At 36.5% G+C, this 72,089-nt stretch overlaps 1 protein-coding gene across 1 annotated transcript; it reads left to right on the top strand.

Moving 5' to 3' along the window:
* Nucleotides 1-21,344: 21,344 nt before the first annotated feature.
* Nucleotides 21,345-65,093, top strand: LOC144254863 (uncharacterized). Its single transcript, XM_077798557.1, has 7 exons — nt 21,345-21,353; nt 23,234-23,330; nt 25,281-25,354; nt 29,912-30,005; nt 35,399-35,478; nt 41,277-41,356; nt 64,907-65,093. Exons 1-7 carry the CDS (start codon nt 21,345-21,347, stop codon nt 65,091-65,093), a joined length of 621 nt encoding a protein of 206 aa, XP_077654683.1.
* The last annotated feature ends 6,996 nt before the right edge of the window (nt 65,094-72,089 follow it).

Below are 72,089 nucleotides of genomic sequence, written 5' to 3'. Positions count from 1 at the left end.
GTTACCTCTGTATGCTAAAAGCAGAACCCAGATCCTTTTGGAGACATGCCTTCCATTCAGGCCTGCATCAACCTCATAGTGCAATTTGCATTCTCATTATTCATCTCCAATCATGAACATGCCCCTCAAGTTCACATGCCCACAGAATTGAGATGGTTCCAGAAATATATGTGCCCATGACATAGATGACATTCTTTGGTATATGTATGTCCAAGCACCTTAATATTTCCAGGCATCTTTCACAATGCAAGTCTTCCTCAATCTATCTTTAGCCCGTTTTCTACCGACATGAACTTCTGGCAGTTTTCACCAGTCTGTGTATTATCAGATACATGGCATCCCCCTTAACCCTTGTCTCTATGTCATGCTATATAGCCTTCCACTTTTTCACCATTCTCTGCCTCTGGCCGATGGCCTCACTCCTCAAGTCTCCATTCATCCCTACCTCTAGAAAAGACACCATCCAAGCCAAGTGTTATTGCCTCAGACATCATTACCTCTGAAGTGAACATTAGTAAAAAGATCTTGGATGCAGTTATGGGGGACTCACAATATTTGGTGGTATCTTAATTCCCCCCCCCCTTTCTTTTCCCTGTTGTGTGCATTCCTAGGAAGAAATTTTGCAAGCATTTTAGTTCTAAAGTTATGTGTGTGTCCTTTCAGTGTGTAAGTTTTTCTTTAGTATGTGTTCGGGTCAGGCTATCAGTTTCAGCGTCAAGTTCCCAAATGAGCATGTTTAACATATTTAGTCACCAGCATCCCATCAAGGGGAAAGATGAATCTCTGAGAACAATCATAGCTTAAAGCAAACATGCAAATCGTACAAATAAAATGTATATTTCACATGATTTCCTATAATACTTAGTAACTAATCAAACTTCATCGGAAATAGCAATGGGCACCTTGATGGAAAAAAAAAAAAAGACCTCAGTGACAATAAAATCATCATAACAAAATTTAAAAAGAAAAGACAATGAAATTTGTTATAATAACTAGAGACTGAAGAGGAGATGATGATGAAATTCCATATAAAAGAGAATAGGAAAGAATTTAAAATAAGAATGAAAAGGAATCAGAGAACTAAAACAAAAATGAGTGAAAATATCTTAGAAAATTAACTATATTACAAAATATATATAAACCGGCAAAGCCCTAGAAATATCAGGCCAAACAAACGTAAGGGTCCGGCGGAGCGTCGGAGAAAGAGACCACACAAGAGACTGGCTCCATGCAATTGGCAAAAGGGGATTTATTAATTCAGCATGCTGAGGTTCCAGGCTCACTGAGGAAGATAGAGCAGCCCAGAGCCCAGAGCAGAGGTCAAGCAGAGCTTAAGTACACTTTTTGGAGAGGGTGGGGGGCTTTGCATACATCAGAACAAATCATCATGAGGCACAGGAAAATTGAACAACAACTCTGAGACAGGATTAGTACATTCATTGGCGGGAACAGTCTGGGCAGGAGTGATTGGTCATTCCTAAGCGGGGTACACATTTAAACTGATTGGTTTTGGGACCTGGATGCTTAAGTGCCGAGCTACTTGGAGCCCTTAGCCATTAAACAACCAGGGAACCAGGAGAAATATTTACTGGGGAGTTCAGGTATTGTCCTAACAGCTACAGGGATTACAGGTTCCAGGGGTAGCAGAGGAATTTTAACAATACCTGGTCTTTTACACTTTAGCCCAGGCCTTGCAATTTAGAGACTTTACAGTGCCCAGTCTTTTACACTTTAACTCAGGCTTTTGAAGCTTAGAATCAGCTTAGAAATTTTACCTTTACACAAAAGACATAAACAAAACCAAGGAAATCTTCACAAAAACCTGAAAGTAATGTAACTGAAATGGAGAAATATCTGTCTGGGAATTCTAATTTTGGAAAGCTAAGGCTTTATGTGGTTTGGGGGATGCAAATATTGTGGAAATACATTCTCAGTATTGGATTCTTTATTCAGAGACATGGGTCTATCCAATGTAGAAATTGCCTAATAAAACCTGTGGGAATGGAGGCTGGAGACTAATCTGTAGTGCAGACTCCAATTATGGAATTCTGTACTCAGTGGTCTTGTACTGTGCATGTTTCCAAGTCACTGAGGCTTTTCCTACAACCTCTTGGAGCATGAGAGACATGGCCTGGTTTCAGAATCTGTGGCTTCTTCTGAGAACTCAGTGAAAATACCATTCTCCCTGATCCTGCCCCAGCACTTCTGGAATCTTCTGTACCTTGAATTGTCAACTAGCAGTTCTTGCTCACTATCATTATTCCCAAAGCACCAGTTTGAAAGAGGCCATGCCTCTGTGATCCTCTACTCTACAGAAAGTCCACAGCAGCAACATACCTCTACCTGATGAGAGCCTTCAGCACATGCCTGTCACTCACTATCCTGAGCCCATATGATGAGTAACCTTGTAAAATTCTGGGGGGATACCTGGCTACTGCATCATGGAGGTGTAAGGGATGCAGTGGTTCCTGATGAGACACCACTGAGAGTCCATGTCTTCAGGGCAATATTGCAATTCTTAAGAGGGTGGCTTTAACTTCCTGTGTGATGTTAATGGGGGTAAGTGTTCTAAATTATTCTCAGCAGGGTGGGTTGCCCATGCCTAGTATTCATTTCATGTTTATGGTACTGCAGGCTGCCCTTTGTCTTCCAGAGTTACCCTTGGCCCTTGCTGTCACACTATGATGCCACGACAGTGCCATAAACTACTATTCTTAACATAGACTACAGGGCCATGCTCTAAGTGCCCAGCTCTCTCAGCAACTCTGTGTCTGCTTTATCTCCTACTCTCACCTGATTGTGGTTATGGGTACCTCCAAACCACTGTTTTATGGCAAGTTCAGCCTTTGAATAGCTAAAAAGAACCTGGGTGGTGTTTTTTCTATATCCCAAGAAGAAAGCCTAGGTAAACTAACATGAGTGGAGAGGCTCCTAAACACACACTCAGATTCTGCCTGGAAGGTTTGGATTTCATCAAATATTCTTTGACATTGCGGGGGAAAAAGAAGACTCACCTTTGCTGAAATGATTGTATTTGGCCTTAGAATAGTCTACATAAGTTTCCTACATTTTTGCTTTAAAATGCCGTCCTTGTATAATCTTAGGGATTTGGGTGTTACAAGTTTTATATTTTAGAATTTTTTAGGACAGTGTTTTTATATGCTATATGAGGACTCATTTTGACATGATGGTGTATCATAAAAAAATAGTTTGCTCAAATTTCTAGTCGTGTTTCTAGGTGTATATTATCCATTTTTGTGTTGATGTGCATCTGGGCTCATTCATATCTTTCTAACGGTGATAGAAACCACTGTAAATATTGAAGTTCCAGTGTCTCATGTGTATACAGAATCATTGTAAATTGGGAATAAGAAGAAGGCTTGGGAATCCTGGGCACATGGTGTTCATATTCCTCGTCTTCTGCTGACTCTCCATACTACTTTTCAGATGGGAAGTCCTGATTTTTGGCCTCACAGTGTATGGTTGTACATTTTTACCCACATCCGCTCCTCTCTATTATTTAAAGCCTTGATGAATGCCTATCTGGCTGGCATGAGCTGAAATATCAATGGCGTTTTGGATGGTATTTCCCTGAATGCTAGATATATTTTTCATGTATTTATAGTGAACTTGTATTTGTTGTTTTGAGAACTGTCTATCTCTTGCATTTCTCCATTTCCTAATTGGATGGGTGAGATTCTCCTCAGATCACCAGTCAGAATATTTCTCTCTCATAGCCAACTAGTTTTCCCTACCCTGGCTTTATCCTATTTCCTCCATGAATGCATTTCCTCTTTGAATATCTTAATATTTCTTGGTTTCATCTGGTCACAGGCTCTCCATTGTGTCACTCCTGTGTTTTCCCACAGCTTCTCTTTTTTAGCAAGCAGCTATGCACCAGTTCAAATGACTCCCACCTCTGCAAATAGTCAGCTTTTAAGACATGGGAGTCACTTTTATCTTTTGAAATACCTCTTAACTTTCTTCTTCAGTGGAAGTGTTGCATATTCTACCCAAGTTGTGTGTAGAACTGTTATGTTCATGTTAAACACAGACATTTTCCTCAGTATATTTTACTTTTTTAAAGTAATAAGTTTTGACTTGGTAAATATTTTGCTGAAATACATTACATTTTGGAAATCTCTGGTTAATCAAATGAAGCAAGAACAACAGTTTCCCATTCCTACACAAGGTGACAGAATTGAAACTCTAATCTTACCAAGTATCATACTTTCAGAATAAAATATTGACCATTCAGGGTATAAAATTTGAATGCTCTAGAACATCAAGGGCCATTCTCAAAAGGCTTTCAAAGAAGAATTCTACAGCATTCTTAGAAATGCTGGAAGTGCAAAGTTGACTGATTAAATGCTGATGCTACTTTTGGGGGTATATGAATGTCAGTGTGTATACTCTGAGGGAACAGGGTTCCTATGTCCCTCATCCTGGTTTTATCCAATCAGTAGCCAGAATGATATAAGAGCTCACTTAATCCGAGGTGCCTAAGGCAGTGAAACTAATGCATACATTCTTGCTTAAAATGCACTCATCTAATTTCCAATTGGGATGATTTCAAAAATAGACATATGGTGATGAGATAAAGGTACTGATGAGATCTTTGTGCAACTCATGATTGGCATTACTTTCTCCAGAGTGTCTGTGAGAAACATCCAGAGGTTTGTGCTTCTAGTGAATCTGGTGAGTCCGATTAAGGAGCCAAGAACAGAATAAATGGACATAGAGAAGGTAAGAGTCATGAATAATGCAAAATACATTGCGGAGCCTATTGCCTTAATACATGAGCACTAGTATATTATACTTGTTCAAGGAGAGTATGTATTACCTAATAAGGATAAAGAGATATAATGAGTCATATGGTATTAGGTTTCTGTCACAGGCTACACTGGGGATATTGCTAAAGGATCTGAATTAGGAATTGCATTTTGAGACATGCTTCCATCAAAGTAAAGTAGAAATCAGAGAGAAGAAGAGGATATGAACACTGAGACAGGCATTAATTAATTACAGGGTATCAATGAAGAGGCAGCAGCTGTAGTCAGTGGAGTCAAGGACACTCAGGTACTTATGAACAGGGAAAAGAGCAGCTTTTTGATAATCTGGGGAGCATATTTGAGTTGCCAGGTCCAAAACTGAATGAAGTGTAGAGTGAAAATGTTCCAACCTTCTTAACTTAGTCACAGTTGGAATCAAACTGAGGAGTGAAGAAGGAATCCCATATTGCTAGGTTTGTTTATCCATGTATACAATATAATGACAAATAAAATCTTGCTAGTCTGTACAAAGATTTTATAGAGCAGAAACGCCAATTAGGAGAATGGAAAGAAATAGGAATGATTACAGATTGTTCCCCAAATTCCCAGATAGCTAAAATTAAATTTGGAAAGATTAGACCTTCTTCTAAACATCCATTTGAGTGGATCATCTTAGGGAGAATCCCAGGGCTGTGTTCAAGTTAAGGTAGAGGTTTTGGATGCCAATAGCATTTACACTGGAGTTCTCAAACTGTAGTGTATGGTCAGTTGGGGCCAGGAGATTCTCCTTGTGACTCAGAAGTTCTTTCCTTCTACATTTGCTTTATGTTCTTAGGTGACTCCAATGATCCTAGTTTGCCAACAGCATTTTTCTCACTGAAAATTTTCTATCCTCTGTATTTCTGGAAACATTCCTTTCAATCAGGCTTCATCAACAATCTCATGCAATGCTACATTCTCATCATTCATCTCCATTCATACACATACCCCTCATGTTCACCTGCTCATAGCATTGAGGTTAGTCCTGATATTTTTGTACATACTGCACATATTACCATCAGCCCTCTTTAGAACATGGATGTCCAAGCATCTTATCTTTCCTAGGAATCTTTCATAGTACATATTTTGCCTCATTCTCTATGTTGATCCCACTCTATGTCTGCAGTGTCCTCTCTCAGGTCTCCTTCCAATCACTATAATGGCATTCAAACATGTTCCATTTAAACCCTTTCATGCTCTCAGCATTTTCTGCCTCTGAATGATAACCTCACTTTTGAAGTTTCCATTCATCACTATCTCAAGAAAACTTTTCATCCCTGGCACCTGTTATCTCCTCTAGATCTTACCACAAAATTAAATACATGTGGAAATAAATAAAATTGTTCAGAGCAACATGATGTAAAAGTAGTTCCTTCACATCCAGGAACTGATGGACTAAACAGAAGAGGAATAATTTGATGGTTAAATGTTTATTATGGAGTTGGGAAGCTGAAAAACTTCTCAGGTAGCCCCCTGGAAAGCAAAACCAGATTATGTCAAGAATAACAGGCATAATCATGGAATTTTCAAAAGACAGAGATTCCTAATATAAAAAGAAAGAAGAAGAAATGAAAAGGAGAGTGAAAAAGAAAAAAACATGGACTTCATTGTATCAAGATGTAAATGTGATCAGTTATATGGGACACCAACAATGAAGGACAATGGAATTTTAAAGCTTAATATTTGAACAGAGAGATAGTAAACCATGTGATGCTTCTTGTTCCAAGGAAATGCAAATTTTATTCTGTGAAATTTTCACCTGGAGTGGATCCACATGTGAGTTATTATAGGGATTATGCATGGTGACACCTAATGTCTCCCCAAATGGTGTTCTGGAGTATTGGGTTAGTAAAACTACTCCTAAGTTATGTCAGTATGTACTGCATTCAGAGGAGCACATCTGGATTTGCAGGTACTTGAGAGGCAGAGGGAGGCCCTTGTCAGGTTACCAGCAATCCAGGGACTTCACAGACACCCTGTCTCCAAATATAAAGACATGGAATTTGAAGTAAGAGCTATAGTATTTGCCAAGAATACACATGTCCCTGTGTAGAATACACAGGCCTACAAAAAAATCCAGCAATTTCAAACAGTAGGTATAGTCACCTAAAATTAAACTCAATTTAAAAGTATAATTGACAAAATAAAATTGTATGATTATTACTACTCTTCCTTTTAATGTTTTTCACATTAATTTATTAAGTAATTTAAGTAAATCTGTGCATTTTTCAGCAGAGTCACATTTGGACATTTCATCAGAGGCAAAACAGAAGAGGCCTGATGATACTGGACATTGGCAGTTAGAGGTATGCATGTGTATCAATTTAATGCCTGATTACTTCTTATTTTCTTGCTTCCAGAAGGGAAATCAGGCCAAATGAAATGACCCTGTAAAATACTGCTTGGGAATCCAAACACTGTAATTTAATATTTAAGTATAGAGAATTTAACTTGTCTTGAACATGAAAGTAACATTAGAAATCAAAGTGGATTACAGATAAACTTTATGATAGCAACTACACTAATATTTTTGACTAATGTTTGCATTTTATTCTGTGTAACATCCTTAAATGATTATTGATAAATTGGAGACTTAGGAATAGCCAGTAGAAACTAGGAACATACATAATTGCAATGACCACTGAATCTATTCATATAAAATAATTTCATTCCCAAAGCCTTGACATTTAATTTCCCATTACCTGTTATCCATGCTGAGGTTAAAAGTATTGCATGTTAACAGAATCAGAACAATTCAAGATGGTTACTTTTCTGTTAATGTACAAACAATAACTATTTTATATATTTTCCTGCAAGAAATTAATGCACTTATTAAATATATTTATCTTATCTACTTTGTTGTTTTTAGACCTAGGACATTGGATGCAATTACTAGAAAATCATAAAATTTTGGACATGTCTTTTTGCCTCTGTTTCTCATGTTGTCTGTGTTAGTAGGTGGTGGATTTGCATGCATTTGAATGGACTTCTCTTACACTTCTTGTGTAAGTGGGTATTTGTAGTGTGCAGGTTTCCTTTTAGAATGTGTCCTGAGCACAATTTATGTCTGAGTACCATGTGTGAAAATTATCATTTTATTCATGCAATTTTCATTCTCCAGAATTTCTGTTAGAGGAGATAATAAACTCCAACAATGATCAGAGCTTAAAGCAAAACATTCATCAACTGTATATAAAATAGGTATTTCAAATGATCTCTATAACAGCACAAAATTAAGAAAAGGATAAGGAAATAACAATATTTGTCTGGCCACAAAAGATGCCTTGTTTATAATACAATTATTAGGACACATTTAAAAAAAAGAAGAAGAGTTAAAGTCGTGGGACTAAAGATAGGCAGAAGAAGAGATAAGGAGAAAATGCAATAAAATGGTAAAAGAAAGGATTTTAAATGAGAGTAAAAAAGATCTCTCAATAGTGACCAGGGAGGGGGTGAAGGTGGCAGGGGGGAGGAAGAGAGAATGGAGTAAAACTGTCATTAAAAAATTAGATAGAATGTGAATTATAGAATTATCATGGTAAACCCATACAAATAATGGACAAAAATATATCAAGAACAACAATAGCGAAAGCTTAAGACTTCCTAATGTTAAGATAGTAGAAAGAAGATATTTCTGTTTAGGATTTCTAATTTTAGACACACACATAACTTTGGGGGGTTTCTGGGAAACAAATATTATCCAGCTATTTCTTTATTTGCTCCATAGCCCCCAAAGGCCTAACCTGTTATTTTGCATGAATAAGCAGAGGTCCTCTGCTCCTTTGTCCCCCACCACACACAGAGAATGCTGAGGGAACTTTGCAATTTGAAGAAAACCCTCACCCTCAGTAGGAGTTCATGTATTCAGACATATGGGTCTATCTAATGTGGGAACTTCCTGACACATACTCTGGTTCATGGAGCCTGAGGACTAGTATGTAATACAGACCACCTGATGGATTCCTGTAGTCAGTGGTCTAAAGGTGGGCAAGATTCCATGTCTCTGAGGGGTTTCCTGGCAACCTATTGGAGCATGGCAGTCATGGCATCCTTACAGAACCTGTGATTTCTTTTGGGAACTGAAGGAAAATACCATTGCATCTGACAATGCCCAACACTCCTTGAATATTTTGTCACTTGAATTCTCAAAAAAAACACTTTACCCTCACTAATATTTTTCTAAACTACCATTTAAAGAGGTAATGCTCTTTAGGCCTCCACACTGCTGCTAATTGTCCAACAGGCATAACACATGAATTCCTGATGAGAGTTTTCAGCACATTTCTATTACTATCCTGAGATCATATGATTAGGGATAACCTTCACCATTTTGTGAAGATAGTTGACTATGCAACTGAGAAGTTTAGACATGCAGTGGTTTAGATCTCTCCCACAGATATACATTGTAGGGACCTTTCTCAATGGTGTTTGACCTCAGGATTTTATTCAATCCCCAGGAAAGTTCTAAAGCTCCAGTGTGGTGGAAATGTGGATAAGGACTCCAAATGCTTCTCAACTGAGTGTCTTAACTATACCTGGCATGTCTGCTCAAGTTTGTTGTTCTGCAGGAGAGCATTTTTCTGCCAGACATAACTTTAGCACATGATGTCACACAACTTCAAAAAATATGTTTCAATGAAAGTGTCATGATCTTTTATTCTTTAGGCAGACCAGAGGAACAAGTTCTAGCTTCTCAAAGCTCTCAGCATATCTATATCTCAGTTTCTCTTTTACATGACCCTAATTTTTTTATGGGTGCCTCCATAACCACTGTTTTTGCCAGAAGCCCATCCCATAAAATTTAAAATATGAATGTATATTTTTCGAGTATTCCAAGAAGAAAATATATATATAATGTAGTCAGCAAAAAGAGAATCATATTTTTGTACTCTAACTCTGCCAGGGAGATTTGGCAATAATTCAAATTCAGCTTTATATCTATGCAAAAATCCAATCTCTCCTTTGCTGAAAAAGTTAGATTTGAATTGAGAGGAATCTACATTAGTTTCCTAATTTTGCTCTAAAATATTTGCCTTTATAAAAATTAAGGAGATTTTTCTGTTACAACTTTATATTTTATATTCTAAAATTTCATATACTATAAAATCACTACACACAGTGATTTCATATACCTTTGGGTATTCATTTTGACATAATGTTGTGTCATGAAGAACTAATTTGCTCAAACTCAGGGCAAGTATCTCCACATGTTTTGTTTTCCATTCTTGTACTGATGGGTATCAGAGTTAGTCCTATAACTTTATAATTTTGACTTGTAGTGCTAAAACATCAAAGTTCATATGTAACATGTGCATACTGATTTCCATACATTGGGATTCAGATCAAGGAATGAGAAATCTGGGTTATGTGGCAGTCATATTCCTAGTATCCAAAGGAATCTCCATAATGATTTCCAGCATGGAAGTCTTAATTTTAAGTCTGATAGTGTAAGATTGTAGTTTCCTGTCACATCCTGCACTGCACTTATTATTTAACTACTTGATAAATGTCATTCTGACTGGGGAAATCTGAAATGTTAATGCAATTTTGAATGGTATTTCCTTGAGTGCTAGATGTTGACCAAATGTGGTATGTCTGTGGGCAATTTGTAATTCCTGATTTGAGAACTCTCTCTTGCTTTTTGTCATTTCCTAATTGGGTGGGTGAGATTCTCTGCTGCTCACCAGAGGTGAGATTCCTCTCTTCTACCCAGTTAGTTTTCCCTGGCACAGCTGCAGCCTATTCCTTCTACAAATGAATTTCATTTTTTAAGAGCCATGATTCTGTGTTTTATCTGTAGACTGGCTCTGGGTCATGGCATTCCAGTGTTTCCCCCACAGACTGTCTTTTTTATTATGCAGCCCTATAACCATTTTCCTGGATCCAATCTTTGAAAATATTCAGACAGTAAACACAGCATGATACTTTGCTAGTGTCTTAATTTCTTGGAATTCCTTTTAGTTATTCTTCAATGAAAAGTGTTGCATACTCTAACCAAATTGAGTGTGCCCATTTGTCTACATAAAGTATAGACACATTTTCATTCTGAATTTCTCTATTTTTAAAATAAATTTTGACTATATATATTTTTCTAAATGAGATTCATGTTTTTCAAGCTCTGTGACTCAAACAAGTCCAAGTGTGTTTTATTTCTACACAAAGTGACAGATTTGAAAATCTCTTAACACATCAATTTTAACACTAAAAAATTGTCCTTTATTGTTTTAAATGTTGAACCTGTATAATATCAAGTCCATTTCTCAAGAGAGTTTTAAATAAATTTTCTGTTGTGTTTATAGTATTGCTGAGTATGTTTGCTAGTTAAGCACTGATTTAAATTGTTTCAGATATATGCATATCAGTGCTTGTTATCAGGGAACACAGTCTCTCTTAATTCTTCCTGGTTTTACCCCAGCAGAGGCCAGATGAAGAAAGCATCTCAGCTTCATCTGGAATGCAGAAGATAGTGTCTCATTTGGAAAGTACTGTTGCACAAAATGTAATGGTCTTATCTCCAATTGCAATGATTTCATATCTATGAACATGGTGGTGTCTAAAGAGTGATGATGAAATCTATATGTAACTCATTATTGCCATTATTTTTAACAGAGTGATTCCGAGCAAGATAATGAGTGTACTTCTTGTCTATTTGGTGCATTCCATTTAACCAGAAAAAAAAAAGAATAAAAGGATATGTAAAAGGTAAGATACACATAGGATACAAAATATAATAGAGAGACTAATGCCAAAAAATATGAGCACTAGCATCAAGTAATTGTTCAAAGAATATGTCTATTAAATAGCTAGCAAGGAAAAAGGAAGATAAGAAGTGGCATCTTATTAGGTCTCATTCACAGGTTAAATTGGGAGTATTGCTAAATGAATACAATTGTGAGTTGCATTTAAGACATGCTTCTATCACAGGTAAATCTAAAATAAGAAAAAAGCAAGAAGAAGATGTAATGAAGACTGAGAAAGACAGTGAGTACATGGAGTCAAAAAGAAAATGAGGAATAAGTTTTACCAAGGAGAGGGCGGGAAATTCAAGCCACATATGAGAACCGTAAAGAGCAGGGTTTTCAAAATGTGGGAAGAATTTGTGAGTTTCAAATTCCAAAGATGAATGAAGGGGATAGTACATCTTTCTGAACCTTCATTACTTATTCACACTTGGAAATGAATTGAGGAGTAAACACTTGATGCCACAAAGCTAAGTTTATTTACCATAAATGATTAGGCATGTACAAAATTTAGTGACAACATTTTGCTATACCCTAGGACAAAAACACAGGGAAGAAACATCAAATGGAAAAGGTGAAAGAAGTACAAATAGTTGCGGAGCATTCCTGAAACCCACAGGTATCTAAAATTAATGTTGAAAAAAGATTACAGATTCTTCTAAACTTTACTTTGAAGGGACATCCTAAGGTGAAATCCAGAGCTATATTCAAATTAACTTAGAGTAATTGGAAGCTGACATATTTCACACCGGAACTCTGAAAATGTAAGGAATCATCTCTTGGGTATCATGTCCAAAATCTCATTCTGACTGAGCAAGTCTTTCCTTCTCTATGTCCATTACATTCTATAGTGATTCCAAAGATCCTGGTCCTCAGGCAATATGTTTTTCAGCCAGGGAATGCATGTTCTTTAGAGAAATATGCAAGAACAGCTAAAGGTTCCTATAGTTTAGGACACAACCAGATCAATTGCAAGGATAAATATTGGGTTCATTCTATACATGTCTCTTGAGAATTGAGAGGGACTCAAAAGTCTAAGATGAAGAAATTATATTTCTATGATAAATTTGTTACATTGCCAGGAAAGAAAGTGGCAAAAATCCATTCAAACAATTTAAAATGTAAAGAAACAAGCCTCCACTCTAAGGTTCTTTTTGAAAAGCTAAAGGGAAGGGATAATGAAGGAGGAATCATGAAATTTAGCTAGGAAATATGAGTAAATGGAGAGAATACTCTTCAGGTCTTTAAAGTTTGTCTCATTTCATATCAATATCTGATGGAGAGATGATTAGAACTAGTGGGGCCTGGAAGAATAAGGGCAACCTAAAGCTGCCAATTTCTCTCCTCCATATGTAGCAGGCCCCACAACATGTGAGGCATCCATAAATGTCATTCAGAAGAGCAACATTGAATTTTTGAAGAATTAAGTGTTTTAAAGAAAGCTAATATTTTCATTCATACTATTCTTATCATTAATATATTTTGTTTAAGCCATTATTTTATTGGTGCTTTGTTGGGAAACCATGTTGCTTACATGCCAAGAATCCACAGTACTGCTGAGATACCTTCTGAACTCTAGAGGAAAAAATGTTCTGAACTGGGACTTTTTTGAAAATACTTTAAAAGCCTTGTAGATATGCCACATCAGACTCAAACTGGAACCAGAAATCTTTATGCAGTTTACTCCTCAAAACCCAACATCATTACTTTTATTTACTAATTTCTTCAAAACATAATAGTTTATTGATATCTGCAATTTCTGCAAGATTTCAGAACAATTTTTTGATGGACTAATCTGAATCCTTTGTGCTTTATCATATTTCTTTTTTTCATAGATGTTGGATCACTTTCTTCACACAACAGAGGAAAAATAAAATTGGTATTGGTAGAGCCACCTGATACAGAAAAGGAAGATATATCAGTTTCCCACATGGGTATGGATAAACACCCAGATGGTGTTAGCTGACTGTAAACACATACATCAGAAAACTCTCCATGATGAGCAAAAAATTATATCTTCCCCCGGACTTATATCACTACTTTAGACTTGTTAATTATAAGGCAAATAAGGGACGGGAAAAGTACTTATAATAAAATGGATGAATAGATTCTGGTAAGATTCACTAAAGATGTGTACTGCCGCATTTTAAAAGCTTTGATATTGAATTTCTCAGGAGTCTTCTTTCCTCCTTTAAATACAGTTCATTCTGCATCTTGACATAATTGTATAATTGATCATTTCAAAAATGATCTTTCCTTTAGAAACTTAACTGCAAATATTACTGAACCTACATTACTGGTTTTGTTTTAGTACTTTGAATCTTGTGACTTTACTCAATACACATGTAATTCATTTTACTGCTTTTATATAAAATGAATGTGTTATTTATTGGCAAACAGTTTTCCAGAAATTTTGACTGAGTTGTAAATCAAGAATATGCTTGCACATACCAATGAAGTGTTTGCTAATCATTCTATGACATATTTTATTTCTTTATTTTACTAAAAAAGGTCTTTTTGCCTGCTAAGCATTTGCTGTCTCACTGAACCTCTCCCACAGACCTCTCTAATTTTCTAGTGGGTTTTCTAAATCCAGGTTTCAGAAAATTGTGCACCAAGCACCCAAATGAGTTCCTTCAACACAGGAAGATATTTTTACAGAAGAAACTACATGGTACATGAAAACAACATTCACAGTTCCTACATTTTATTACACATCTCATTTGAAACCTTGTGTTACAGTCAGGATCTCAAAGCACACTGAGCCACTTTCTTTCTTGTTCATTTAATTAAAATGAGTTCCATAAATCTCACTGAAAATTACATGCCCTCTGTATTTTTGGAAAAATTCCATCCAATCAGGCCTGCATCAATTTTCTAGTGCGCTGCTGCCTTCTTATTTTTCATCTCCATTCATGCACATGCCACTCATGGTCACATGCTTATTACATTGAGGTTGGTTTTACTATTTGTGCATATAGTGCATATATGACCATAACACCTCTCTAAAACATGGATTTCCAAGCATCTTAAATTTACTAAGAATCTTTCTTAATACAAATGTTTCCTCACTGTGTATTTTGATCCCTCTCTCTGCCTGCAATGTCCTCTGGCAGTTCTCCTTGCCAATCCCTATAGTCAGTCAGGCATGTTCCATTTAAGCCCTGTGTGTATGTACAGTCTCACATACCCTCAGCATTTCCTCCCTCTGGCAGATAACCTCACTTTTTAAGTCTCCATTAACCTCTATCTCTAGAAAAGACATCATCCCTGACCCCTATTTTCTCCTCTAGTTCTTGCCACAAATTCAATTACAGGTGGAAATAAATAAAGCTTTTGACAGTAAATGATATAAAAGCAGTCCTCTCAAGTCCAGTAACTGCTGAACTGGGTAGGAAAATGAATACTTTACAGCTCACATGTTTATTACTCAGTACAACAGTTGTAATCTGTCTGAGGTACTCCCAAGGAAAGAAAACCAGTTTATGTCAGGAATAACAGGCATAATCATGAATGTTTTGCAAGACAGAGGCAATTTTGATTGAAAAAATATATGAGAAGAAATGGAAGCTAAAAAGAAAAATAATATGGAATTCATTCTATTAAGGTGTAAATGCAATCATTTATTTGGAACACAATGAAGTACAATTTAAAAGTTAATAATTGAGGAAGAGAGAGAGTAAACAGTGTGATGATTATAGTGTACATAGAAATTTAATTTTTTTACTGTGAAATTTTCATTCAACTTGAATGGAACAAGTTGTGAGTTATTATAGGCATCATACATGGTGAATACCTAGTGTCTCCCCACGTGGTTTTCTGAGGTATTGGAGCAGTAAAATTACTCTTCAATGATGTCAGTATGCATGGGGTTCAGAGACACACATCCATAATTGCAGGTACTTCAGAGGCTGAGGCAGCCTCTCAGGTTTCCAGCAAACCCAGGAATTGAAAAACACCCTGTCTCCCAGTATAAAGACTTGGGATCTGAAGTTTGCATTATAGTATTTTCCAAGAATACACATGTTTGGGGGTAAAATACAGAGGCCCACACACAAACAGCAATAAAAATTTCAAACATGATGTATATTCTTCTAAAGTAAAACTTCAATAAAAATATAACTGGACAAATAAAATTATATAATTATTAGTACTCTTCCTTTTTATTTGTATAATGTGTCTTTCACATGAATTTTTTAAGTAGTTTATCTGTATATTTGTCAGCAGAGTCACATGTGGGCGGATCATCTGACACAGAACAGAAGAGGCTTCATGATATGGATAATACTGCACATCACCAGCAAAAGGTAGGCATATGTGTCAATTTAAATTCCTGGTCATTTCTTTTTCTTGCTTCCAGATGCCAATTGAAATGACCTACTACAATACTCTTTGAAAATCCAAACATAGTAATTAAATATTTAAGTACAGAGAAGTTAACTGGTCATCAATATCAAAATACCTTTAGCAATCAAGGTGGATGCCAGATAAATTTTATGCAAGCAATTGCACTAATATTTTCTAATAAAGTTTGCATTTTCATGTATGTGACAGCCTTAAACGGTGAATGATAAATTGGAGAATATCATATAAGTTGAAACTAGGATCATGCATACATACAATGACTGCTGAACATATTCATGTAAAAATAGCTTCATTCCCAAAGGCTCAGTGTTTAATTTCACATTAGCTGTCACCCATGACAAGGTTAAAGATTTTATTCTCCATGGATTCCTGTGTCTTTACTGAGGAAGATACCAGACTCAAATGAGACACAGAACTGCCTGTTAATGGAAAATGATTCAGGATGGGTACTTTTCTGTTAATATATGTGCAATTTCTATTGATTTTATGTCATTTCCCTTCAAGAAATCCATTTACTTATTTAACATATTTTTTCTTAGTATCTAGTTGTTGTTAGACCTAAGTCATTGGATGCAATTATTGAGAAATCATGAGATTTGAGAGGTGTATTTTTCCTCTGTTCTCATGTTGTCTGTGTTAGTAGATGGTAGATTTCCATGCATTTGAATGGATTTCTGTTCCATAGTGTCTCCTGGGTACTTGTAGTGTGCAAGTTTCTCTTTGGGATGTTTCCTGGACAGGGTTTATAGATGAGGAATACATCTGAAAAATGAGCATGTTTAACATGTTACTTTCACTCACAAGTATCTCTGTAAGGGGAGAGTATCACAGAGCCACATCACCTTGCCAGGGTAGTTTCCTGCTCAGAAGATGTAAGCCACCTGGGAAAAAAGAAAGTCTCAAGTAATTAGTAAAGAAATAAGAGACAGAGCCAGAAATTAAGTTTGAAAAGGAAAGCAGAGCTCCTGAAAGGTTCCCTAATCCCAGTAGAAGCTGGAACTGAACAACTAGAAAAAGGATCAAGTTGTTTATTTAAGGGAGAGTAGATCAAAGGCAGAGATACGTTTTTAGCAGGAGGAATATTGCTTTTTGGTGTGTTAGGGTTCTTGCAGCAATGAAGTTGATTGGCATTTTGACAGGCCATATCCAACTCTGAAAGGCTGTGTAGCTGTGTGGCTCCAGCTGGTCCACCCATCTCCAGTGCAGTGCTGAACCTGACACAGCTTTGTAAGAAGTCAGTGGCTTCTAAGTCAATTTGCTTCACACCAAGTTCACATTGGCTCCTGTCAGGAGAGAATAAACTCCAATAATGATCACAGCATAAACCAAAATATGTATCCACTGTACATAAAATATATGTTTTAAATGTTCTCCAGAACAGCACAAAATGATGAGATGGAGTAGGAAATGACAAGGTTAACCTGCAAAAAAATTATGTCCTGGTTATAATATAATTATTGGAACATATTTCAAAAAAGTAAGTAGAGTGAAAGTGGTGAGAGTAAGCAGAGTCAGAATAGGAGAAAAAGAAAAAATGCAATAAAAATGAGAAATGAAAAGATTTAAAATGAGAATAAAAATTCTTTCTGGCTAACAAAAAAATGAATGAATGGAATAAATCTCTTAAATAAATAGAAAGAGAAAAATAATTAACATGGAAAACTCATAGAAATTATCAAACAAAAATATCAAAAACAATAATAGCAAAAGCTTTGAGATTCCCTAATAATAACACAGTAGAAAAGAAGATATTTCTTTCTGTCCAGGATTTCTAATTTTACTCACACATAACTTTGGGGGTTTCTGGGAAACAAATATTATTCAACACTTTATTTGTTCTAACTCCAAATGTCCTAAACTGTTATTTGCATGAATAAGCTGAGCTTCTCTGCTCCTTTGTCTCCTACCACATACAGAGAATGCTGAGGGAACTTAGCAATTTCAAGGAGAATCTCACCATCATTACTTGTTAATCTACTCAGAAATGTGGGGCTATCTAATGTGGAAACTTCCTGACACACACTCTGGTTCATGGAGCCTAGGAACCAGTATGTAATGCAGATCACCTGATGGATTCCTGTAGTCAATGGTCTAAAGGTGGGCAAGATTCCATGTCTCTGAGGGGTTTCCTGGCAACTTATTGGAACATGGCAGTCATAGCCTTCTTGCAGAATCTTTTGGGAACTGAAGGAACATACCATTGCACCTGACAATTCCCCAGCACTGCTGGATTCTTGTCACTTGAATTCTCAAAAAGCAGTCTCCTTCACTATCATTATTCTAAACCACCTATTTAAAGAGGCAGTGCTCTATGAAACACTATGCAGCTAACTGTCCCACAGACACAACACATGTATTCCTGATGAGAATTTTCAGCTCATTCCTATCACTATCCTGAGAACATATAAGAGGGTGAACCTCCAACATTCTGTGTGGAGAGTTGGCTATGCATCTGGGAAGTTCAAACATGCAATGGTTTCAGATCTTGCCCACAGAGTTACTACAATGGAATACTTCTCAAAGATGTCTTCTCTCAGGATTTTATTGTAATTCCCTGGATGGTGTCTACAATATCAGTATGGTGATCATATGGACAAAAACTTGAAGTGCCTCTCAACTGAGTGGCTTGACTATACATGGTGTGTATGAACATGTATGTAGTTTTACAGGAGAGCATTTTTTACCAGGCATAACCTTGGCACTTGCTGTCACAGAAAATCAAACAACATGTTTCAGTGAAAGTTTCAGAAACTTTTAATCTTCAGGCGGACCACAGAACTAAAATGTAGCCGACCAGAGCTATCAACAGATCTATGTCTCAGTTTCAGTTTATACCACTCTAATACTTGTTGTGAGTACCTCCATTAACTACTGTCTGTTTCAGAGGACCATCTTATTAAAAAATAGTGATGAAATTTTTTTTCTAAAATCTGGGAAAAAAGTATGGATAATGTGCATTAGGTGATGAGGCTCTTGAATATTGAATAGAATATTTAGCAGTATTTTGAGTACTGGTTGATTCACCTTAAAAAATTCAACTCCCTCCTTTGCTGAGAATGTTGTATTTGAACTGAGAGGAATCTACATTAGTTTTCTATTTGTACTAAACTATTTTTCTTTATATACTTAAGGAGATTTTGCTGTTGTGCCTTTTGTATATTAGAATATTTTAGGGCGCTGAATTCACATAAAGGATTGGGATTCATTTTGACATAGTGGGGTACCATGAATAAGTATATTGCTACTTATTCAGTGCTAAGTGTCTTTTTGGTTTTTTTTTAATACATTTTACTGTTGGGGGGTATCAGAGTTAGTTCCAGAACTTTACAATCTTGACTTGCAGTGCTAAAACAGCAACATTCATAAATCACATGTGCATGCTGGTTTTGGTAGACTGGGGTTCTGATCAAGGAGTAGAAAAGTTGGGTCAAATGGCAGTCATATTCTTAGAATCCTGAGGAATCTCCAAAATGCTTTCTAGTGTGGAAGTCTTAATTTTCAGTCTAGCAGTGTAGGATTGGACTTTCCTGCTATTTCCTGCACTGCATTATTTTTTGACTACTTGATGAATATCATTCTTACTGGGGACATCTGAAATATCAATTCAGATTTAAATAATATTTCTTTTTTATTTATTAAAATATAAATTACAGTGGGATGCATTACAACTGTTAATACACATGTACAGCACAATTTTTCATATTTCTGGTTGTATATAAAGTATGTTGTCACCAATTCATACATATCTTCATACATGTACTTTGGATAATGATGTCTATCACTTACTAACATCCTTACTAACCCCCTGCACCCTTCTTTTCCCTCCCATCCCTCTGCCTTATCTAGAGTCCATCTATTCCTGCCTTGCTCCCCCTCTTATAGCAGCACAATTCATAATAGCTAAACTGTGGAGCTAACCTAGATGACCTTAATAGATGAATGGAAAAAATGTGGCATATGTACACAATGGAATTTTACTCAGCAATAAAAGAGAATAAAGTCATGGCATGATATTGACCAAATGTGATATATCTGTGAACAATTTGTAATTCCTGATTTGAGAACTTCCTATTTTTTGCTTTTTGCCATTGTCTAATTGGGTTTGTGAGACTCTCCTCAATCCTCTAGAAGGGGAATTCATTGCTTGCACATCACTAGTTTTCCCCGGCACTGTTGCCGTCTATTTCTTCTATGCATGCATTACTTGTTTTAAAAGCCATGATTACTGTGTTACCCACAGAGGTACTACAATGGAACACTTCTCAAAGGTGTTTGCCCTCAGGATTTTATTGTAATTTCCAGGATGGTGTCTACAATATCAGTGTGGTGATAATTTGGACAAGAACTTGAAATGCCTGTCAGCTGAGTGACTTGACCCTACATGGTGTGCAGGCACATGTATGTTCATCTGGTCACTGATTCCTGTTGAGGGTCCCTAGTATTTCCACACAGGCTGTCCTATTCGTTATGCAAATTCATCAGTTTTTCTGATTCCAAACTTTGAAAGTAGTCAGTCAAGAAACTCAGTGTGATGCTGTGCTACTGCCTTACTATTTTGAAATTCCTATTAGTTCCTTTTTTGATGAAAAGTATTGCATACTCTAACCAAATTGAGTGTGCTTTTTTGTTCACACAAAATATGCACTATACTTTATACACAACCAGAGATATGAAAAATTGTGTTCTTTATGTGTAATATGAATTGTAATCATTCTGTGATATGTAACAAATTAGAATACAAAATAGACACATTCTCTTATTGACGCTCTCTTCTTTTAAAATGAAATTTTGACTATCTAAATATTTTGCTTAATGAGGCAAATATTTGGAAGTCTCTGGAGACTCAACTGAAACAAGTCCAAGAGTATTTTCTTCCTACTGGAGGTGACCCATTGGAAGGGTCTTATCATAACAAATATCATATAAATCAATAAAACAATTGGCCCTTCATTGTTAGAAATAGTGAATCTGTTAAACATGAAATCTAATTCATAAAAGCATTTTAAATAAATTTTCTACTCTTTTTAGATTTGAGTAAGAATGCAGAGCTTACTAATTAAGCACTGATGTTAGTTGTTTGGGATATATGCATATCAGTGAGTTTGGTGTAAGAGAACACATTTCCTCTTTCATTCTTCCTGATGTTCCCCATCAGTAGCCAGATGAAGAGAGGAGCTCAGCTTCATCAGGACAGCATGTGAAAATGTGTCTCATATGGAAATATTGTTGCAGAAAATGTAATGGTGTAATCTGCAATTGCAATGTCTTCCTACTATAAATATAATGACGGTCAGAGAGGGATGCAGAAAGCTATATGAAACTTATTATTGTCATTATTTTCACCAGAGTGATTCTGAGAAACATCGAGAGGTGTGTGCTGCTTGTGTATCCAGTAAATTTGAACCAAGCACAAAGACAATAAATGGACATGGACAAGGTAAGAACCATATAGAATACAAAATACATTGGAAAGGGCATGGCCAAAAAATATGAGCACTGGTATACAGTACTTATTCAAGGAATATGTCTATTAAAATAAATAGTAGGGTTAAATAAACATAAGAAATGGTGTATTTCATTGCTTTTCAGCCACAGGTTGAATTGAATGTATTGCTAAAGGAATTGCATTGTGAGTTGCATTTGATACATGCTTCTCTCACAGGTAAATCTGAAATAAGGAAAACCACAGAAGAAGGGGGAGTGAAGACTGAGAAAGGCAGTAAGCACACATAGTAAAAACAATAAAAAGAATAAATGGTAGTCAGGAGAGGGTAGGAAATTTCAACAACACTTGAAAAGGGAAAAGAACAGGGTTTTCAAAATGTGGGAAAATATGTTGCCATTCTCAAAGTTGAGTGAAGGGGAAAGTAAAACTTTCCCACCCTTTTTGACTTATTCACAGTTGGGAATAAATTGAGGAGTGAAGACCTGTTGCCACAGAGCTAAGTTCAGTTACCCCAAATGATTTAATGACATACAATATGTTAATACAGCCTAGGGCAAAATGATAGTGCAGAAACACCAAATGTAAAAGTAGAAAGAATTATGAATGGTAAGTAAGCATGTCCAAAATCCACAGATATCTAAAGTTAATCTAAAATTAGTAATTAAAAATTATCAATGAAGGTATTATACATCCTTATGAATTTTAATTTGTGGGGACATTTTAGGGAGGAATCCACAGATACATTGAAATTAACTTGGACAAATTTGAAGATGACAAATTTCACACTGGAACTCTGCAACTATAAGGAATCATCCTTTGGGCACCATCTTCAAACTCTTGCCTCTACTTGTCCGTTAGAATCTAAGGTGATTCTAATGATTCTAGTGTATAGACAACATGATTTGCATCTGTGCATTGTGTCTCCTTTTGGGAAATATGCAAGAACTGCTATTGATTCCTACAGTTTGAGGACACAACCAGATCAAGTGCAATCATAAATCTTGCTTTCATTCTGAGCGTGTCTCTTGAGATGTGCAAAGGACATAGGACTAAGATGAAGAAATGATATTTCTAAGATAAATCTGTTACTTTGGCAGGAAAAAAATAGTGGCAAAGATCCATATAAAGGGTGTAAAATGGAAAAATAGAAGCTCCCACTTTATGGATATTTTTGGAAAAACTACAGGGAAGGGAAAGTGAGGGAGGAAATAGCATTTAGGTAGAAAATGCAAGTAAATGGAGACAATTTTAGTCAGATATCTTCAGTTTGTCTGTTTTCAAGTCAGAATCTGTTTCTAAGATGATAAGAACCAGTAGCAGCTGGAAGAATCAGGGTAATCTACAGCTACCAATTTCTCCCCTTCTTATTTAGTAGGCACCACATTGTGTGAGGTATTCGTATGTGCCATTCAGATTAGCAACATTGCATTTTTGAAGGATTCATTACTTTAAAGAAGTCTAATATTTTCATCTATACATTTCTTATTAACAGCCTTAATATTTTGCTTTCATCATTCTTTTACTGATTTTTGTGAGAAACCATGTCCCTGGACATGCCAGGAATTCACCATATTACTGAGATAAATTCTGAGCTCTAGAAAGCAGATAGATTTTGGGATGATCTGAGACTTGTGTGCAATTCCTTAAAAAGCTGTCTATATATGCCACACCAGACTCAAATTTTAACCAGAAACTTTTATTCAGTTTACTCCTCAAACACTAACACTATTACTCTTAGTGTATTTGCCAATTTCTTTAAAACACAATGGTTCATTGGTATCTGATAACTCTTCAACTTTTCAGAAAAATTTTTCTTTGGGATGGCCTTGTCTGAAACCTTTGTGCCTTATCATACATATTTTTTTCCATAGATGTTATATCACTTTCTTCATACGAGAGAAAATATAAAACTGATGGTGGTTAAACGAGTGGATAAAGGAAAAGATGACACACCAGTTTTCCACATGGGTATGAACAAACATTAGCTGATGCTCTCAGCACATATATCTGAGCTAATTAGCTCAGAAAACTCTCCATGATGAGCAAACAATTATATTTTCCCTGGGAATTTCATAACAACTTTGGAATTATTAATTATAAGGCAAATAAGGATTAGGAAACATAATAAAATGTATTAAATGATTCTAATAAGATTCACTAAAGATTTGTACTGCCACATTTTGACATTGAATTTCTCAGGCTTCTTCTTTCCTCCTCTGACTACAGATCATTCTGCATCTTGACACTGGTATATATACCTATGTCTTTCTATAATTGGTCATTCCAAAAATGATTTTTCCTTTAGAAACTCAACTATATAAATATTACTGAACCCATATTCCTGATTTTGTTCTAGTACTTTGAGTTTTGTGGCTTTACTCAACACACATATTTAATTCATTTTGCTGCTTTTATTGGTCCTTCTTTGCACATAGATGTCCATTTGTTGGAGTACAGTTTTCCAGAAATTTTGACTGAGTTGTAAATCAAATATATACTTGCATATACCAAAGAAACATTTGCTCATATTGCTTTGACATGGTTTGTTTGTTCCTATTCTTCTCAATGCTGGGCACTGAACAGGATCCTTTTACATGCTAAACAGTGATCTCCCACTGAACCTCTCCCACAGACCTCTCTCATTTTCTGGTGTGTTTCATATATCCAAGATTCAGAAAATTGCCCACCTTCTTCCTAAAGGAGTTTCCTGAACATAGGAAGATATTACCATAAGAAAAACTACTTGGTAAAGAAAAGCAACATTCACATTAGCTGTAGTTTACTGCACTTCTTATTTCTTTACTGCACAGTCTCTATCTTGTTCCCTCTATCTGCCTGTACTGTCCTCTTGCTCTTCTCTCACCAATCCCTAAATCATCAAAAAATATGTTCCTATTTAAACCCTGTCTCTATGTACAGCCTTTCAGCTCTGAGTATTTCTAGCCTCTGGTGGGTAATCTCACTTCTGAAGTCTCCACTATCTCCATCTCTAAAATATAAATCATCATTAGCACCTGTTTTCTAAGGCTCTTATCACAAACTCAACTGTGGTGGAAATTAATACAAATGTTGACTGCAACATAATATAAAAGTAGTCCACTCAAGTCCAGGAATTGAGGAAGTAGACAGGAAAATGAATACTTTACATGTCACATGTTTATTACCCAGTTTGGAAGCTATAAAATGTCTGTTGTAGCCCCAGCAAAAGAAAAAAGACTTTACATCAGGAATAACATAGATGCTTCACAAGACAGACTGATTCCTAATAGTAAAAAAGAAAAGAAACAAAACAAATTTTTAAAAACTATGAAATTTTTTGATAAAGATGTAAGTGTGATCACTTTTGGAAGATATCACAAATGATGTACAATGGACATTTTTTAGTATAATATGTAAAAAAAGAGATAGTAAAAATTCTGATGCCTCCTATTTCCATAGAAATATAAATTTTTCTCTGTGAAATTCACTTTCATCTAAAGTAGATCAAGCTGTGAGTTATTTTAGCATTGTACATAGTGACACAGGGTATCACCCCTAATTGATGTCAATATGTACTGGCTTCAGAGGGACACGTCCATAATTGCAGGTACTTAAAAGGCTGAGGACAGATCCCTGTCAGGTTTCAAGCCAACTTTGGTATTTACAGATGCCCTGTCTCCAAATATTAATCAGGGAATTTGGTATAAACACAATAGTTCTTGCCAAGGACATACATGTCCCTGGATAAAATACCTAGGCCTACATGCAAACAAAATAAAAATTTCAAACATGAGATATATTCACCTAAAATTAAGCTTGATTGAAATTGTACTTGAGGAAAGTAAAATGATAGGATCATTACTACTGTTCCTTTTTACTTGGATTAATTGCCATTCACATTATTTTTTAAGTAGTTTAATAAATTTGTGCACTTTTCAGCAGAGTCCCATTTGGGAAAGTCATCACACGAAGAGCAAAGGGGACTTAAATGTGCTGGGCACAGCAAAAAACAGGTATGTACATGTGTCAAATTCCAAATTACTTCTATTTTTCTCATTCTCAGTAGATCAATTAGGCCAAGTGAATTGAACTCATAGAACACTCTTTGGGGATTGAAACATCACAATTTAATATTTAAGTGTAAAGATGTTAACAGATCATTAATATAAAAAAAAGCTTTAGAAATCAAGGTGATTACAGGTAAGCTTTATGTTAGCATTGTTCCTATATTTTTGAAGAATGTTGGTGTTTGCATCTGGGTGCCATCCATAAGTGGAGAGTGATAACTTGGAGACTTAGAAATAACCAGTTGAAAGTAGGAACATGCTAAAGGCAATGACTCACTGAATCCATTCATGGAAAAAACAGCTTCATTCCCAAAGGCTTAACATTTAATTTCACATTCCATTTCATCTGGGCCAAGGTTTGCAAGTGTCTCCATTGAGGAAGGGAACAGGCTCCAATAAGAAACAAAACTCTCTCCTTATGGAATGAGAACACCTCAGGATGGGTATTTTTCTGCTAATGTACAAACAATACCTGTTTCCTATCCATTGTCTGCAAGAAATCAATAAAATTATGAAAATGTTTACTTTACCTCTTTATGTGAGGTTAGACCAAAGATTTTGGATGCTATTTTTGGGAAATTCTGAAATTCTGAAGGGTTGTTTGCCTCCTGTTCTCATATGATCTGTGTTACTATGTAAAGGACTTACATGCATTTGCAAGGGTTCTCATCCACTATTACACGTGGGTCCTTGTAGTGTTCAAGATTCTCTTTGGGATGTGTCCTGAGCAGGGCTTATATCTGAGTATCAGTTTCTAAAACCAGCATTTTCCACATGCCAGTTTCATTCACAGGTATTTCTGTGAGAGTAGACAATAAACTCCCAACAATGATCACAGTTTATTGAAAAACACTTACACCTGTAAATAAAATGTATTTTAAAAATCATCTCTAGAACACCACAAAAAGAAGAGATGAAGTAGGAAATAACAATATTTACCTGGCAAATCAAAAGAGGCCTTGGTTATAATTTTTAGGTCTTCTGTTAAAAATGAAGGAAAGTTAAAGAAGTGAGTATAACAGAGACCTAACAGAGACCAAAGTCCTGGAGATGAGGGGGAAATGAACTAAAGTTGAAAAGAAAAATTTTAAATGAGAACTAAATTTGCCACTTCATAGTGAATGCACAGCCCCCCCCAAACACACACACACACACACACACACACACACACACAGTAATGGAGTGAAATTTTAAGAAAAGAAATAAGATTGAAGGTGAAAAACAAAATAATGCAAAAACTCTATACCAATAGCAGACAAAAACATATCAAGAACAACAACAGCAAAAGCTTCAGATTTCCCTTATACTAACATTATATAAGATAGTTTGTCCAGGATTTCTAATTTTAGAAACCTATTTTGGGAGGTTTCTGGGAAACAAAAATAATACAGCTCTTTATTTGCTCTAGCCCTAAAAGGCCTAACCTGCTATTGGCATGAATAAGCTGAGCTCATAGGCTCGTTGATTCCCCCACCCCACCCAGAGAAATGAGGGAACTCTACAATTTGAAGAAAATCCTCACCCTTAGTACTTGTTCATATACACAGGGCTGTGGGCCCATCTAACATGAAAACTGACAAACACTCTGGCCCTTGAACCCTGGGAACTACTGAGTAATGCAGACTCCAAGGATGGGCTCCTATAGTCAGTGATGTAGAGGTGGGCAAGAGTCCATATCTCTAAGGGGTTTTCTTACAACCTATTGGAGCAGAGCAGGCATGGTCTGCTTGCAGAATCTGTGATTTCTTCTGGGAACTGAAGGCAAACACCATTATACCTTATAATGCCCCAGCACTGCTGGATTCTTCTGTCACTTGGATTTTCAAAAAGCACTTCTCCTTCACTGCCATTATTCTAAACAACCATTTCAAGAGATAGTGTTCTGTGGACCTCTACTCAAAATAACTATCCAACAGGCACAACACATGTATTCCTGATGAGAGTTTCCATCCCATTCTAATTATCACTATCCTGACACCATTTGATCAGGGTAAACTTGCACCATTCTGTAAGGAGAGTTGATTCTGTGTTTTGAAGTTGCAAGACCTGCAGTGCTTTCTGATCCAGCACACAGAGTTACTACAATGGGACTCTTCTCCAAGGTGTGTGCCCTGAGGATTTTATTGTAATCCCCAGGAGACTTTCTATAAGCACCAGTGTGTTGGAAATATGAACAAATCTCCAAATGCCTCTCAGCTGAGATTGTTTACCATCCCTGGTATGGCTGCTGATTTGTGCTTTTACAATGCAGCCTGCTTAGAGCTTCAAACAACACATTTCAATGAAAGTACCATGACTTTTTAATCTTTCTCAGACCACAGGTCCAAGCTGCAGCTACCCAGAGCTCTTAGCAGATCTGGTCTCAGATTATTTTTAAAACCCATATTAATTCTTCTTTTGGGTGACTCCTAACTATTGTCTTGTGCCATGGTTTCATCTGATAGAAGTTGAAATAGGAACATATGTTTTTTCAGTTATCCCAGGAAAAAAGCCTCTGTGAGGTAACCAGAGTGAAAAAGATCCTGCACTCACAGTCTAATTCTGCCTAGGATTTTGGGCAGTATTTTTAACTTTGTTTGAAAACCATGCAAAAATCCAAGTCTCTCCTTTGCTGAAAATGTTGTATTTGAGTTGAAAGGAATCTATATTAGCTTCCTATTATCTCTCTAAAATAATTTTTATACAATTAAGAAGATCTTGCTGCTATAACTTTTATATGTTTGAAAGATTTAAGGCAGTATTTTAATACACTGTATGAGGAATCATTTTGCCATAATGGTTTATCAAGAATAACCAAATTGCTAAAAATCAGTGCTGAAGAGGCTGGGGTTATGGCTCAGCGGTAGAGCACTCACCATGCATGTGCAAGGCCCTGGGTTCAATCCTCAACACCACATAAAAATAAATAAAAGTTATTGTGTACAACTACAAAAATAAATATTAAAAAAATCAGTGTTGAATATTCCATGTGTTTTCTTTAATTCATTCTTTGTTGGTGGTTATCAATTAGTTCTATAACTCTATAAATGTGACTTGCAGTGCTAAAATTCAAGTTCATATATCATGTGTGCATTCTGATTCATACACTGGCATTAATTGGAAGGAGTTGGAAAGCTGGATCATATTCCTAGAATCTAAACGAATCTTCATAATGCTTTCCAGTGTAAAGGTCTTAATTTTCAGTCTGGCAGTCTAGGATTGGACTTTCCTGCCACATCCTGAACTGCACTTATTATTTGAATACTTGAAAAATGTCATTCTGACTGGGGGCATCTGAAATGCCAGTGCAGTTTTGAATGGCATTTCCTTGAATTCTAGTGGGCATTTTGTAATTCCTGATTTAAGAACTGTGTATCTCTTGCTTTTTTCCATTTTTTAATTGGGATAGTGACATACTCCTCAGCCTTCGAGAGGAGAGATTCACTACTTGTGCTCTGCTACTTTTTCCTGGCAATGCTGCAGTGTATTTCTTCAATGAATGGCATTTCTTTTTTTAAAAGCCATGGATTCTGTATTTCATCTCATCACTGGTTCTCTGTTGTGGCTTTCCAGCATTTCCACAGAGCCTGACTTATTCATGATGCAGCCATGCACCAGTTTTTCTGGCTCCATCCACCAGTTCTTCTGCCTCAAATCTCTGAAAATACTCAGTCATTAAATAGTGCCTTCCTTCTATGGAATTCCAAGACTTTCTTCAATGAAGATGTTTGCATAATCTACCCAAATGCAGTGTTTTCCTTTGTCCACATTAATTGTAGACACATTTTTGTTCCAAATTTCTCTTCCTTGAAAATGAAATTTTCATGAAGTAAATACTTTACTGACACATATTAATTTTTGGAAGATTCTATGACTCAAATTAAACAATTCCAACCATATTTTCTTTCTACTTGATGTGACACATTTGTAAGTACCACATCAGATATCATATTTTGACATTAAGTATTTAACCCTCCCAGGCTGCAGTTGTGGCTTAGTGATAAGAGTGTTTGCCTTGCATGTGTGAAACTCAAGATTTGATTAAGCATCACATAAAACTAAATCAATCAAATAAATGAATCATGTCCAACCACAAGAAAATTTTTAAAAAAATTAAATTTAACCCTCCTATTTCTAAAATTTCAAATCTATATAACATGAAGTTCCAGCCTCAAAAGAGTTTTGATTATTTTCTACTGTGTTCTTAGTTTTGTTGGGGGAATGCACACATTGCTGGTTAAGCACTGATGTGAGATGCTTTGAATATATGTGTATCAATGACTGTTGTCAGAGAACACATTTCCTCTTTCATTTTTCCTGGTTTTATCCCATGGGTAGCTAGATGGAGAGAAGAGCTCAGGTTCATTTGGGCAACATAAGATCATGACTCATAAGGAAATATAGTTTCACTAAATGTAATGGTCTAATCTCCAATTCAAAGACAGCACAATTGTAAATTCGGGGATGTGAAAAGAGTGATGATAATATCTATATGTAACTCATTTTTGTCATTATTATTACCAGAATGATTCTGAGCAACATCAGGAGATGTGTGCTGCTTCTGAATCTGTTGAGATCAATGCAAGCACAAAAGAGGGAATAAGTACACTTGGAAAAGGTAAGAACCACATAGAATACTAAATACATTAGGAAGAATATGTCCAAGAAATATGAGCACTGGTATATACTAATTGTGCAAGACATGTGCATATTAAATAAGTAGTAAAGTTTAAGAAAAAATTGTAAGAAGTGGAGTCTCTCTGTAGGTTTCAGCCACAGGTTAAATTGGATGCATAGATAAAGGTACTGAACTGTGAGTTGCATTTGAGACATGCTTTTATCACAGCTAAATTTAAATAAGGAAAAGGCCTAAAAAAGAGGGAATGAAGACTGATGAAGGTAGTGAGTACACATCGTCAAAAAGAATAAAAGTAAAAAAGAACCAGTGGTACTCAGGAGAGGGTAGGAAATCCCAACAATATGTGAGAAGAGAAAAGAATAGGGTTTTCAAAATGTGGGAAGAATTTGGGTGTTTCCAGTTCCAAAGTTGAATGATGGAGAGGATATAACTTTTCCACCCTCCCTGACTTACTCACAGTTGGGAATGAATTGAGCACTGAAAACCTGTTCCCACAGAGCTAAGTTCACTTTTCTTAAATGATTAGGCAGGTGTACAATTTAATGACATGCAACATGTTGCTACTCACTAGGGCAAAATTTTAGGGCAGAAACAGCAAATGGTTTAGTTGAAAGGATTTGGAATTATTACTGGGCATTTTCCAAACCCACAGGTATCTAAAATTAACTTTGGAAAGCTAAAAGATTCTTCTAAACTTTATTTTGAGGGAAGAATCCAGAGCGACATTCAAATTAACCTAGAGGAATTAAAAGCTGACAAATTTCACACTGACACTCTGCAACTTTTAGGAAACATCTCTTAGTGACCATGTTCAAAAACTTGTTCTGACTCAGTAGGTTGTAGCTTCTATATGTTCATTATAGTCTATGGTGATTCAAATGATCCTGATCTGTAGAAAAAATGATTTGGAGCTGTGCATTGGATATCCTTTGGGGAACTATGCAAGAAACACTATCAGTTCCTACATTTCAAGACACAACCAGATCAAGTGCAAGCACAAATCTTGCTTTTCATTCTGAGCATGTCTCTTGAGATATGGGAGGGACCCAAAGACTAAGGTGAAGAGAAGATATTTCTTAGATAAATCTGTCACATTGACAGGCAGCAAGCCATGGCAAAGAGCCACACATAAAATGTAAAATATAAGGAGACAAGCTCCCACTTCTGTGGGTTCCTTTGGGAAAGCTAAAGGGATGGGAATGTGAGGAAGGTAACATAGAATTTAGCAAGGAAATATGAGGAGCAGGAGAGAATTCTTGTCAGTTTGTCTGTTTCAACTCAAAATCCCAAGCAGTCATGATAGGAATCAGTTACAACTGGAAGAATCTACCCATTTCCCCCTCCATCTACATCCAGAGGCATCCCAGTGTGTGAGGCATCCATATGTCTCATTCAGATGAGCCGTGTTGTATTTTTGAAGCATCCATTGCTTTAAAGGATGCTAATATTTCCATATTTACTATTCTCATTATCATCCTTAATATTGTTGATTTCATTATTTTATTTGTGCTTTGTGAGAAACCATGTCCCTGGACATTCCAGGAATGCACCATATGGCTGAGATAAATTCTGAACTCTAGAAAGCAAATGTTGTGATCATCTGGAACTTGCATGCAATTACTTAAAAAGCTGTCAAGATAAACCACACGAGACTCATTTTACAACCAGAAAACTTTTATGAAGTTTTCCCCTCCAACACCAATACAATACTCTTCTTGTATCAACAAATTTCTTTGAAACACACTAGTCTATTGATATCTGATAATTCTGAAAACTTTCAGAACACTTTCCTTTTTGGAAAAGTGACTAGTATTGCCTAGTCCAAACACTTTAGCTTTACTCTATTTTTTTTTCAATGGATGAGGAATCACTGTCTTCCCAGGATAGGGCAAAAAGAAAGTAATTATTGATTAAACAAGGGATTCTGGGAAAAGAAGGTACACCAGTTTTTCACATAAGTGAGCAATATGTGTATTACCTTTTATTCTAAACACACATATCTGGGCTAATTAGCTCAGAAAACTCACTCTGATGTGCACATAAGTATACCTTCTCCTGAAAACTCATCGAAACATTGGATTTGTTAATTATGAGGCAAATGAGGGACAGGAAATATGCTTACAATAAAATGGATAAAATGATTCTGATAGGGTTCACTCAAGATATGTGCTGCCACATTTTAAACTCAGTTTCCTTATTACACATCTCAGAGTCCTTTTTTCCTCTTCTGAAAACAGATCACTGTGCTCTTCAACATTCTGCATCTCTAGCATTCTATTAAAGACCATTGCAAAAGTGATTTTACCACTGGAAACTTAACTGCAAGTTTTCTGAAACCTATATTCCTGATTCTGATTTAGTACATTTGAGTCTTCTGTCATTGCTCAATATAAGGCCCCCAAATGAAAGAGGATTCCTAAAACTAAAGTAGTCTTCACCAATGCTAACTACCAGGACTAGGGTCCATATTCATTTAGTGTGTAATGAGGGTAGTTTTGTTATATTCAGATTTTTGGAAAGTAATTAATTTTAATTAGGTATATATATGACAGCAGAATGCATTTTGATGCATTCTACACAATTGCAGCACAACTTCACATTTCTATGGTTGTACATAGTGTAGTGTCACCATATATATACAGTACCTAGGGTAATAATGTCCATCTATTCCACCATCTTTCCTGCCCCCACATACCCTCCCCCCTCCTCTTTGCATATTCAGATTTATTTGAGCATCATCTCAATCTCTTTTCAGTTTGTCGGGATTTATATGATTCCTGCAAGGTAAAATTCATCTTCTATGTTTATTTTACATTATTAAGTGCGTGCTGGATGGGATCAAATCTAAAATGTATATTATATCTTTTCTCCAAAAACATCAAGCCTATGAACAAAATCGAAGAAAAAAGGGTAAAATTGACGATGCAAACATGGAACTTCAATATAGCTAACTTTTGTGGTACAACTTTTCTAGAAAGCATATAATAAAACCTTTGAAAGGATAACAAACTATTCACACACTATATATATATATATATATATATATATATATATATATATATATACTCCACAATGGTTGTGATTATTGCCACAACATGTGGATGTTGATGCTTGATCCATTTTTCAAAATATTTTTGTAAATTCATGAGGAAAATATATTAAAAAGTGCTTATATCATACTTATCTCTAAAATTATATTTCCCAAACTGCAGTCATTACAGTGGTTAGTTGAAATATGAGGCTGATTTTCTTTCTTCCCTAAATTTAAAAGGAGATTAAAGGGGAAAATCTAGAACTGAGATGCCTGAGAGAATGAAGATATGGTTTATGCTTGAATCTAGGAGGGCTGATGACAACTTGTGTATGGACTAATTCCAAGACCTTATACTTTGTTTCATGCTTTACTTTTGTTTGTGCCCTTCACCATTAATGTGATCAGTCTATAACAAGAAAGGATGCAATGTATAATCATATGTAATTTATTTTACTCCTTCCCTATAAAATGAATCTATTATTACTGGAGAAACTTCTTTTCAGGAATTTGGACTAAATGATATAAATCAAAAATAAACTTACACATAACAATAAGAGATTTCTCATATTCCTATGACATGGTTTGTTTATGTTTTTCTCAATGCTTGGCATTGAAATGGATTATTTTGCATGCTGGGCAGTTGATCTCCCATTGATCCTCTCCCACAGACTTTTCTGATAGTCCTATGGGTTTTGTAAATCCAATTTCAGAAAATTTCACACCAAGCTTCTAAATGAGTTCTCTCAATAGAGGAAGATTTTGCTTCAGGAGAAACTGCTTGCTAAATGAAAGCAATATTCACAGTTCCTGCACTGTATTAAGCATCTCATTTGTAAATGTGAATAACAGAATCTCAAATTACTCAGACCCACCTTCTGTCTTTGTTCATTTAGTTAAAATTGATTCTATACATCTCACTGAAATTTTTCTACTCTTTATATTTTGAGAAAAATGTCATCCAATCAGAATGCATCAATTTTCTAGTGCACTGTTGCCTTCTCATTATTCATCTCCATTTCATGCACATGCCACTCAAGGTCACCTGCATATTGCATTGAAGTTGGTTCTGCTATTTATGCATATACTGCATATATGACCATCGGCCCACTTTAACACAAGGATGTCCAAGCATCTTAACTTCTCCAGGAATCTTTCATAATACAAATTTTGTCTCACTGTGTATTTGATCCCTCTCTCTGCCTGCAATATCCTCTGGCCATTCTCCTTGCCAATCCCTATATAGTCAGACAAGCATGTCCCATTTAAACCCTGTGTCTATGTATAGCCTTCCATTCTTTCAGCATTTCCTCTGTCTAGTGGATATCCTCACTTTGAAGTCTTCTTTCATCTTTATCTCTAGAAAAATCTTTAGCCCTGGTCCCTAGTTTCACCTCTAGCTCTTATCACAAATTCAACTATAGGTAAAAATAAATAAACCTGTTGACAGTAACATGATATAAAAGCAGTTCCCTCAAGTTCAGTAACTGATGAACTGGCTAGGAAACTGAATACTTTACAGCTCATGTGTTTATTACCCCATACCAAAGTTGTAATATGTCTAAAGTAGTCCCAAGGAAAAGCAAAAACAGTTTATGTCAGGAATAAGAGGTATAATCATGGACGTTTTGCATGACAGAGGCAATTTTAATAGAAAAAATATGAAAAGAAAGGGAAATTAAAAAGAAAAACAATATGGAATTCATTTTATTAAGGTGTAAATGTGATCATTTATCTGGGACAAAATTAAGTACAAAGGATTTTTAAAATTTTAATAATTGAGCAAAGAGTGAACAGTGTGATGATTTTGGTTTACATGGAAATTTAATTTTTTTCTATGAAATTTTTATTCAAGTTGAATGGATCAAGTTGTGAGTTATTATAGGCATCATACATGGTGAATACCTAGTGTCTCCCCCAGTGGTTTTCTGAGGTATTGGACCAGTAAAATTACTCTTCAATGATGTCAGTATAAATGGGGTTCAGAAGCACACATCCATAATTGCAGGTATTTGAGAGGCTGAGGCAGGCCCCTGCAGGGTTTCCAGTAAACCTTGGACTTTACAGACACTCTGTCTCCCAATATACAGACTTGGGATCTGAAGTCAGCATTATAGTATTTGCCAAGGATACACATGTTTTGGGGTAAAATACACAGGCCCACACACCAGCAATAAAAATTTCACATACGACATACATTCTCCTAAAGTAAAACTTCAATAAAAATATAACTGGGAAAATAAAATTATAAGATTATTCATACTCTTCCTTTTTATTTGGATAATTTGTCTTTCACATGAATTTTTAAGAAGTTTAAGTTTATCTGTAAATTTGTCAACAGAGCCACATTTGGACAGATCATCCGAGGCAGAACAGAAGAGTTTTCATGATATTGATGATACTGCACATCGCCAGCAAAAGGTAGGCACATGTGTCAATTTAAATTCCTGGTCATTTCTTTTCTTTCTTTTTTTTTTTTTTTTGCTTCCAGACATTAAACTAGGCCAATTGAAATAACCTACTACAATACTCTTTGGGAATCCAAACATAGTAATTAAATATTTAAGTACAGAGAAGTTAACTGGTCAGCTATAACTAAAAAAAAATTAAAGAAATCAATGCAACTATGAATTATATTTACCTTATCTATTTAGTTGTGGTTAGACCTAATTCTTTGGATGCAATTTTGGGGAAATCATGAAATTTTGAAGGTCTTTTCCTCTGTTCTCCTGTTGTATGTGTTAGTAGGTGGTTCATTTCCATGTACTTGAAAGGATTTCTATTCCATAGACTCATGTGGGTACTTGTAGTGTGCAAGTTTCTCTTTGGGATGTTTCCTGGGCAGTATTTACATCTGAGTATCAGAGCTGAAAATGAGCATATTTTATAGGCTACTTTCACTCACAAGTATCACTGTAAGGGGAGAGTATCACGGGGCCACCATCACCCTACTCATAAGATGTAAGCCATCTGAGAAAAAGAAGGTCTGAAATAACTAGTAAAGAAATAAGAGCCAGAGCTAGAAACTAAGTTTGAAAGGTGAAGCAGAGCTCTTAAATGGATCCCCAATTTCAGTGGAGCTGCAGCTGAGCAACTAGAAAATGTCTCCAGTTCTTCATTTAAGGGAGAGTGTATCAAAGGCAGGGATAAGTTTTCAGAAAGAGGAAAAGTGTGTGTGTGTGTGTGTGTGTGTGTGTGTGTGTGTGTGTGTGTGTGTACTAGGGATTGAACTCAGGGCTGCAAGACCACTAAGCCACATCCCCCCACCCTATTTTGTATTTGATTTAGAGACAGAGTCTGAGTTGCTGAGCACCTTACTCTTTGCTGAGACTGGCTTTGCATTCATAATCCTCCTGCTCAGCCTTCTGTGTCACTGGAATTACAGGCATACACCACCACACCTGGAAACAGGAGGAATGTTATTTTTTTGGTGTGGTAAGTGTCTTGCAGCAAAGAGGTTGATTAGCATAGTGGCCACACCCAACTCTGGCTGTGTGGCTGTGTAGCCTCACCTGGTCAACCCATCTCCAGTGCAGTCCTGAACCTGATGGAACTGTGTAAGAAGTCACAGGTTGGGGCCAGTCTCTCAAACCAGCAAGATTGCTGATGGAAATTCCCAGATACCAGACTTTTCCTACCCAATGGATTTTATGTCTATTTGATTCTCGTAAAGTGCATGGCTGGTTCCTGTCAGGAGAGAGTAAACTCCAACAACCATCACAGCACAAAGAAAAACATGTATTCACTGTACATACAATCTATGTTTTAAATTATCTCTAGAACAGCAATAAATGAAGAAATGGAGTAGGAAATAACAAGGTTGACCTCCAAAAACACCTGCCTTGGTTAAAATACAATTATTGGAATATATTTTTAATAGGAAGTAGAGTGAAAGTGGTGGGACTAAAGAGAGACAGAATAGGAGAAGAGGAGAAAGGGCAATAAAAATTAGAAATGAAAGGATTTAAAGTGAGAATAAAATTTGTCTCTGGATACCAACCCCCCCCCCCGCAACTAGAATGAAACTCTCATTTTAAAAAAAAGAGAGAAAAATGAAATAACATGGAAAACAAATACAAATAGCAGGCCAAAAAATAATGAACAATAACGGCAAGAGTTTGAGACTCCCTAATGTTAACACAGTAGGAAAAAAGATATTTCTGTCCAGGATTTCTAAATCTAGCCACACATAACTTTGGGAGTTTCTGGGAATCAAATATTATCCAACACTATCTTTATTTGCTCTAGCTGCAAAAGGCCTAACCTGATATTTGCATGAATAAGCTGAGCCCCTCTGCTCCTTTGTCTCCCACCACACTCAGAGAATACTGAGGAAATTTAGCAATTTCAAGAAAACCCTCATCCTCAGTACTTGTTCATGACTCAGACAAGTGGGTCTATCTAATTTGGGAACTTCCTGACAAACACTCTGGTTCATGGAGCCTAGGGACTAGTATGTAATGCAGACCACCTGATTGATTCCTGTAGCCAGTGGTCTAGAGATGAGCAAGATTCCATGTCTCTGATTAGTTTCCTGGCAACCTATTGGAGCATGGCAGTCATAGTCTGCTTGCAGAATCTTTTGGAAACTGAAGGAAAATATCATTGCACCTAACAATGCCCCAGCACTGCTGGATTCTTCTGTCACTTAAATTCTCAAAACACACTCTCCTTCACTATCATTATTCTAAATACTTATTTAAAGATGCAGTGCTCTGTGGACTTCTACTCAAGTAACTGTCCAACAAGCATTACACATGTATTGCTGATGAGAATTTTCAGCCCATTCCTGACTATCACTATCCTGAAAACATATAATGAGGGTGAACCTCCACCATTCTGGGCGGAGAGTTGGCTATGAATCTGGGAAGTTCAAGACAAGCAGTGGTTTCTGATCTCACCCACAGAATTACTACAAGGGGACCCTTGTCAAAGTTGTCTGCTCTCAGGATTTTATTGTAATACCCAGAAGGGTGTCTACAAGTATCAGCATGGTGATAACATAGACAAGAACTCAAGCCAGCTGAGTGGCTTGACCCTATCTGCTCATGTGTGTCTGCACATGTGTGTTGTTCTGTAGGAGGACAATTTTTCTACCAGAAATAACCTTGGCACTTTCTTTCACAAAGCTTCAAACAACATCATTCAATGAAAGTGCCAAGAACTCTTCATCCTTAGGCAGACCACAGGACCAAAGTCTAGCTTCCCAGAGCCATCAGATCTGTCTCAGTTCTCTTTTACACCTACCTTAATACTTGTGTGGGTGCCTCAATAACCACAGTTTATGAAAGAGTTCCATCTTATAAAAGTTAAAATAAGATTGAAGGTTTTTTTCTGAAATCTTGCAGTGCCATTCTGCCTACGCAATTTGGCAGTATTTTGAATTCTGGTTGATATCTCTGAGAAAATTCAACTACCTTGTTTGCTGAAAATGTGGCATTTGAATTGAGAGGATTATACATTAGCTTCCTATTTTTCACTAAAGTATTTTCCTTTGTATAATTAAGGAGATTTGCTGTTGCAACTTTTATGTTAGAACATTTAGGGCACTGAATTCACATAAAATATTGGGATTTATAAATAACTAATCTGCTCAAAATCAGTGACAGGTATCTTTTTTATATACATTTTCCCCTTGATGGATATTAGAGTTAGTTCCATAACTTTATAATTGTGATAACAATGCTAAAACATTGACATTAAAAAGTTACATGTACATGCTGGTTTTGGTACATTGGCGTTCAAATCAAGGAGTGGAAAAACTGGGTCATATGACAGTTATATTCCTAGAATCCGGATGATTCTACATATTGCTTTTCAGTGTGGAAATCTTAATTTTTCAGTCTGGATGTGTAAGATTATATTATAAATGAATCGTGTTCAACCACAAGCAAAAAAAATATTTTAAAAAAATTTAACCCTCCTATGTTTAAAATGTCAAACTGTATAACATCAAAAGAGTTTTGTTGGGGAATACACACATTGCTAGTTAAGCACTGATGTGAGATGCTTTGAATATATGTATATTAGTGCTTGTTGTCAGAGAACACATTTCCTCTTTCCTTTTTTCCCGGTTTTGCCCCATGGGTAGCTAGATGAAGAGAAGAGCTCACCTTCATCTGGGCTTCATAAGATCGAAACTTATAAGGAAATATTATTTCACTAAATGTAATAATCTAATCTCCAATTCCAAAGACAGCACAATTGGATGGCGATGTGCAAAGAGTGATGATAATATCTATATGTAACTCATTTTTGTCATTACCAGAGTGATTCTGAGCAACTTCAGGAGATGTGTGCTGCTTCTGAATCTGTTGAGATCAATGCAAGCACACAAAAGGGAATAAGTGAACTTAGAAAAGGTAAGAACCACATAGAATACTAAATACATTGGAAAGAATATATCCAAGAAATATGAGCACTGGTATATACTAATTGTGCAAGACATGTGCATATTAAATAAGTAGTAAAGTTTAAGAAAAAAATGTAAGAAGTGGAGTCTCTCAGTAGGTTTCAGCCACAGGTTAAATTGGATGTATAGATAAAGGTACTGAACAGTGAGTTGCATTTGAGACATGCTTTTATCACAGCTAAATTTAAATAAGGAAAAGGCCTAAAAAAGAGGGAATAAAGACTGATGAAGGTAGTGAGTACACATCGTCAAAAAGAATAAAAGTCAAAAAGAGTAAAAGTAAAAAAGAACCAGTGGTACTCAGGAGAGGGTAGGAAATCCAACAACATGTAAGAAGGAAAAAGAACAGGGTTTTTAAAGTGTGAGAAGAATTTGTGAGTTTCCAGTTTTAATGTTGAATGATGGAGAGGGTACAACTTTTCCATCCTTCCTGACTTACTCACAGGTGGGAATGAATTGAGCGATGAAGACCTGCTCCCACAGAGCTAAGTTCACTTACCCTAAATGATTAGGCAGGTGTACAAGTTAATGACATGCAACATGTTGCTACTCACTAGGGCAAAATTTTAGGGCAGAAACAGCAAATGGTTTAGTTGAAAGGATTTGGAATTATTACTGGGCATTTTCCAAACCCACAGGTATCTAAAATTAACTTTGGAAAGCTAAAAGATTCTTCTAAACTTTATTTTGAGGGAAGAATCCAGAGCTACATTTAAATTAACCTAGAGGAATTAAAAGCTGACAAATTTCACACTGACACTCTGCAACTGTTAGGAATCATCTTTTGGTGACCATGTTCAAAATCTTGTTCTGACTCAGCAGGTCGTAGCTTCTATATGTTCATTATAGTCTATGGTGATTCAAATGATCCTGATCTGTAGAAAAAATGATTTGGAGCTGTGCATTGGATATCCTTTTGAGAAATATGCAAGAAACACTATCAGTTCCTACATTTCAAGACACATCCAGATCAAGTGCAAGCACAAATCTTGCTTTTCATTCTGAGCATGTCTCTTGAGATATGGGAGGGACCCAAAGACTAAGGAGAAGAGAAGATATTTCTAAGATAAATCTGTCACATTGACAGGCTGCAAGGTGTGTCAAAGAGCCACACATAAAATGTAAAATGTAAGGAGACAAGCTCCCACTTCTGTGGGTTCCTTTGGAAAAGCTAAAGGGATGGGAATGTGAGGAAGGTAACATAGAATTTAGCAAGGAAATATGAGTAACATGACAATTGAGCAAAGTGTAAACAGTGTGATGACTTTTGTTTACATGGAAATTTAATTTTTTTTCCTGTAAAACTTTATTCAAGTTGAATGGATCAATTTGTGAGTTATTATAGGCATTGCACATGGTGAATACCTATTGTCTCCCTAAGTAGTTTTCTGAGGTATTGGACCAGAAAAATAATGCTTCAATGATGTCAGTATGCATGGTGTTCAGAGGCATACATCCATAATTGCAGGTACTTCAGAGGCTGAGGCAAACCCCTGCAGGTTTTCCAGCAAACCATGGACTTTACAGACACCCTCTCTCCCAATATAAAGACTTGGAATCTGAGCATTATAAATACAAGCATTATAGTATTTGCCAAGGATAAATGTTTTGGGTTAAAATACATAAGCCCACACACAAGCAGCAATAAAAATTTCACATATGACATATATTCTCCTATAATAGAACTTCACTTAAAAATATAACTGGACAAATAAAATTATATAATTATTAGTACTCTTCCTTTTTATTTGTATAATGTGTCTTTCACATGAATTTTTAAGTAGTTTATCTGTATATTTGTCAGCAGAGTCACATGTGGGCGGATCATCTGGCACAGAACAGAAGAGGCTTCATGATATGGATGATACTGCACATAGCCAGCAAAAGGTAGGCATATGTGTCAATTTAAATTCCTGGTCATTTCTTTTTCTTGCTTCTAGACATTAAACTAGGCCAATTGAAATGACCTACTACAATACTCTTTGAAAATCCAAACATAGTAATTAAATATTTAAGTACAGAGAAGTTAACTGGTCCTCAATATCAAAATACCTTTAGCAATCAAGGTGGATGCCAGATAAACTTTATGCAAGCAATTGCACTAATATTTTCCAATAATGTTCGCATTTTCATCTATGTGAAAGCCTTAAATGGTGAATGATAAATTGGAGAATATCATATCAGTTGAAACTAGGAACATGCATAAATGCAATGACCGCTGAACACATTCATGTAAAAATAGCTTCATTCCCAAAGGCTTAATTTCACATTAGCTGTCACCCATGACAATGTTAAAGATGTTTTTCTCCATGGATTCCTGTGTCTTTACTAAAGAAGATACCAGACTCAAATGAGACACAGAACTGCCTGTTAATGGAAAATGATTCAGGATGGGTACTTTTCTGTTAATATATGTGCAATTTCTATTGATTTTATGTCATTTCCCTTCAAGAAATCCATTTACTTATTTAACATATTTTTTTCTTAGTATCTAGTTGTTGTTAGACCTAAGTCATTGGATGCAATTATTGAGAAATCATGAGTTTTGAGAGGTGTATTTTTCCTCTGTTCTCATGTTGTCTGTGTTAGTAGATGGTAGATTTCCATGCATTTGAATGGATTTCTGTTCCATAGTGTCTCCTGGGTACTTGTAGTGTGCAAGTTTCTCTTTGGGATGTTTCCTGGACAGGGTTTATAGGTGAGAAATACATCTGAAAAATGAGCATGTTTAACATGTTACTTTCACTCACAAGTATCTCTGTAAGGGGAGAGTATCACAGAGCCACATCACCTTGCCAGGGTAGTTTCCTGCTCAGAAGATGTAAGCCACCTGGGAAAAAAGAAAGTCTCAAATAATTAGTAAAGAAATAAGAGACAGAGCCAGAAATTAAGTTTGTAAAGGAAAGCAGAGCTCCTGAAATGTTCCCCAATCCCAGTAGAAGCTGGAACTGAACAACTAGAAAAAGGATCAAGTTGTTTATTTAAGGGAGAGTAGATCAAAGACAGAGATACGTTTTTAGCAGGAGGAATATTGCTTTTTGGTGTGTTAGGGTTCTTGCAGCAATGAAGTTGATTGGCATTTTGACAGGCCATATCCAACTCTGAAAGGCTGTGTAGCTGTGTGGCTCCAGCTGGTCCACCCATCTCCAGTGCAGTGCTGAACCTGACACAGCTTTGTAAGAAGTCAGTGGCTTCTAAGTCAATTTGCTTCACACCAAGTTCACATTGGCTCCTGTCAGGAGAGAATAAACCAAAATATGTATCCACTGTACATAAAATATATGTTTTAAATGATTTCTAGAACATCACAAAATGAAAAGATAGAGTAGGAAATAATGAGTTTTACCTGCAAAAAAATTATGTCCTGGTTATAATATAATTATTGGAACATATTTCAAAAAAGTAAGTAGAGTGAAAGTGGTGAGAGTAAGCAGAGTCAGAATAGGAGAAGAGGCAAATGTAATAAAAATGAGAAATGAAAAGATTTAAAATGAGAATAAAAGTTGTCTCTGGATAACAACAAAAAATGAATGAATGGAATAAAACTCTCATAAATAAATAGAGAAAAATGAAATAATGTAGAGCACCCATACAAATATCAGACAAATATATCATGAATAATAACAGCAAAAGCTTGAGATTTCCTAATGTTAACAGAGTAGAAAATAATATATTTCTGTCCAGGATTTCTAATTTTACTCACACATAACTTTGGGGGTTTTTGGAAACAAATATTATTCAACACTTTATTTGTTCTAGCTCCAAAAGTCCTAACCAGTTATTTGCATGAATAAGCTGAGCTCCTCTGCTCCTTTGGCCCCCACCACACTCAGAGAATGCTGAGAGAACTTAGCAATTTCAAGGAGAATATCACCATCATTACTTGTTAATGTACTCAGACATGTGGGTCTATCTAATGTGAAAACTTCCTGACACACACTCTGGTTCATGGAGCCTAGGGACTAATATGTAATTCATACCACCTGATGGATTCCTGTAGTCAGTGGTCTAAAGGTGGGCAAGATTCCATGTCTCCGAGCAGTTTCCTGGCAACTTATTGGAGCATGATTGTTATATTCATGAAGAGGGATGGAAAATCTGAAACCCTGATACTCATTCACAGTGACAATTCTATACAAAACTAGGGGCAAACTGTTTCATAGTAACTTTGTATTGTGGTCGTACACATGTAAAAAAAATTCATTTTATGAACAATGAAAATTTTTTAACTTTTTGTTTACTGATTGATGTTTATGAAACCTTTGAGGTTAAAAAAATATAATCCTTTTTCTCTCCATTTGCTACAGAATTCGAATCTAGACTAATTGGAGTTTCTTCCATAAGATTTACTAAAAATCCAAGACAAGATCTATTTGTGGAAGCATCACAAGGATTCCAAAGAGATTTTTAAAGAACAATAGATATGAAAGATAGTATTGCATATTTCAGACTATCGCCATAATATTTTAAAAACTTTATTGAAGAAAATATGTTTGTATTATTCTTGTGTAAAATTCTCAAAACATGAGACTACTTCTTTGCATCTATAACAAAATTTGAAGTGCAAGTGCATAACAGTTTTTATTGATTTCTATGTATCCAAACTATGTAAATTGTTGCATTTAAACATTACAAAGTTTCTTTTTTCTGAACCATTTGTAAGTTGCAGGCACGTTGTTTTTAATTGCTGAATATTTGTATTCCTAAAAGCAAGGAGTTATCTTACATACAGTGTAAAGACTAAAATTTTAAAAATGGTTCATTATAAATATCTAATCTACAAATATGATTCAGAATTTGCCAATTATTTCAGCAATGTTATTTATAACCAAAATAAAATTCAGTCTTGGAAAATTTCAGAATCCATTATTGGTCCTGTTTCTTTCACCTCCTTTAATCTGGGATATTTCTTTAGTCTTTCTGGGCTCTTCATGGCACATATGTTTTTGAATGGTGTACTTCAGTACCTCTGTAGATTTTCCTTTAGTTTAGAATCACATGATATTTCCTCATGTGTGGACTCAGATTATGCCATTAGAGAAGGAACATCATGCATGCAATGCTGTGTTCTTTCAATGCAGCATGTTCTAGAGGCACTTGCGGACATATCCAAGAACTGTGAACAGCCTCTAGAAATATTTGACATCCAATAGGATGAATAAATATTATACATACATGAATGTGGTCTTGAATGTATGTGTTGTAAATTAAATATTCTTATTTTTTCACATTTTGAAATGTGTAGGGCTACCCAAATAAAGCAGAATACCAGAACTGAAAGAGTCTGAGAAGTTCCCTGTCTGTAGATTAGAGTTCACACCTGAAAAGAAGTCCAAGTGTCTTGGAAAAAAGTCATTCGTAGCTTTTGACATAAAATTTTATGAAAAATAAGTTTTAAAGGTACTTTTCCCCCTCTAGTTTAAGCTTATCTTGAATAACATTTTTGTTCCAAAAAATTCTGCGTTCTAATTTTCAAAATGTTGACATCATAGTCTAACATCATAGGTCTCAATCATTTCTGAAGATGTTTCTGCTTTCTTCCATTTAAAAGTATTTTCTTCATTAAGTTTCTGAACTTTCCTATTGCATTTGCTGGAGTGGGATTGAAGAAATTACCTCTTTTTTTTTTTTTGGGGGGCCAGTAATGGGATTCAGTGAGGCACACTTCTTAAAACCCAGAAGGACTCTAGGGCCAAAAAGTGCTGGATATTTGAAATATGTTCTGTTGTAGATCAGTGAAATTGGCCTTTGTAGACTTTCCTCTCAGGCTGATGGCAAGAAGAAATTCACTGGCCGCACATCATTTAAAATTTCCCAGGGCTGGGGTTGGAGATCACTGTTAGAGTGCTTGCCTAGCATGCGTGAAGCACTGTGTTTAATTCTTAGCACCATATAAAAATAAATAAAGGTAAAATAGTTCCCTTATTCCTTTTAGTTTATTTAAACTTTTCATATATATAAATTAGTTTGAAATGGTAAGAACTTAGGCTATCCATTAATTGCTGTGCTGTAGATATGATGTGTATTTAAAATTATGCAAGGACGATTAAACCAAAGCATGAGGGAGTCTTGGCTAACCCTGAAGTTAGCTAACCATGAACTTGCTTCTTAGTTCTTAAAAGCAGCAAAACGACATAAGGAACACAGGATATCCTCTAGAGTCTCCTTTCCAATTTGTCATTTGGCAGAATGATATGTGAAAAACAGGTTGCTCCTACTAAGCTCTTCTTTGCTTTTTAGATTTTATTTTGAATTCTTAATGGACTTGGTCATACTTAGGCAGGAGAACATGACTGTCAGCCAAATATTCTTCTCTAGTAGAGATTTATTATAAACAGTATAAATGCAACTTGGTTTCACAATTTTCTTCTCCCCCAAAGGAAAAAAATCTCCATTTTATTAACTTGGTTAAGTTTATGAGAGGAGAAAGTGCATAGACAAAAAAAGAGGAGAAGAGAAAAAAGAGTTATGACATCCCATAGCCTTGCCCACCAGTGACTTCATTTCAGTAAACACCATGGTGTCACCCAAAGCTCAGACTTTATTCCTGATGACAATTCATATCAAAGGACAAGTATTCTGGAGAAAAGTGGGGGAGGTGTATTGCTTTGCTAGCAAAGTAGAAACACAGGACTATTATCCCAGGATGTAATTCTGTCAAATTGAACAGAAGACTTTTAAAGAGGTGGTTTACTCTTAAGATATCATCTCACTCCAGTCAGAATGGTAGCTATTATGAAAAATATTTTTAAAAAAGTGTTGGCGAGGATGTGGGGGAAAAGATACACTCATACATTGTGGATGGAATTGCAAATTGGTGCAGCCAATATGGAAAGCAGTTTGGAGGTTCCTTGGAAATCTGGGAATACAAACACCATTTGACCCAGCTACCCCTCTCCTCAATTGATACCCAAAAGACATTACACTACAAGGACACAGCCACATCAATGTTTACAGCAGCACAATTCACATTAGCTAAACTGTGGAGCCAACCCATATGCCCTTCAGTGGATGAATGGATAAAAAAAATGTGGCATATATACACAATGGAATTTTACTCAGCAATAAAAGAGAATAAAATCATAGCATTTGCAGGTAAATGTCTGGCAGTTGGAGAAGATAATGCTAAGTGAATTTAGCCAAACCCAAATAAAAATATTTTCTCTGATATAAGGAGGCTGACTCATAATGGGATAAGGAGGGGGAACATGGGACAAATAGATGAATTCTATATAGGGAAGAGGGAAGGGAGAGTAAAGGAAGAGCAGGGGATTAGCAAGGATGGTGGAAAGTGATGGACATCATTATCCAAAGTACATGTATGAAGATACGAATTCGGTATCAACCTACTTTATAATACAAACAGAGATATGAAAAATTGTGGTATATATGTGGAATAAGAATTGTAATGCAAAAAACAAGTACATGTATAAAGACATGAATTGGCATAAACATACTTTATACAAAGATATGTAAAATTGTGCTCTATATGTGTAATAAGAATTGTAATACATTCTGCTGTCATGTATTTTTAAAAAATAAAATTAATTTAAAAAATAAAGAGGTGGTTTAAAGGCTACATTCCAGCTGTGCCTTTTGAGTGGTCATAATTCACTTGTAGACTTGAGAAGATAGCTGTTTCTTAGATCTTCTAGAACCAACCCTGCAGTCTGAATTATTTCATTCCTGTGGTGTGTGTTCACACACCTAACTTTGGCCTAAGGTGGGAAGAAAGGTAATCTTACTTCTCCCAAGTTTAGGAAGCGAGAGAAAAAGAAAGAGGAAAAAAGTTGAACCCAGGAAAGTTGAAGTTTATGGATGTTGACTTTGCTCCATATGCTCTTCCATTTTACTCTCTGGCTTCTTCTTTCTGCCTCACCATTATTAATCATTTGACTTCAGATCTGACCAAATCATTTTTGCCCTCTAGTGGTGAAATGATGCACTCACATAGTAGAAATGTGTTAAGCTCATTGAGGTTCATGTTCAGAACTTGGGAGAAACATTTTCTTCATAGGATAATGTTGTGACCTGTGCCCACATAGTTATGTAAAATGTCTCAGCACAGTATACTGTTGAAGAAGCAGAAAGTATCTCATTCTGGGTGGCATCATTCAGCAGATTCACATAGAGGCAGGAGAATCTTTTTAGGAAATATTTTTTCCTGTGCTCATATTGAAGTTTCAAAGCAGAAGTAGCTACCCTTAGCTTTTACATTTTTTCCCCTTAGCACAAGTGTGCATGGTAGCACTACTTATAAAAGTCATAATCTGGAAATAAGTTAGCTGTCCATCAACAGTAAAATGGATAAAGACCTTGTGATATATTCAGATACACTATAGCACTGAAAAGAATTTACAGCTACATTTGACAAGAAAATGAAACCAGACTAAAAGAATACAGACAGTATGACTCCATTCATAAAAGCTGCCAAGTCATAAAAATAAATCTATCAACTGATGTCAGAATAGTTGTTACTTCAGGATGAAGGAGATACTAATTAGAAGGGAACATGAGGGAAGGTACTTTGGTAATGATAACCTTTACTTGATGCAAGTGATAATTTTATAAATTTAACTCAAACTATGCACTGATTATTTTTGCTCAATTATGCTTTATTGGTCAATACATGAGAAAATTTATAAGAAGAAATAAATGGGTAGAAACATAATGTGACCTCATAAATCTATAAATTAAAACCAACAAGAGAGCATAAGAGAAACCATAAATCATTTTAGCTGGAACTGGCCATAATTTATGGGACTACCTGAGTTTTGCTAGCAGCTGACGCATGCCACAATGGGTGTGCTGAAAAGAAGGCTGAGCTGACTCATGGGGACCTGAATTCCAATCCCTCTGTACTGATGATGAGCCGTATATTTTTGGATTAAACATGTAGCTCTCATGTTTTAGGCATTTAGAATAAACACCCTTGCTGAGAGCCATTAGCCAAGTAGGTATGACAATTTCCTTGCCAGCGTACCCCATGTTGCTTAGAGGAAGGACTCATGGAAATGGACTTACCTTGGACATTTGCAGTGACATTGCATGTATGCTTGAGTAAGGTGACCTTGCTCAAGGACCAGGGTGGATCCCGGTTTAGGGTGGATCAGGTTTTAGGGAGTATCCTGCTCCTTGGGTTTAGGGCGGTTCCAGGTTTAAGGTGTACCCAGCTGGGAATACGGCGTATCCTGCTGATTATTGCCTGGTGGAGTATGTGGATTTTGCCCAGAACGTGAATTTTCCCCAGAACGTGTTTGTAGAGGGCCGGTGTGAGTTTGGGAATAAAGAATTGCTGTTTGAATCTACAAAGCTGTGAGTGGCTCGTGATTTTATGCCCAGCCAGACTGTGGCACACCCTCAACAATAAAATATGAAATTCTGGTAACATTATTTTTAATTTTTCTCAGCCCTAAAATTTTCTGAACCTCCAACACCAAACGTATGTTAGACATCCAATTATTTGAATTCCAAATATTCCTCAAGAGTTGATGGTGAATAAAAAGAACTAATAGAGTAAATCTAAAACAATTATTACTCTGACAACAATACAATTACCACAAAACAGTAGCATTTTGAGAATGAAAGGTGTTTCTAAAACAAACAAACATAAGAAAGTCTTTACATATTAAGACTAACCAATTGTTTGTCTCATTTTGGTGGACCTAAATTATAGTTATTTTCAAAAAAACAAATTTTTAAATATTTTTATACATTAATTCAATGAAAAACAATTTTTATATAGCTTATCTTTATTTCCAAAATAACATAAAGTATTTATTCTTGGTCCATACAAAAGAACTTTAATCATGTTTTAAAAATCATATTCTTTTGTAGCACTGTGCCACTAATATTTTTCAAAAGAATATATTTCTTATTGCAGCATGGCATATTATTTTTATTTTACATGAGATCGTGTTCAGTATTATATCCTAGGATTAAAACAATTGACTTTTTTAATAGAAACATTTTTTACTTTATTTTTTTTTACTTTTTTTATGTGGTATTGAGGATCAAACCCAGTGCCTCACATATGCTACATAAGCACTCTACCACTGAGCCACAACCCCAGCACTAACTGATTTTTTTTAACATCTGACTCTTTTTTTTCTGCAAGTACTACACACACACAGTTTGTTTATTCAGTCACTTACAGAAAAGCATCATATTTTCTCTCACATTTTGGCAATTACAATTAAATGGAGGTATTATTAATACTGAAAAATATCAGGGTTTTATAAATGTCTAGTTTATAAAAAGTTTTAGCAAACACAAACCAAGAGAATAAGCATACTGTGCACTAAACATATAAACAAAGTAACCACAATTAATATATAACAATTAGAATATATTTTTATTTTTATTAGAGCTTTCTAGCTATACATATTTGCTGGGTTCATTGCAACAAACTCATGCATAAATGGAATTTGATTTCAGTTTATGATTCACCTCTTTTCCCTCCTACCTTCCCTCTCTTCCCCATTCTCCTTCCTCTACTCCACTAGACTTCCTATCACTCAACTATTCATATTTCACTGGTCCTTTTGCATTAATATAAAATTCCCTGTGGTATATTTAGATAATACATGACATAATTTTCTTAAAATCATTTTTCATTGCCTCTGCTTACTCATCCTCTCATTCTATAGATCTCCTTCTACATTACTAATCTTTGCATTATCTTTATGTTATTCTATCATTCCTGCCATTTTTTCTTTATTTTCTTCTAGCTTATGCATATGAAAGAAAACATCTGACCTTTATGATTCTGAGTTTGGCTTACTTCACTTAGCATAATATTCTCCATTTCCCAAATTTACCAGCAAATGCCATAATTTCTTTCTGTGTTGTGGCTGAGAAGAACTCTATCTATCCATCTATCTATCGATCTATCTAATCTATCAAATATATCTAATCTATCTATCTCTCTAATATATCTATCTATATCTATATCTATTATCTCTATCTATCTATATCTATATGCATATATGTGTATATTAACCCATTTATCTATTTACAGGCACCTGGTTAATTCCATAGTTTATTATTTTGAATTTTGCTGCTATAAACACTGAAATACCTCTATCATTATTAGTATGCCAATTTAAGATCATTTGGAAAAATACTGAGGAATAGAGTAGCTGGGTCATTTGGTAGTTCCATCCTTAGTTTTTCTGAGGAATTTCCTTCCTGCTCTTCAGAGTGGTTGTACTAGTATGCAGTCTTACCAAAAAAAATGTACAAGTGTACCATTTTCCCAAACCTCACCATCATTTGTTAATATATGTATTCAATATCCTCCTGACTGGAGTGAGAAGAATTCTTAATGTAGTTTTTACTTGCATTTCCCTGCCTTCAAAAGATATTCAACGTTTTTTCATATATTTTTTGGTCAATTAAGTTTCTTCTTTTGACAAGTTTCTGTTTAGTTGTTTTGCTCATTTATTGATTGATTATTTGTTGTTATCCAATGAAGAGTTTTTTTTTTTTCATTCTGTTGACTCACTTCTCATTTTTAATTATTTCCTTTGTTGTGAAGAAGCTTTATGATTTACTGATAGCCCATTTATTGATTCTTGATTTTATTTCTTACACTTTGGGCATTTTTTTAAAGGAAGTTAGTCCAGGCACCTTCTTGAGTTGTTTTTTTTTTAATTATGGTTCAAAACATTACAAAGCTCTTGACATATCATATTTCATTAATTTGATTCAAGTGTGTTATTAACTCCCATTTTTACATATACATATTGCAGAATCACATTGGTTATTCATCCATGTTTATACATACTGCCATACTAGTGTCTGTTGTATTCTGCTTCCTTTCCTATCCCCTATTATCCCCCTTCCCTCCCCTCCCTTCTTCTCTCTCTACCCCATCTACTGTAATTCATTTCTTTCTCTTGTTTTTCCCCCTTTCCCCTCACATCCTCTTATATGTAATTTTGTATACCAATGCAGATCTCCTTCCATTACCATGCAATTCCCCTTCTCTCTCCCATTCCCTCTCACCTCTTGTCCCTGTTAATGGCAATCTTCTTCTCATGTTCTTCCTCCCTGCTCTCTTTTGAGTTGCTCTCCTTATATCAAAGAAGACATTCAGCATTTGTTTTTAAGGGATTGGCTAGCTTCACTTAGCATAATGTGCTCTAATGCCATCCATTTCCCTGCAAATGCCATGATTTTGTTATTTTTTAGTGCTGAGTAATATTCCATTGTGTACAAATGCCACATTTTTTTATTCATTCATCTATTGAAGGGCATCTAGGCTGTGTTTTCCACAGTCTAGCTATTACTAATCATGCTGCTATGAACGTTGATGTAGCTGTATCTCTATAGTACGCTCTTTTTAGGTCTTTTGGGAATAGTCCCAGAAGGGAAATAGCCGGGTTGAATGGTGGTTCTATTCCCAGTTTTCCAAGGAATCTCCATACTGCTTTCTAGATTGGCTGCACCAATTTGGAGTCCCACTAGCAATGTATAAGTGTACCCTTTTCCCCACATCCTCACCAGCACTTGTTATTGTTTGACTTCATAAGGGCTGCCATTCTTACTTGAGTGAGATAGTATCTTAGAGTGGTTTTAATTTGCGTTTCACTTACTGCTAGAGATGGTGAGAATTTTTTCATGTATTTGTTGGTTAATTGTATATTCTTCTCTCAGAAGTGTCCGTTCAGATCCTTGGCCCATTTGTTGATTGGGTTACTTGTTTTCTTATTGTTTAATTTTTTGAGTTCTTTGTATACTTTGGATATTAGGGCTCTATCTGAAGTGTGAGGAGTAAAAATTTGTCCCCAGGATGTAGACTCCCTATTTACCTCCCGTATGGTTTCTCTTGCTGAGAAAAAAAACCTTTTAGTTTGAGTATGTCCCATTTGTTGATTCTTGATTTTAACTCTTGTGCTATAGATGTCCTATTAAGGAATTTGGAGCCCGACCCCACGAGATGTAGATTAGAGCCAACTTTTTCTTCTATCTGACACAGTTTCCAGTTTGATCCCTAGCTCCTTGATCCATTTTGAATTAACTTTTGTGCATGGCTAGAGAAAGGGATTTAGTTTCATTTTGTTGCATATGAATTTCCAGTTTTCCCAGCACCATTTGTTAAAGATGCTATCCTTTCTCCATTGCATGCTTTTAGCACCTTTGTCAAATATAAGGTAGTTGTAATTTTGTGGATTGGTCTCTGTGTCCTCTATTCTGTACCATTGGTCCACCCGCCTGTTTTGGTACCAGTACCATGCTGTTTTTGTTACTATTGCTCTGTAGTATAGTTTGAAGTCTGTAATCACTATACCATCTGTTTCACTCTTCCTGCTTAGAATGGCTTTTGCTATTCTGAGTCTTTTATTTCTTCAGATAAATTTCATGATTGCTTTATCTATTTCTATAAGAAATGCTGTTGGAATTTTGATTGGCATTGCATTAAACCTATAGAGTACTTTTTGTAATATTGCCATTTTGTTGATGTTAGTTCTGCCTATCCATGAACAGGGTATACTTTTCCATCTTCTAAGATCTTCTTTAATTTCTCGCTTTAGGGTTCTGTAGTTTTCATTGTATAAATCTTTCACCTCTTTTGTTAGGTTGATTCCCAAGTATTTTTTTTTTTGAGGATATTGTGAATGGGGTGGTTATCTTCATTTCCATTTCAGAAGTTTTTTCGCTGATATACAGGAATGCCTTTGATTTTTGCATGTTGATTTTATATCCTGCCACTTTGCTGAAATTCATTTATTAGCTCTAGAAGTTTCTTTGTAGACCCTTTTGGGTCTTCTGGGTATAGGATCATGTCATCCACAAATAGTGCCAATTTAAGGTCCTCTTTTCCTATCTTTATGCCTTTAATTTCTTTTGTCTAATTGCTCTGGCCAGTGTTTTGAGAAATATGTTGAATAGATGTGGTGAGAGAGGGCATCCCTGTCTTGTTCCAGATTTTAGAGGGAATTCCTTCAATTATTCTCCATTTAGAATGATGCTAGCCTGAGGTTTAGCATAGATAGCTTTTACAATATTGAGGTAAGTTCCTGTTATCCCTAGTTTTTCTAGTGTTTTGAACATAAAAGGGATGCTGTACTTTGTCGAATGTTTTTTCTGCATCTATCGAGATGATCATGTGGTTCTTATGGTTAAGTCTATTGATGTGGTGAATAACATTTACTGATTTCCATAGATTGAACCAGGCTTGCATCCCAGGGATGAATACTAGTTGATCATGGTGCACAATTTCTTTGATATGCTTTTGTATTCTATTCACCAGGATTTTATTGAGGATTTTTGAATCTAAGTTCATCAGAGATACAGGTCTGTAGTTTTCTTTCATTGAAGTGTCTTTGTCTGGTTTCAGGATCAGGGCGATATTGGCCTCATAGAATGAATTTGGAAGAGATCCTTATTTTTCTATTTCTTGAAATAACTTGAAAAATATTGGTATTAATTCTTCTTTGAAGGTTTTGTAAAACTCTGCTGTATATCCATCCAGTGCAGGGCTTTTCTTGGTTGGTAGTCTTTTGATGGTTCTTCTATTTCCTCCTTTGTTATTGGTCTGTTTTAATTGTGTGTATCTTCCTGACTCAATCTGGGAAATCATATGACTTAAGAAATTTATCGATATCTTTGCTATCTTCTATTTTATTGGAATATAGGGTTTCAATATAATTTCTAATTATCTTTTGTATTTCTGTAGTGTCCATTGTGATATTGCCTTTTTCATCCCATATGTTAGTAATTTGAGCTGTCTCTCTTCTTCTCTTCATTGGCATGGCTAAGGGTCTGTCGATCTTATTTATTTTTTCAAAGAACCAACTTTTAGTTTTATCAATTTTTTCAATGGATTTTTTTTTTGTTTCAATTTCGTTGATTTCCACTCTTATTTTAATTATTTCTTGCCTTCTACTACATTTGCTGTTGTTTTCCTCTTCCTTTTCTAGGATTTTGAGATGAAGTGTGAGTTTATATATTTGTTGGTTTTTTCTTTTTTTTGAGGAATGAACTCCAGGAAAATGAATTTCCCTCTTAAAACTGCTTTCATTGTGTCCCATAGACTCCGATATGTTGTGTCTGTATTTTCATTTATCTCCAAGAATTTTTTAGTTTTTCACAGACACAACATTTTTGTTTGTATGTGGTGCTGAGGATTGAACCTGGGCTGCACGCATGCCAGGTGAGCGTGCTACTGCTTGAGCCATAGCCCCAGCTCATCCAAGAATTTTTTGATTTCCTCCTTTATGTCTTCTGTAACCCATTGACCATTCAGTAACATATTGTTAATTTTCCAGGTGATACAGGATTTTTCCTTCCTTATTTTATCATTGATTTCCAGTTTCATTCCATTATGATCAGATAAGATGCATGGTATTATCTCCACACCTTTATATTTACTAAGAGTTGCCCTATGGCATAATATATGGCCTATCTTTGAGAAGAATCCATGTGCTGCTGAGAAGAACGTGTATCCACTTGATGATGGTTGATATATTCTATATATGTCAGTTAAGTCTAGGTTATTGATTGTGTTATTGAGTTCTATAGTTTCTTTATTCAGCTTTTGTCTGGAGGATCTGTCCAATGGAGAGAGCGGTGTGTTGAAGTCACCCATAATTATTGTGTTGTGGTCTATTTGACTCTTGAACTTGAGGAGAGTTTGTTTTATGAATGTTGCAGCACCATTGTTTGGTGCATACATATTGATAATTGTTATGTCTTGTTGGTGGATGGTTCCTTTTAACAATGTATAGTGTCCTTCTTTATCCCTTTTAATTAACTTAAGTTTGAAGTTGATTTTATTCGATATAAGTATGGCCACTCCTGCTTGCTTCCGAGGACCATGTGAGTGGTATGATTTTTCCCAACCTTTCACCTTCAGCCTGTGTATGTCTTTTCCTATCATATGAGTCTCCTGAAGGCAGCATATTGTTGTATTTATTTTTTTAATCCAGGTTACTAGCCTGTCTCTTGATTGGTGAATTTAAGCCATTAACGTTTAAGGTTACTATTGATATATGGTTTGTACTTCCGTCACGCTTGTTTATTTATTTATTTTAATATGGCTAGTTTTTCCTTTTTGGTTATTTTTTTTCCTTCCCTTTACTGAGTTTCCTCCCACTGTTAGTTTTGGGTGCTGTTTTTCATTCCTCTTCTTGTAGTGTTTTCCTCAAAATGCCTTGCAGTGCTGGTTTTCTGGCTGCGAATTCTTTTAACCTTTGTTTATCATGAAATATTTTAATTTCTTTGTCAAATCTGAAGCTTAATTATGCTATATACAGTATTCTTGGTTGGAATCCATTATTTTTTAGTGATTGAAATACATTGTTGCAGGATCTTCTCGCTTTCAACATCTGTGATGAAAAATCAGCCATTAACCTAATTAGTTTACCCCTCAATGTAATCTGCCTCCTTTCTCTTGTAGCTTTTAATATTCTCTCCTTGTTCTGTATGTTGGATATCTTCATAATTATGTGTCTTGGAGTGGGTCCATTATGGTTTTGAATGTTTGGGGTCCTGTAGGCTTCCAGGATTTGGCAATCCATTCCATCTTTCATATCTGGGAAGTTTTCTAGGATTATTTTATTCAATAGATTGTTCATTCCTTTGGTTTGAACCTCTATGTCTTCTTTTATCCCAATGACTCTCAAGTTTGGTTTTTTTATGACATCCCATATCTCTTGGATAGATTGCTCATGAATTTTAAGCATCCTTTCTATGTTGACTATATTCTTTTCAAGTTGATAAACTTTGTCTTCATTATCTGATGTTCTGGCTTCTACTTGATCTAATCTATTTGTAATATTCTTGTTTGAGTTTTTAATTTGGTTTATGGTTTTCTGCATTTCTAGGATTACTGTTTGATTTTTTAAAAAATCTCTATCCCCTGGTAGAGCTCGTTCTTTGCCCTTTGAATTTGCTTATTTAATTCATTTTCAAAATATACTTTCATTGTTTGGACTTGCTGTCTAATGTCTTCTCTAAGATTCCGTTCCATCTGAGTTAGGTATGCCTTGAGTTCTTTCTCTGTCCATTTTTCTGATGCCTCTAGGTTCTCCTGTGTATTTAAGTTGTCCTGCATTGTGTGTAATCCTTTTTTCCCTTGTTTTTTTATGGTGCTCACGTTACTTTCCAACTCTGTTTGACTGCTGTGTTTCTGTTTTCTCCTTTAAATTTGTTTTGGTTTTTATAGTCCCACTATCTCTCCTTTGTGTTAGGAGACAATGTTTAGAGATGTTGGATTTAATTTTGATTTAAGGTAAATTCATTAGTTTCATTAAAGGCCTTCAGAATTTAATGGCATATAGAGAATTGAGGTTTGGACTTAGGATTTTATGTTAAGGTCTGGCAATTTGATGGTATGGAGGTTAGTATATGTTAGCTTCTTTGGAGGGGTTGCTCAAATGCAGGCGGATATTAACAAGAGAATAGACAGGAGTTCTTGGGGGTAGTTAAAGGCTTAGGTGGACTATAGACTTATTTGTAGTATTCATCTATTTGCATTTAGTAAGTTATATGTAATCTGGGTGTTCATGTTTAAGAGGAAAGATGGGGAAAAGGTAAGGACTTGAACCAAGAAAGAGAGAGGGAGAGAAGAAAGAAAGAGAAAAGAATATAAAAGAAAAGAAATGATAAAAAAATAATAAAATGCAGTAAAATAAAAATTACAATTGAAAAAATAATTAAAAAATTTAAAATTAAAAAATTAAAGAATTTAAAAAATGAGAAAAGAAAAAAGAAGTGCACTGTTAGGCTTCTATTTTCTTTGCTTCCAGTAGGTGGTGCTGTGCCTTCTGGGCCAAGATTTTGCCCTCTGTCTGTAGGATACAGTCAGTGTGAGGCCGCTCTCTCCTCCCCCCCAGTATCTCTCAAAAATCTGCTAGCTTAGGTTTATTCCTGGCCTCTAGTCCCCTGGCTTCTCCTGCTAGCCAGGCCTTCCCCAGTGTGATGCCTCTCAGCAGTTAAAACTATACTCTGGGCCTGCAGTTTGATGGGTGTGGAGTGTGGCTATTGGGAACCGGCACCTTATTGTGTTGATTCCTTCCGCTTGCCACTCCCCCAGAGCTGGCAAGACAAGTTTTTTTTTTTTTGTTTTGGAGTTGGAGGTCAGATTCCTTTACCTTTCCCCATGTCTCTATTCCCATTCACTCTGAAAATCCGTCCACTGGAAAGCCAGGGAGAGATTTTATGTGAATTCCCCGCTGTACGGGAGATGGGCTGAATAACACACACCTGTTCTATTGCTGTGATCTGTCGGAAACTGGCGATGGTGACATCTGCTCTCCAAGATGGTGGCCCCTGGCTTCCATGGTAGACTATCCAGTTTGGGGGACACAACTGGACCACTTCCTTCCCTGTCTCAAACCCTGAACTCAGCCCGAAGCTCAGTAAGGGCACAGCCGGCAGGACTCCACAGAGTCCGCAGCACTGTTTCTCTCTGTGTTGCTGGCTGCTTCTCAGTGCCCCGCCTTCTCTCACCAATCTATTTTTGAATGACAAATGGATAACAAAAGAAAACAGGGAATAAAACCATTCTTAAAAACAAAATAGACTAGTGATACAAAATTTTACATCTCTGGAATATAATAAGTGCAATGAGGAAAACTTATAGTATCAAGCTCAAATATTTAAAAAATAGAAATATGCCAAATATATAACTTCACATTACAACTCAAGACTATAGAAAAAGAACAAACCAACAGTAAAATCAATAAAAGACAATAAATAATTAAAATCAGAGCTCAAACCAATGAAATTGAGACTAAAAAACAATATAAAAGATAAATTGAACAGTTTGTTCCTTGTAAAGAAACACAATGTTGATTAACACCTTAGCCAAACTGACCAAAATAAAGAGAAGACTAAAAATAACATAAAAAGGAACTATTACTCTAGACACTACTGAAGTCCGTGGTTCATAAGAAACTATAAAATTGATACTCTAATAAGCTAGAAAAGCTGGATGATACTGACAAATTCCTAGAGATATATGACCTACATAAATTGAACCATTAGAATATAGGAAATATACACAGATTAACATACAATAATAAAAGTGAAGCACCTATTAAAAGCCTTGCAACAAAAAAATTCCAAGCCTAGATAGATTCTCAGCTGAGTTCTACCAGATCTTTTAAAAAAAACTAATTCCAATTCTCTTCAAATTATTCCATGAAATAGAAAAGGAAGGATCACTACCAAATTTATTCTGTAAAGCTAAAACCACCCTAATACCAAAACCAGAAAAAGATACATCAAGGGAAGAAAACTTCAGATGAATTTCCTTGATGAACATATATGCAAAATTTCTTAATAAAATATTGGCAAACTGCATGAAAACACATTAAAAAAGAAAGTACATCATGATCAAAATAGAAGAAAGATCAGTGTACTAAATGGATGTGAGAGAGAAGAGTTGGAATAGTGACAATTTTCAGTTATATGAAAGTATAAATTTGCATTATGTATTATGTTTCCCTGTATGACACCCTCTCTATTAGTATATAACTGTGAACTATCAGCAATAATACTTCTTAAATATTCAGGTTTTTGCTCACTTAGCATGGAGACTGCAACATAACAAACATTAAAATGTGTCTTTGAAATTGACCACAATCAAATAACTTGTGTAAAGAAAAGCACAATATCTGGATGCAGGGTGAAGATGATAGGCATGGTTTCCAGCCCACAGTAAAGGTGATATAAACTTGAGGAGAGTAAAGTAGAACTCAAAATGAGAAGCAAAACTATTATACCCTTACCTCTTCTGTTGCCAGCAGTTGCTTTTACTGTCATTTGTACAGTAGTTTATTTCTTTTACAAGTAATATTCTGCACCTTTGCACACCATCTGTGGGCAAGTAGCTGAGATCAGAAAATTGAGAACCATACTTCAGTACCTGGCTTTCAGGATTGAGCTAGATGCAAACATCTATGATAGCTTGAAAACTTAAAGGGAGGGAGATAGGGAAAGTGAGGTTTTTATTTTGCAATTTTAAATAAGGTCAATGAGTTTCTGAAGGTGGTCTTGCCTCGATTTCCCTTTTTTGAAATTTCTGATTACTATTACTATAATTTAATCCTCTGAAAATATCTTAGATAAAACTTCAAAAAAGATTTTTTACTTAATTAACCTGATTTAGATATTGTTGTTTGTTAGCCAATGTAAATTAACTGATATAAAATAGTTTTCATATGATAATTGCTTCCATATTATTAAACCAAGATAGTAAATTACAGAAAATAGTAGCATATTATTATCATGAGGCTTTATGCTGAAACAGAAAGAATTAGACATAAATTCAGTGATATAGTGAGTCCTTGATTGATTAGAGAGATAAATTGAGAATATATGCAGGTAAAAAACAAAATGTTCAGACTTACATTCATCAACCTTGTGGCTTAAATCCCTCACTGTCATTGACCACCTTTGTATTTCTGAGTTGGCTGCCTTGTCTTGAAAAAGGAGAGTATAACAGTTAAGATGATAGTATTTGTGAGGATAACCACACACAGAAAAAGGCTTGAAAGAGTACACAGTGTAAATGATTTCTCAGTATATGTATTTATGTTTTTAACTTTGAAAATGTATTATGTTTGATGTTCTGTATGGCACTTATGACAAATTTTATTTCCTCATAAGTTAGATAATTTATTTGAGATTTCAAAAACACTAATTTTATAGAAAGAAGAGACAAATATTTGGAAGAAAACAATTCCTAGAACTTCTATGTAGCCATTATAGGTTTTCCTAATATATATATATATATATATATATATATATATATTGTATACACATATATTACATTATATATATATATGTATATATATATATATATATATATATATATATCCTGTATAACAACAAAAAGAGGTAAAATTTAATTAAATTATGGCTCATATGTTCAGATGTCAAAACGCATGGTAATCTGATTCTCTTGTTCTGTGTGTGCATTGGGGCATAATATCAAATTGGAACAATGTGGCACATAAAAGCTGTTCACCACATAACAGCCAGAAAGTAGAGAGGAATAGAAGTCAGGGACATGATATAATCAAAGTCCATTCCTGCAATGACCTACTTCCTCCAGCTATGCCCTACCTAGGCAGCCTCTTCAAAATGTTGAATGTATGTTCTACTCATCTCTTTCCCTCCCAAGGGAGCAGCCTCCAGTTGGGTGTCTTTTTGGTTTTAGTTTATTTTTTGTTTTTATTTTTCTTTTTCCCAGTTGTTCTGAGCTGTGCTGGCCTGACAGGAGGTCTATTGCTGGTGAAATGCAATGGTTTTTCTTACTTGTTTCCATGTGGCTGTTCTTGGCTCTGTGCTTCCTTGAAGCACTGTAACTTCTTGTTTCTAGAGTCTCATAAAGGCTTTGAACCCTAGATTGTCAAATGGGTGTCTCTCTGAGGGACATAACAAGGTCTGTGGCTTTCTGTTTGACCACTGTGTTAATTGTAGCAAATGTGACTCCATTTTGTTTTATGACTTCATCCTGTAAAACAACCATGCCAAGTAGAAGAGTCATGACTGAGGCAAGATGTCCTTTTCCTTTTGCTATAGAAACCTTTAAGAACAGGGAACTACCTAATGGGGTATTGTTTCTGTAACTAGGGTAACGGGGCTATGTTTCTGTAATTGGGGTGACTGGGCTAACTGTGATTGGTTAGGCTTCCCTCTGCTTGGCTGCACTGTCTCGCTTCTATAACCTGGCTTGCTTGCATTTTCTAGACCCCCCGAACATCCCTTTTGCAGTTTTCAGGCTTATTAGGAGAGCCCTTGCAATTGTTTGGGGATGATCAGGGGAACAGCTTTATATTCTGGTCAGCCACCACCAGTGTGCTTCAATAAAGGCTTGATTCTATTAAACGTGAGTGGTCTGGAAGTCAGTTTATGAAGCCCTGGGATGAAGCTTTAACTATGACGCCATGTTGCTCATAATATGTCTTTTTCTCCCCTCTCGTTGCAATTAATGTTTTGTCTTTGTATGGTTGTCCACTAGTTTGACTATCCTTTCCTAAGTGTGGATTTGTTGCTATTTTTCTTGCTCAGTTTTCTCTGGGCTTCTTGGATCAGGTGTGTAATTTTGGACATGTCTCAGTCACCATTTCTTCAACTATTTCCTCTGCTCCTTTCTTTTCTTTCATCATTCCAATTATACATCTTGCATAGTTGATATTGTCTCGAAGCTCTTAGATGCTTTGTCCTAGATATTTTTCCTGCTTTTTGTGTTTAAGTCATTTCTACTTTAATGTCTTCAAATTCACTGTTTTGTCTCCTCAGCTCTGTCAAAGCCATTGATGAGCCCATGTAAACTATTCTTTTTTATTACTATTATATATAACATATTATATATTACACATATTACATAATATATAATGATATTTTGTTGCTCTGGTGTTTTTTTTTAAGTTTCTAGCATGGTCCCCAGTGACCTACTTCCTCCAATTAGGTCTCTACTGCCCAGTAGTCCATTTAGCTATCAATGGATTAATCCACCAAATGGGTTAGAGCCCTCATGATCCAAACATTGTCTAAAACCCCCAGCTCTGAACATTGTGGTATTGAGAACCATGCTTTCAACATATGAGTCTTTGAGGGGACATTCTAGACCCAAATCTTAACAAGCTTCCCATCTTCTGGGTCTTGCTCTTAAGATTTATTAAGTTGTTGGGCTGGGGATGTGGCTCAAGCAGCAGCGTGCTCGCCTGGCATGTGCAGGGTTCTGGGTTCAATCCTCAGCACCACATAAAAATAAAATAAAAAGATGTGGTGTCCACCGAAAACTAAAAAATAAGTATTAAAAATTCTCTCTCTCTCTCTCTCTCTCTCTCTCTCTCTCTCTCTCTCTTGTGCGTGCGCACGCTCTCTCTTAAAAAAAAAAGATTTATTAAGTTGGACTGGATCATTTCTCACTTCTGAAGGAAGACCCTCTGTGCACTTATCAGTGCTCCATGTATCATGTCAATTTCTAGTCTAGATGATGGGCACAGTCATCGTTCCTCACCCTCTATCCATGCCAGACAGCTATTCTCTTCCTTGGGTCTTTCCTGAGCTTAAGGCTGAATCTCCAAATGCATGTATAAACTGAATAAATGCTTGAATGGGATTTCTTCAGATCTCTTGAGCTTTCTGAATAGATCTCTCTTCTCTCCTACCTTCTACTATAAACCTCAAAATTCTTGGTATCCCTCCCTGGTACCTCAGCTGTATCTTCTCCAGTCATAGGGTCCACAGGGCTCCCATTCCCTGAGCCAGAGGCTGGAAACACTTCAAAGTCAGCAAGCTGAGGTAGATATAGGATTCTCCTCATTTGTTTTTCTTTTCTTTGGGACCCTTGTCCGTCAGTGCTGATATCCATCATATTCAGTGTCCTGAAGCCATCACTTCAGGATAAATTCACTTTCAGTTATACTATTGTAACCAGGGAGAGACATCCAGAGTACTCATTTGATTTCGAAGGTGCTGGGATTGAACCCAGAGCCTTGTACATGCTAAGCATGAAAGATTGTTGACTTTTGTTTCTTTTTTTTATCCAGAGAAAGAACTCAGGAGCACTCTGAGGCACATCCCCAGCCCTATTTTGTATATTATTTAGAGACAGGGTCTCACTAAGTTGCTTAGCACCTCACATTTGCTAAGGATAGCTTTGAACTCGTGACCCTCCTACCTCAGCCTCCTCAGCTGCTGGGATTATAGGTGTGTGCCACCTCGCCCCACCCTGACAAATCATTGATTTTTGACAAAGACTTCCAGGCTGAGATAAAGAAAGGTTTTGCAACAAATGGTCCTGGATCACTGGATTTTCACATGGAAGAAAAAACTACCTCGTATCATACAGAAACATTACCTCAAAACAGATCACAGACCTAAGATAAAAGGCAAAGCTATAAAGCTTTGGGGAGGTGGGCAGAAATTTAAAAATCTTCACAATTTTGATGAACAAAAATATTTCCTATGTAGAACACATGACACATAAGCACTAATTATAAAAGTAAAAATTGTGCTGATTTGGACTTCTTCAAAATTAAATTATTTTTCTCATCAGATCTCATTAAAGGCTGGGTCTCTTCCCAGCACTTCTTTGGGGCCCAGCGGGACACAGTGATGGGTGACAGGATCCATAGTGCAAGGATGGGGACCATGCCACGGAGGCCCTTGCCCTGGTCTGCCCCTGGCAGGTTGAAATGCAACGGGCTTAATATCCAGAGTATACAAAGAACTCAAAAACTTAAACAATAAGAAAACAAATAACCCAATCAACAAATGGGCCAAGGACCTGAACAGACACTTCTCAGAGGAGGACATACAATCAATCAACAAGTACATGAAAAAATGCTCACCATCTCTAGAAGTCACAGAAATGCAAATCAAAACCACCCTAAGATACCATCTCACTCCAGTAAGATTGGCAGCCATTATGAAGTCAAACAACAACAAGTGCTGGCGAGGATGTGGGGAAAAGGGTACTCTTGTACATTGCTGGTGGGACTGTCAATTGGTGCGGCCAATATGGAAATCAGTATGGAGATTCCTGGGAAAGCTTGGAATGGAACCACCATTTGACCAAGCTATTGCCCTTCTCAGACTATACCCTGAAGACCTTAAAAGAGCGTACTACAGGAATACTGCCACATTGATGTTCATAGCAGCACAATTCACAATAGCTAGACTGTGGAACCAACCCCAATGCCCCTCAATAGATGAATGGATAAAAAAATGTGGCATTTGTACACAATGGAGTACTACGCAGCACTAAAAAATGACAAAATCATGGAATTTGCAGGGAAATGGATGGTATTAGAGCAGATTATGCTAAGTGAAGCTAGCCAATCCCTAAAAAACAAATGCCAAATATCTTCTTTGATATGAGAGCAACCAAGAACAGAGCAGGGAGGAAGAGCAGGAGGAAAAGATTAACATTAAATAGAGTCATGAGGTGGGAGGGAAAGGGAGAGAAAAAGGGAAATTGTATGAAAATGGAAGGAGACCCTCATTGTTATACAAAATTACATATAAGAGTTTGTGAGGGGAATGGGAAAAAATAAGGAGAGAAATAAATTACAGTAGATGGGGTAGAGAGTGAAGATGGGAGGGGAGGGGAGGGAGATAGTAGAGGATAGGAAAGGTAGCAGAATACAACAGTTACTATTATGGCATTATGTAAAAATGTGGATGTGTAACGATGTGATTCTGCAATCTTTGCAATGTTTTGAATAATCAATAAAAAAAATTTTAAAAAAATATAAAAAAAAAAAGAAATGCAACAGGCTACAGCAGCCAGAGCTACCTGAGGGACAGAGGCTGGGGTTCTACTGGGCCTACAGCATTTTCTGCCTTGTCACAAAGGGGTTCCACCAGAGGCTATGTCTTGTATGCTCATATGGGCGTGGCTTAGGTTAAGAACTGTGGACAAGAGGGAGGAGCCTAGTGTAATATCATTGATGGTGTTTGACCCAGAATTGTGGATAAAGAAGGCTATGTGACCTTGGAGGATGCATATGTGTACTTCTCCTGGGAGGAGTGGGAACTTCTTGCAGAGGTGCAGAGATTCCTGAATCGTAATGTAATGCTAGAGAACTTTGCACTGATGACCATGCTTGGTTGTTGGTATAATGCAGATAATGAGGAGACATTTTTTGCATGAGATCTCCCGAGTCAGGTGTCTTCATCCAGAAAGCCCACCCATGTGAAATGTGTGGCCTAAGATATTGCTCCTAGCTGAACACCAGGTATCATGCCCTGCGGAGAAACTTCACACATGTGGGCAACCTAGGAGAGAAATCTATTAAGAGCAAAATTTTGCCAGCAATAGAAGCCACATGTAGAGAGAATCTTATCAGAGGGGATGATGTAGGGACCTCATTTGTGAAGAGCTGTACAGTCCACACATCCAGGACACTCTTTTCATTCAGGGAAGAAGGGATTAACTTGCCAGACAGCTTTGGCCTCTTCCAGCACCAGGCCATTGAACCCATACAAAAGGCCTGAAGTCTCTCCCATGAAGCTCCAGCATCAGGAAACACCAAGGAGACCATGCTGAACAGATGGTTCTCAAGTGGGGAGACTTGTGAAAAGCTTCCTGAACACCTTCACTTTTCTTGACAGTTAACTCATACTGAGGTGAGACCCTTGAGGTGCCTACCAGGTGCATATGTGTTCAAGGAAAAGTCAACTCTTTTTAATCACAGAAAAATTCACAGTGGAGAAACATCTCATGGGTAAGGAGTGTGGAAAAGCCTTTGTTCACTTGTCCCACCTAAAAACACACCATAAATTTCACAATGAAAAACAACATTATATTTGCAGTATTCATAGGAAGTCCTTAGTCTTGTTTAGCCCCAGAGAGTTCACACCAGAGAAAGGCTTTACAAGTTAATGAATGTAGGAAATTCTTTAGTCAAAGTTCCCATCTTACTGAACACTGGAGAATTCATACTGGGACAAGGCCTTATGAATGCATGAAATGTGGGAAATTTTTTAGCTATAAATCCAGCCTCATTAAATAGCAGAGAGTCCATAGAAGCAAGGTCTTATGTAGGCAGAAAATATGAAAAATCCTTCAGTTTCAAGGATACAGTTGTGAAGAATCAGAAAATCTACACCAGTGAAAGGCCTTATAAGTGTGAAGAATTTGGGAAATTCTTTAGACAAAGCTCCAAACTCATTGTACACCAGAGTTCACACTGGAGAAAGGCCTTAGGTCTGCAGTGAATGTGGGAGTGTCTATAGCAGAAGCTCCCATCTTCTGTGGCACGGGGAAAGTTCACACTGGGGAAAGGCCTTAGTGCGACAGTTTTGGTGACCCTTTAGCTGCATCTCTTAAATATGTTCAGCAGCAAAAAAAAAAAAAAAAAAAAAAAAAATCACACTAGAGAATGGTCTTATGAATTCAGAAAATTTGCTATTTCCTTTTTCAATTAATATTGTTCATGTCAGATAAAAGCTCCATTAAGTACCCTTTGTGAGGGAACGATCAGCCTGCACGTGAATCTTGTCTACCTTACATCCACTCTGGGAAGACTTACAATAAGCACACATACGTTTGATGTTTTCCTGAGGTGGACTGGAGTTTCTAACCTGTTCATAACTCCGGAGTTAACTGCACTGCCAGTGCCTGTGGCAGAAGCCATCTTATTGCTAGCAGGTCTGGATGTCAATCATACAATTCAGCTCCAGGAAGACTCTGCTTGCTCTCCAATTCCCTACAGCAAATCATGAGAGTTCTGGACCATTGAGGGTCCTCATTTTTCTCCTCACATTAGGATTTGAGCCAGAATCTGCTGAAGATTTTGAGACAAGTTATCCCTTCATCAACAATGTTGGCTGTGAACATGATAGCCAGGACTTATTTTTCCTACTGCCAAGTCACCCAATGTTGCAACTATCTGTACCATTCTGCTGTTTTATTCAGTGATAAAGACACTTTATGTCATTCTTTACTCTTTGCTCTGTTTATCTGTTTATTTTATGGAATGAACTGAGAAAAAAAAATTTTGTTTCTACCAATTTAAAGGAAAGAACACCTTTTGTTTGTTTGTTTATTTGTTTTGTACCAGAGATTGAACCCAGGGGCACTCAATCACTGAGCCACATTCACAAACTTTTTATTCTTTATTTTGAGACAGGGTCTTGCTAAGTTACCTCGGGCCTCACAAGCCACTGGGATTACAGGTAAGCACCTGGCAGGAATAACTTTTGTGGGTACACCTTTTATTTGCTGCAGAGGGGACCACAGAATGCAGTGAACTGTCCTTAATCTAGCTTACTTCATGTACCTGTTGCCATAGGCCTGCTAGGAGAGACCAAAGAGTTTTATGTGCCTAATTCTTTGCCCTGAATGCAAGAATTTCTTGTGGTCCCAGTGTTCATTCTGAGGAAGGCATAATTGGTATGAAAATTTCCCATGTTTTTAGAAGTAACATGAGTCAGTCCCCCTGAATATCACATTCCCCAGCACTGTTCAGGGAATATCATCTCCTGGACCATACAGGAGCCAGTATTTTAGATCCAGGATCCCAGAGGCAAAGAGAAAGGCCTATATATGGAAAGGCAGGTATCATAATTGGTACAGAAACACTGAAATATTGGAGCAGAGTAACTGGCAAATGAAATGAAATTTGTACTTTCTAACTGGTTATACAAATGCCCATGTGATCATGGCTGGGTGGAATGAGGATATATGAAAATTCTCAGAGTCTTTAGATATTTATATTTCCTGTGGCCACAGTTACCATCAGAGTAAATAAAGGTTTGTGGGTTTCTGGTGAAGGCATTCCTACACCCACTGTCTGACAGGGTCACAGCATGGAGGATGCTGTGGCAGGGCCGTACCATGTGGAAACCAGAACCATTAGGAATGTTAAGTGTTTTGTTTATGATACTCATGATATGGATAACAGGACCTACAGCAATCAATAATAAAAGTATGTATTGCCTGAGATTGCAGGAAAATTCCCAAAATGAGACTAAAGATACAATGGAGACATCCATGAGGTGTGTTTCAATATCTCTCAGATACAAACAATGGTGTTATTCCTCAAGCCTGAACAACAAGAAATATTTATCCCATAGTTAACAATTTACACTAGCCCCTCCCCAACCCCATCCTAAAGCCACAACCTGTACAACAGCCTAGCTACAGAAAAACAATTGCTGTGCCAACAGTACAAGGACCACTGTAGGTAGCTTATGGTGTGCCCCTTGAGGACAAGAGGCTAATAAAAATACATACCCCCAACTAATAGACCCTCCTTTGCCTTACACGGAAAATTATGATTAGAATGGAAAACACATAGTTAATATAAATGATAAATGGGTTGAGGTGTAAAGCCTGCCCTTTAGTTAAAGATTACAAAGAAAAGAATTGGTGTGCTTTTACCAAGGATCAAGGTAGTTCTTTAGAAAACAATTGAATAGGTCATAAAAAAGGAAATTACTTTGGAAATTAAAATACAATAATGTAAAATTAACATAGATATATTTTAGAGTCACTTCAGAGTAGTAGGCTTTTAAATAATAGACTTTCACTACTTTTACTGTTTTACTGGGATTTTAGTTTAGAAGTAAGAAAGCATACCAATAATCATAAGTATGTTTTAAAGTTAAAGGTTAATGAAATAATTGTAGGTATGCTTTAAAATTAGAAGTGGAGGCCCAGCAACCAGCCAAGTGACAGCAGCTACACGCGCCGGCGGGGAACGCGGACCGGACCCACTAGGACAGGTCCGGCGGATGGCGGAGGACTAGGCCCGTCCCCTCCCCCAGTGTCTGCAGGTAGGCGGGACTGTGAACACCAGCAGAGCGGGCCCAAAGCCTGCTGAGGGGCGGAACCGGCCCCTCCCCCAGTGCCTGCAAGCTAGGCTAACCTGCAACCCATCGGGAGGTTAGGCCCAGCAACCTATGGAGTGACACAGGTGCCCCTGGCGCCTGCTGGGTAGGTGGACCTTTGACGGACCAGCAAAGCAGACCTAGGGCCTGCCAGCATGGTAGACGGATCACACTAATTGGAGGAGGAGCACAGCCACTACCTGCCCTGCAAGGGTGATTTTTCAACTATACAAGAGCAATATAAATAAATAGAGGGGGAAAATATCAAAGACACAGCAATTTCACCAAGCAGAAAGAAACGCCAGCAGTATGAAACGACAAGGAAAGAAAGGACCACAGGCAATGCAGGTCAACTCAACTTTAGAAGAGGTAATAGCTGCAACAGATGGAATGTCAGATAGAGAGCTCAGGACATACATGCTTCAGATGATCTGGAGTCTCAAGGAAGACATGAGACAGCAAAATCAGACAATGAAAAATCACATTGACAAACAAATCCAGGAAGTAAAAGATCAATTTCACAGGGAGATAGAGGTAATAAAAAACAAACAAATAGAAATACTAGAAATGCAGGAAACAATAAACCAACTTAAAAACTCAATTGAGAATACTACCAGCAGAGTGGATCACTTAGAAGATAGAACAGCAGACAATGGGCTTGGTTTCTAGTGCCCTCAGGCTCCACGGGCTGAGCTGGCTACAGGGCAGCCAACACTCCTCCACTGCCTCAGCCGCTGGGCCCACCCTCGCCCTCACTCCCTTCTGGCCCTGGCTGCCCGGTCCTTCCTGGCATGCTGGCCTCCCTCCTCAGACTCCTGTTCTCACTGGGCTACGGTCAGTGCCTCGCACGCATTGCCCACTCAGCATGGGATGTATTGGGTTGTCAAACAGAGAAGGAGTGTTGTAACCAACTTTGAAAGTCATTCTCATTGGCAGTTTCTTTTTTTAGGAGGTATCAGTAGCAAGACAGACATTTTAATCCCTGAACTGGTTAGCTTCGTTCCTTCCATTGTCATAGTTGAGTTATCACTTGGTTTAAGATGTTCAGCTGTTCTGAGTCAATCAGAACAATGGTGCCAAGAATGTGTGTGTTGTAACCTCTGGCAAAACTCTGACCAAGTCTGTGTGTGGTGTAATTTCAGGGTTCAAAGCTCAGTGGGCCAAACACATCTGTTTACCATGGCTTGGGGTAATCTGTGTCTGTGTTTCCCTAGGTGGTTCAGAGCTATTTGCTTTCTGTTGGTTCAAAGTACTAGCAGATGGTGAAACCGGGTGAGGAAATATGCCTGCTGTGATTCTGTAAGCATTTGATAGAGTGAAGGCTCTCTATAGACTTGTGTTTAGTACATTCTAGAATCTTAGAATCGAAAGATCTGTTTCCATTGGGGGAAAAAAAAAGTCTTAGGCTGGATTTTTAAAACAGGAAACTGAATTTCTTTTTTAAAAAATGGATTTATATAATGAGTGAGTGTAGAGTCTTCCTTGATTGCATATGTACCAAATGGGATAAAGAAAGGTTTTATTCAGAAAAGTTCATGTCCAATCTAAATGTCACCAGCGAGGATGATCTTATTTTGTTTCGTGTAAATTATCACTAGTGTCTTTTAGCCAAGAAAGTATGCCAGAGGCAGTTAATCAGCTCACAAGAGACCTTGAGAGCAACTTTAGGTAAATATTAATAGTTGGAGCTGTAAATGTAGACACAATAATTTAACCAGTTAGAGGTAAACCCCTCCTTTTGACCCTCTGCTTTTAGCACAGCAGGATAGAAAGAGGGAAAACATTTACATTCTACACACATACATATGTACATTCTACCTACCCCCTTCCCATGGTGTCATGGCCAGATGCAGCCACACAACTTCATGTAAATCTTGAGTACAAAGAAGGGACAGGCATGCTGCTGAGTGCCTTTGATGTTATATGTTGCACCATGACAAAGTTAGGGAGACTTTTGTATCCTATTCCATAAGATGTCCAACTTTGTTTTAGTGTGAAAATAAAGGTTATGGATATCTGCAAAAATAGTGTAGGAAGAACTGTTGAAAATTCCCTCCTCCATACAAATAATGAGAAACTGGCAAACATTATCAGGATTGACTTTTTCAGAACTCTAGAACTGAACAAATCTAGAACTGAACTTATTATAGAAAAATGGCTGAATCTTGATTAAAAAATGAATTTTGTGGCATTTGACTTATCCTGATTGATCCCTTACTACCAGTTCTACATTTGCTGTGAAAAACTAGTAGTCCAGCTGCAACTGGAGGAAACAGTCAAGCTGGAACTCTTTCATTCCCAAGAATTGTCATTATTTGACCTATCTGTTGATTCCCTTGAAGACCCACTTGAAAAGCTGGCTGCATTTGAACTAACTTGGAGCTTGCCTAGTGCACATAGCCTTCTTGGAGTGATTGCTGGAAAGTAACTGTAAATGATTGATTAGCTTCACAGCTTCCTGAGATGGCGTATAAAAGTTGGGGCAAACAAAAGATTGATCAAACAGTTTAAAAGAAAAAGTTGAGAGTGGGATGTCTAGAGGGACTCTGAAAAGCTCCTACAAGCCTTGTTAGGGCTGTGTGCATGGTGGGAGCTGTGCACACATTCAGGAAAGACTCGAACTGTCACCTTGGGCTGATCTTGAGACTTTGTAGAAGCAGGAAGTGAAGACTCAGGCAGAGTTGTAAACTGCCTGGCTGAATGCCGAAGCATGCCCTAGCATGCACCGTACAGACTTACTGGTTTTGGTGTTTAGGGAAATATCTGCCTAGTCATTAACTGGCCAAATGTAAACAGATACCATAATAGCCACATATGACAAAGAATGTTTTGAACAACCAACAATAAAAATTAAAGAAAAAAAAAAACAAATATAAGAATATTAAAAAAAATGATAGAAGCTAGTAACAAGTAGATGGCATTATCTTTTGGTGAGCGATTATTTTACCCAGATTAAAATTTTGTGAAACACATTTACCTTTTAAGAAAAGCTCCGGAACAGACTCTGAAAGCTAGAAGATCCTGGAATAACATATTTCAAACACTGAAAGACAATGGGCTCCAACCAAGAATCGTATATCCGGCGAAATTAAGCTTCAGGTTAGAAGATGAAATTAAAACCTTCCACGATAAACAAAAGTTAAAAGAATTCGCAGCTAGAAAACCATCTCTTCAAAAAATCCTTGGCAAAACATTACAGGAAGAGGAAATGGAAAATAACATTGAAAACCAACAATGGGAGGTAGGACAGTAAAGGGGGGAAAGTAGTCAAAGAGGATAACAAATCAGGTTTAGTAACATCAATAAACAAATA

This window comes from Urocitellus parryii, chromosome 1, assembly GCF_045843805.1.
Source record: "Urocitellus parryii isolate mUroPar1 chromosome 1, mUroPar1.hap1, whole genome shotgun sequence".
Lineage (NCBI taxonomy): Eukaryota > Metazoa > Chordata > Mammalia > Rodentia > Sciuridae > Urocitellus > Urocitellus parryii.
This window is presented reverse-complemented; position numbering and strand designations above follow the sequence as displayed.

Bases quoted from the DNA above. Each gene is read 5' to 3' on its own strand.
- LOC144254863 (XM_077798557.1), top strand. The intron at 35,479-41,276 runs GTAGGCACATGT...ATTTGTCAGCAG, and splicing joins CTGCACATCGCCAGCAAAAG to AGTCACATGTGGGCGGATCA. The intron at 41,357-64,906 runs GTAGGCATATGT...TGTTTGACCCAG, and splicing joins CTGCACATAGCCAGCAAAAG to AATTGTGGATAAAGAAGGCT.